Genomic DNA, 70156 nt, shown 5'->3' on the forward strand with positions numbered 1-70156 from the left:
GCTTCACTGGGAAGTTCGGGATCCCTCTGCCTCCTTCCAGGATAGGTCTGCACATGTCTATCCGGCGGATCCGTTCGTATGAGTGGCCCCACACGAAAGTAAAAACTGTCCTCACCAGCTCCTTCCTCCTCCTTGCGGGTAGGGGGTACACTACTGCCAGGTGGAGAAGCAAGGGCAGGATCTCCACCTTCAGCACCAGGGCCTTCCCTATCCACGTCAGGGATCGTTGCTGCCAAAGGCCCAGCTTCTGCTTGATCTTCCGGAACCTGGCCTCCCAGTTCAGTCCTGAGGGGTCCAAGGTGTGAAATAGGACCCCCAGGATTTTCACTGGGTCCGTTGTTTGTTTCAGTCCTCCGGCGATCTCCGGTACGTACGGCCAGGTTCCAAACAGCTTCACCAGGCTCTTGGCGCGATTCAATTGGGCGCCGGTGCCTCTGGAGTAGGCCTCCACGATTTCCAACACTCTCCCCAGACTCCTGTCAGAGCTGAGGAAGAGCGTCACGTCGTCCGCGTAGGCCGCGATTTTAGCTTCCTGCCCACCTCCACCTGGCACTTTAATTCCCTCCACTCCAGGGTCCTTCCGTAAGAGGTCTAATAGCAGCTCAAGGAAGATGACGTATAGCAGGGGCGAGAGTGGACATCCCTGTCGCACACCACACCTTACCGGAATCCTCCTCCCTACTGCTCCATTGACTCTTACCCGGGACGCAGCGCCGTTGTAGAGCGCTTCAATCCACCTGACAAAGACGTCAGGCAGACCCTTCTTCCTCAGGAGTGCCCACAGGATCCCGTGATGGACCCGGTCGAACGCCTTCGCTTGGTCTAGGCTCACCAGCATGAGCGGCAGGCCTCTGTCCTCCACCCAGGCGATAATGTCCCGGATCAGCTGCAGGGTCCAGCTGATCTTCCGGCCTGCCATGCCACATGTCTGGTCCGCCCCGACCAGCGCCGGCATCACCGTTCTCAGACGGCCACCCAGCACCCTGGCCAAGATCTTATAATCGGTGCACAGGATCTGGATCGGCCTCCAATTCCCCAGGTCCGCCTTGTCTCCTCCTTTGTAGATCAGAGTCACGACGCCGGTCTTCATAGAGAGGCCCAGTTCATTGCTGTCCAGGGCCTCATTGAAGACCTGCACCAGAAAAGGCTCTAGTTGATCCCAGAAGGTCCGGTAGAATTCCGCTGGTAGGCCGTCGACTCCGGGGATGGTCCCCTTCTTCAATCCGAACAATGCTTTTTTTATTTCCGCCCCCGTCACAGGCCCAACCAGCGAGGCGGGATCGTCTACTGCCTTCTCCACACCCTCCAGGAGCCTCTCCTTGATGCTGGCGTCGATCTCCTTCTCCTGGAACAAGGCTGTATAGAACCCTGTGGCACACTCCAGCATCCCGGGTAAGTCCGTGGCTGCAGTCCCATCCTCGCGCCGTATACTTTCGAAGCAGCAGCGCTCCTGCTGCTTTCTCACAGCGCTGAAGAATTGGGGTGAGCACTGTTCTTCTCCCTCCTTCCAAACTCCCCGCAGCCTGAAAAGAAAGTTCTTTGCTTTCTGCAGCCACGTTTCCCTAAGCAGGCTCCTGACGTTGGCAATCTTCTAGCCGTTGAAGGCGCCCCCCCTGGTTCAGCTGCTCATACAGTGCTTCCAGCTCTTCTTGGAGCTGGGCGCACTGACGTTCCTCCAGACTCCGCCGGATCCAGCAGTATCGCCTGGTGACCGTTGCGAGAGTCTGTTTGCACGATTCCCACCAATGCAGAGCTATAAAGCTCCTTTCTCTTTTCCAGGTCTTTCAGCACTGTCTCGATCTTCCTTCGGTATCTTTCCTCATGAAGAAGTTGTTTGTTCAGCTTCCAGTACCCAGCCTGGAAGCGCGGGTCCTCAACACCGAAGGAGACCGTGAGCAGCCGGTGATCCGAGAACCAGGTAGGGGTCACTTGCCTGCTTAGCGTTGTCCACTTCACAGTAGAGAGGATGTAGTCGAGGCGTCGAAAACTCCCTCTTCCATTGTCCCAGGTGTGGTGTGCAACGTTCTTAAACCCGTCTCGAAGGCCGAAATCCGCGATCAAGGACCTCAACAGATGAATTCCCTGGCCGTGCGGGTCTCCCAGGTCGATGTTGAAATCGCCGCCTACAGTCAGCTCTCTGTTGGTGTACAGCACGGGCTCCAGGTCTTTCAAAAAGGAGCCCTGCTGCCTTCTGTCTGCTGGGGCGTACACGTTGACTAGTCTTATCTTCACTCCCCTCCAGGTTCCGTCCACCACCAGCAGACGTCCGGGAATTACTGAGCTGACTGTTTGGGCGGCGAACCCTGGCAAGCCGCACAGGATACCCACACCAGAGGAGTTCACCCCTCCGACGCTCCACCACAAAGGACCCCTCCTCCACTCCCTCTGAAGGGTCCTCACGTCGTCGAGGTCCTTGAGATGGACTTCCTGCAGAAAGGTCACGTCCAGATACCTTCGAGACAGGTAGGAAAACACTGCCACTCTTTTCTCCTGCTTCCTCAGACCCCTCACGTTAGCTGTTGCAACTGTGAGGGTCATGGTGGGTCTTGAGGGAGGCTGTCACTCTCCATTCCTTCCGATCGGCTGGAATCAGGTGAGCTCGCCGTCCCTGCTGTACTCTCCGAGCTGCCATCCTCTGTGTCCATGTACTGGACCAAGGGGCTGTCCGGGGGCTCTCGTTCCGGAGTTGGCGTTTCAGGCTGGCAAAAGGCTACGGGGCTGCCATCGTCCGTTACGTTGGGCGCCACTGAATAGACGGCCGGCGTTGCCGCCCCTGACCCCTGCCCTGGGGGGAGAGATTCCGAGGTGCTTTCGGCCTCTGAGTCACTCGAGGCCGACAAAACTCCCTCCTCCTCTTCCATCCCCTCAGAGTCTGCGAAGTCTCCCGGGTCTTCCTCCTGGCCTTCTTCCTCGGCCGTCCTCTTCTTCTCCTGCGTCTCCTGTTGACACCTTTCCGCCCTCTGTCTCTTCGACCTCCTCTTCTTTCCTGCGCCCTGCAGGATTACCATCCCCTCCTCCTCTGTTGGCGTCGGTGCCGGTGTCGCAGTTCTTCCCCCGCCCTTCAGGGGGCGCCCCTTCTTCACCACCTCCGCCCAGGTTCCGGTCCCTCCGTCTGCTCCTCGTGATGTTCCCGGTCGTCCCCCGTCTTCTCCCTGCGCTGTCTCCAGTTGCTCCACGTCCGAGCCCCACGACGTTCCTGGCCGCTCTCCGTCCTCTTCTCCCTGGCGCTCCTCCCTCTCCTGTCTTCCTCCCTTCTTTTCCCCCTTACCAGGGGGCCTGCTACCCTTCGGCCGGCCTTCCCCCTCACTGTCCTCGTCTGCCTGCCTGATCCATTCTCTGACCGCCTCCTCCATGCTCACCACCTCCGTGGCCGCCTGCTCCGTGGCCGCCTGCTCCGTGGCCGCCTGCTCCGTGGCAGTGCCCCTTTTGTTGCACTGCCGGAATAGGTGGCCTCTATCCCTGCACAGGGAGCACTCTTTCACCTGGCAGTCTCGAGTGGGGTGTCCCTGTTTGCCACACTTCCCACATTTCTCCGCCATACATGCCCCCTCTCGGTGCCCGAAGGACCGGCACTTCCTGCAAAAGTCAGGCTGGTCCCAATAGTACATGTACCCCCTACCTCCTCCTATTGCGAATGTTCCTGGTGGGTGGCTGTTACCGTCCTTTGAGGTCTTGTCCTGCCGCAACTCCACCAGATACCGACGTTTTCCCGTCCACACAGTACGTGTGTCCTTGAGCCCCAAGGGTCCCACCTTCACCCCCACGTATCTGCTTAGGAAGGTAGTCACGTCGGCATCTTTCACAAACGGATCGAACATGTGCAAAACCACCCACCTCTTGCTGTCGCTCTGCAGTCCCCCACACTCATACTCCGGAAATCCGCCGCTCTTAATGATTTCGTTGCATTTCCCTACCATTCTCTTGTGGATATCAGCGCTGATGAAGGTGGTGTCGATGAATTTCTGTGGCTGGTTCCCCTGCACACACAAGATCTCTGCTGCCTTCAGCCCCAAAGCTCCAAACAGGACGTCATCCTCAAACTTCTCCCTTCCCGGTGGTTCCGTCTCCGGTTTCCAACGGAAGCGGAGAGTCCACTTAATGCTGGGGTCCTTCCCAGCCCTCCTCGCCTCTCCAGGCTCTGCAGCCATGGTTGGGGCAGCCTCTCGGCCACCAAACAGCCAAGAAATGCAAAGCCGGGTGGAAAATCAAAGGTCCGACGTCCAAAAGGCAAAAAAATCGTTGTCTAAAAACAATCCGGGTCCAAAATCCAGGCAATCCAAAGTGTCTCCGCAAACGCTGTCCTATTGATCCTCTCTCCCTCGACCTCTGACCTTAGCCAAAAGGCCAAGAAGCGATGCCCACAAAGGCGCGGACCGATGCGCGGGCGTTCCGCTGGCGCACGGTGGCGCAGGCCGACTCCTCTGGAGCCCGGGACCCGCGCAGCTGCCGGCCTCCCTGCAGCCAGAGGCCTGCCGCCGGACTCCGCTCCCCCTCTCTCTTGCCTGCCTGCCTGCCTGCCAGTCCCGGGCGGGGGCCCTACTCTTTGATCTTCTGTCAACGGCCCGACAACGACCGCAGCCGCAGGGTGCGCCAGCCGCCCGGCCTCCTTAGCTTAGGCCCCTCCCACCGGCAGCAGCTGTGCCCAACCGGCTGCAAGCGAAAGCCGAGCGCCAGCACCTGCGGACAGAGGCAAGGGGCAGCTCTCTCTCGGGAGGGAGGGACGGGGACGCGCGCGCGCCGAAAAAAAAGAAAGAAAAGGTGGATATACTACGTTTTTTGGAGGGAAAATGCCCAGCTGTCGAAAGGGGCCCGCCTGCAGGGACGGGGACACACGCAAGCAAGCAAGCCACGCCTGCCTCCCTGGGAAAAGGCTGAAAAAAATAAGTTTTTTGGAGGGAAAACGCACGGGAGCCGAAAAGGGGACCGGCCTGCTTGCCCAGAGTCGGGGAGCGAGAGAGAGACGGACACAGAGACACACAGATGGACGAGAGACGAGACCCGAGAAGAAGGAGCTCCAGTCTACCTCGCTTGCTTGCTTGCTACGTCTGTCTTTTCACCGCTGAGAGAAGGTGGTGCACTGCTCCCGGAGGCGCTGCAATACCGGGCCGATGCATGGAGAGGACGGAGCAAGCTCCTGATCCAGCTCCCTGTTCCAAAAATCCGTTTAATATGTGGTCCCCCGATGGGGGACGTATCAGATATTAAACTGATAAGAACAGATTTTTTTTTAGGTTTTTTATTACAAACATAACAAACTTCAACACACCACAATAAGACAACCACACCCTTCCCCAACACTCAAACATACACTAAACAAATCAACCGCCCACCGTAACACTAGCAACAACCCTTATACTATTACACTCTACAATCAGAAACACAAATCAAACGGTCATGAAATTATTAATACAACAGTATTCATATTGATTCATTCCGAAAATAAAAACACAAGAAACCAGTCATCAAAAACCATAAACACAAACCCTTTGCATTCCCATAATCCCGCCCTGTATGCAAAAAAGATCCCTCCTCCATCCCCAACGTTCCTTATATTATTAAGACAAAACCCATACACAAAAACCAATTTAACACCCCAAAGGAATTAACCCCTTCCATCTTTCTTTGGCCGCAGCAAAACCCCACCGTAAAATGTCCCACCGAACACGTCTAGTAACTTCATTTTTGGCTTTACTAAATACAGATAAGGCTGAAGCACTACTGCCATGCTCCACCACCTCCATCCTCGCTGCCCATATATAAAACTTAACCAAACTAATTATGAACCATAACACAAATTCTTTATTCCATTTTCTCGTCCCCGTTACTCCCCGAATCACCACCCGACTCGTTAAAACAAAATCACCAGATTTTCCGTAATAATTCAACACAGTGACCCCCACACCCTTTGGGGGAAAACGCAGCTCCAGAAAACGTGAAGCAGGGTTTCAACCTCAGAACAGTCAGGCTGCGGGCACTTATCCTGTCTGGACAACCCATGTCTGTGGAGCGTGTCCCTCACCGGCAACCTGTTCCAGAGAGCCCGCCAGTTTAGGTCCTTGAGTCTGTTTTCTAGACCCACCGGCTGGATCTGCCACCACTCCTCCTCCGACACCCCCACCACTGCAGGTACCCCCTTCTCCATGATAGTCCTATACATCTGTTTGTGGTCCGTAGCACCCAAGCCCTTTCTGAACTCTGGGTGCTTCTGTAACCACACCACCGCATGTCTATAATGCCAGGGCAGTTTTTGCGCCTTTGGCGTCGTATTAGTCCAGACAACCAGGTGCTTCATCGTATTCGCAAACCACAAACGGATAAAACATAAGCAGAGGTGATCCGGATCTTCGTATAGCGTTTTACACAAATTTGCGACGAATAGGGTGTCTAGTTTCAGCGGGAAGTCTGGAACAGCCCTACCACCCTCCTCCACTGGCCTGCACATATCCGCTCTCCTGATGTACTCATGCCCCCCACTCCAAACAAAGTGGAAGACCGCCCTCACCAAGTTTCGACGCAGCCGAGCAGGCAGGGGAAACACACATGCCAAATGAAGCAGCAATGGCAGTATGTCCACCTTTAAGACTAGTACTTTCCCCGTGTACGTCAGCGAACTATTCAACCACAGACCGATCTTTTGATTTACCTTCCCCAGCCTCAGGTCCCAGTTGATCCTGGCGGAGTCCTGTGTATGGAAAAGAACTCCCAGAATTTTAACCGGTCCCGTCACCAAGGTAAGACCGCCCGCCACATCTTGTCTTTCTTTCCATTTACCGAAGTATTTAACCGTACACTTTGATTTGTTCAAAAAAGCACCTGTCCCTTTGGTCATACTATCTACTATCTGTAATACTTGGCAAAGGCCTCTGTCAGTGCTAAGAAACAGCGAAATATCGTCTGCATAGGCTGCTATTTTCGCCTGTGCTCCCCCACTCCCCGGAACCACCGCCCCTTCCACTCGAGGATCCCCACGAATCAGATGCAGAAAGGGTTCTATGTACAGCACATATAATAAGGGAGACAGAGGGCATCCCTGCCTCACCCCACACCTGACCGGGATACCCATGCCGAACATACCGTTGATACATACCCTTGAGATGACATTATTATATAAAACCTTAATCCATCTGATGAGGCCCACGTCCAGCCCCACTCTTCATCACCTCTCAAAGGAAAGAGTGATGCACCTGGTCAAAGGCCTTATTTTGGTCTAGGCTCACAAGCATCATCTCAAGGTTCCTGTCCTCCACCCATTCTGTCACGTCCCTGATCAACTGCAGGTTCCATTTTACGTTTCTACCCTCCACACTGCAGGTTTGGTCTTTACTTATCAGGTCCGGCATCACCTTCCTCAGCCGTCTCCCCAATACTCTGGCCAAGATCTTATAATCGGAACAGAGTAATTGGATCGGCCTCCAGTTCTCCAGATTTTCCTTGTCCCCTTTCTTATACACCAGAGACATAATACCTGTCCTCATCGTTCTTCCGAGCTCACCCTCCCTCAGGACTTCGTTATAAACCTCCAACAACACCGGTAGTAAGCTTTCACGAAAGGTTACATAAAATTCTGTCGGGAGTCCGTCAATCCCCGGGGTGGTACCTCTACGCAGGCCACCAATGGCCTCTCCGATCTCAGTTATTGTTAGGTCCTCACCCACACCTTCCATACCATCAGTCTTCCTGTCAAAACCTATCCACCACTCATCCCACAAACTCATCCACTGGTTTCTCTGAAAATAAAACCCTGTAAAAATTAGTTGCACACCTCACCATGCCTTCTATGTCTCTGACACTGGACCCATCTTCTCTCCTCAGACCCTCGAAGAGAGTCCTCTTCTGTCTGGCTCGGACCGAGCCAAAGAACTGGGCTGAGCACCTCTCCTCCCCCTCAATCAGGTTACCCTTCAACCTAAACAAAAAATCCTTAGCTCTCTCTAGCCAAAGTTCTTTCAGTCTGAGTTTGAGCTCAGAAACTTTTGTCATGTCAAAAGCACCAACCTGGTTGGAAACCACATACTGCTCTTCAAGTTCCTGCTGCAATCTCACAAGCTACCTTCTTTTGGCTACAGTATGAGATAGAAGCCTTGGAGATCGCCCTTTTACAGGCTTCCCACCACAGCACCGCTGTCTGGTACCGCCCCCTCTGTAACTGGAAACGATTCAAAAGCGCAACTATCAAGCTCTGATAATCTGCTTCCAATAACACTTTCGTGTTCAGTTTCCAGTAGTTTGATTTAGGGTCCATACCATCTGGTATCAAATCAACCGACAACAACAGATGATCTGAAAACCATACCGGAGTAACCGTTGCCGCCTGTGTCAACCCACGTAGGGTGGTGAAGATATAATCAAGTCTTCTGAAGACATCCCTTCCATTACTCCATGTGTGCATTCTCTGTCCCTGACTATAGTCCTTATGACCATCTTTTAGGTGAAACCGTGATATTAATTCCTTAAGACCACTCACACTCACACCACTCGCATCACACACATCAATATTAAAATCCCCTCCCATCACCACCACTTTATTGGTGTACAGATGAGGCACAAGGTCCTTCAAAAACGCCGCCTGGAGCCGCCTTTCGGCAGGCCCGTAGACAGCTATCAAACATACCTGCAGTCCTTCCCATGCCCCGTCTACAACCATTAGCCTTCCTGGGACTATGCAGTTAACGTCGCTTACAGAGAAATTCGGGGTTCCACATAGGATCCCGATTCCGGATGAGTGCACTCCCCCTACACTCCACCAGGACTCCCCTTTAACCCAGTCTCTTAAAGGTGGCAATATCACCTTTTGTGCCTAAGTGTACCTCCTGCAAAAAACAAAAGCCGAAATGGCGCGCTTCTAACCATTTGAAGACGCCAATCCGCTTACTATGATTTTTAAGCCCTCTGGCGTTAACCGAACATACGGTACAACTCATGTTGGGTCAAAGGGAGTCTGCAGCTGTAACCCGTCTCCCAAACTAAAAGCACTTTCTATTCCAATAGGACTAAGGGCAGTTTCCACCACACCCATAACCTGCGGGGACCCCTCCCCCAGGGATGATGGACTTACCCCAGGATCATCGGAGGTCAGGAGGTGGATACCGCCGCCTTTCCCCGACTGTTCTGAGGTCTCTGAAGCAAAATCCTCCTGTTCCACAACTATATCGCCCTGGCCCGGGGGTATGGGGTCATCAAAAGTACTAACCTCAGCTGAGGCCTCCAAGGTGTCAGCCTCTTCTCCCTACCCTCCCTCTCCTTCCCCCTCCACACCCCCCTCGCCCTCTTCACAGCAATCGCCTTTTTCCGTCTCGGCTTTCTCTGTCCGCTCTCTCCGTCTTCTTCCTTCTCTGCCTCGACGTCGCTGTTTTCCGAGTCCTCCTCAAAAGCTAGGACCTGGAAACGGTTAGCCACAGTCTCAAACAAGCACTCATCCGACCTCATTCTTTTCTTCTCTGCTGCCGACTTCCTCTTTGCAGCCCTGCTAGGCTGGGTAGCCCACTCCGGCGACTCCGACTCTGCCCTGTCCATCACTTCCGCCCACGTTGAGGTCCCCGGACACGCCTCTTCAGGTACCTTGGTCGTCTTAGGCATCCCCTCTGGTCTGTCGTCTCTTTCCTCTCTTGCGCCTGCTTGTGGCTTCTGGGTGGTCGCGGTCTTCTGCTGTGGTCTGGTCTCATCTCCCCTCGGGCCCTCTGCCGAAGTCCTCACCACGTCTGCAAAACTTCGACTTTTCATTGGACAGACCCTGTAGACATGGCCTTCTGCCCCACACAGGTCGCAAGTTAAGACCTTAGTACAGTCCTTAGTTTCGTGAGTTGTAGCCTTACACTTTCGGCACACACCGCCAGGACAGTTCGCCGCTACATGACCCCTCTGAAAACACTTCTTGCACGTCACCGGTTGGCCTGGATAGAAGAGGTAGCCTCTATTAGGCCCAATCGTGAAATAAGCCGGGGGATGTACCACACCCTCACTCTCAGATGGCTTAGGTTTTAGCCGCACCGTGTATCTTCTTTTACCGGTCCACACTCTGAGGGCATCTAAATCTTTTTGACCTTCTCCCTGCACATCCACAAATCTGGATAAAAAAGGTGATTATGTCTCTTTCTGGGACCCGGTGATTAAACAGATGAATTGTCAAAGTCCTGAGCTCCCTGGCAAACAATGGCTCTATTAGGAAATCATTAAGCGGTACCACATCTCTTCCTTCACACACTTTTTCCCAAGCCTTCTCACAAAGTTCATCCGACGCAAGCGACAGGTCGTAAATCCCTCTAACTGGGAAATCTTGTAAACAATCAAAGTCCTTCAACTTAATCCCAAGAGCCTTCATCAGAACTACTCTTTCAAACCGCTCACGGTTCATCCATTCCTTCTTCTTCTCCGCCTCCTTCACAACAAAGCGCACTGTGCACCGCATCTGCCCCTCACGGGCCGAACCGCGGGCCCACTCACCACCTTCAACCGCTGTCATCTTGGAGGCCCCACTTCGCCCCCTGGGTTCAACCCAGGGCGACTACCCGTGGTGGCCTTGGTGGTCTTCTGCTTCGGTCTTCTGATGATAAGGTTCCGCCCGTCTGGTCTGGTTCCGTTGTCCGCTGTCTTCGCCTTCGTCGTCTTCGCCTTTTGTCAAGTCCTCAGACCGCGGTCATGCCACGTATCTTTAGATCTTGGCCAAAAGGCCGAGAAGCGATGCCCACAAAGGCGCGGACCGACGCGCAGGCGTTCCGCTGGCGCATGGTGGCGCAGGCCGACTCCTCTGGAGCCCGGGACCCGCGCAGCTGCCGGCCTCCCTGCAGCCAGAGGCCTGCCACCGGACTCCGCTCCCCCTCTCTCTTGCCTGCCTGCCTGCCTGCCTGCCAGTCCCGAGCGGGGGCCCTACTCTTTGATCTTCTGTCAATGGCCCGACAACGACTGCAGCCGCAGGGGGCGCCAGCCGCCCGGCCTCCTTAGCTTAGGCCCCTCCCACCGGCAGCAGCTGTGCCCAACCGGCTGCAAGCGAAAGCCGAGCGCCAGCACCTGCGGGGAGAGGCAAGGGGCAGCTCTCTCTCGGGAGGGAGGGACGGGGACGCGCGCACGCACACACGCCTGCCTGCCGAAAAAAAAAGAAAAGGTGGATATACTAAGTTTTTTGGAGGGAAAACGCACGGGAGCCGAAAAGGGGGCCGGCCTGCTTGCCCAGAGAGTCAAGGCGCGAGAAAGCGCACAGAGGGAGCGAGAGAGAGACGGACACAGAGACATACAGATGGACGAGAGACGAGACCCGAGAAGAAGGAGCTCCAGTCCACCTCGCTTGCTTGCTTGCTTGCTACGTCTGTCTTTTCACCGCTGAGAGAAGGTGGTGCACCGCTCCCGGAGGCGCTGCAATACCGGGCCGATGCGTGGAGAGGACGGAGCAAGCTCCTGATCCAGCTCCCTGTTCCAAAAATCCGTTTAATATGTGGTCCCCCGATGGGGGACGTATCAGATATTAAACTGATAAGAACAGATTTTTTTTTTATTACAAAATGACAAAAAAACCATCCTACTTACAGAAGAAAAACATATCTAATATCAAGGAAAACAACACACTCAGAAATCTACAAAAAACCGAAACCAACAGCAAACCCCAAACTAAGACATACTATATGGCAATAACCCCTTCCACCTTTCTTTGGCAGCGTGGTATCCTCTTTTCCTTATATCTATGACAATTTCACACTTAATTCTGTACTCCAATCTGTGAAACACACCCACCACGCTTACCTGGACCCCGTTTTTTGTCACACCGTTCCTCGCCCTCCACAGCTCGGATTTTGCATAACTTATTATTAACCAAAGAACCCACGATGTCTCTTTAGAGTACAAACCTTTTTTCAAACCATACATAACTATATTTACAGTGATAACAAAGTTCAACATAAACATGTCAAAAAGTTCATTACACTTTTTCCACAAACACTTGGCAAAATTACAATCCCAAAAAACATGACGTATCGATTCTTGTCCATTGCATTGAATCCTCGGGCAAAATTTTTGTCGAGATAGTTTGTATCTATACAAAATCTCCCTCACTGGGAGCCTTTGCCAGGCGATTAACCAATTGAGGTCTATCAGGTCATGCTGCAATCCTTTTGGTTGAATCCGGCTCCAGATGTCTTTGGGTAGTCCACCCACCAGGCTTGCTTCATCCTTGCCCATTACTTCCACATACAGCGTCCTGTGGTTGGAGAGCACCTCACCTTCCAGTCCCTGTGCATTTTTGCTAATCCACCGGCTGGCGTATAATGCCAGGGCATGTCGACACCATGAGGAACCGAATTGTCCCAACAAAACAGTCCTTTTAATGATCTTGCAAACCAAAACCAAACAAAATAATGAGCCAGATGTCCAATGGGCCTTTTTGAAGCCTCACATAAGGAAGACACAAAAATACAATTCAATTTAATGGGTAAAGACGGGACCCCTCTTCCCCCCTCCTCAACAGGTCTGTACATATCTGCCCGTCTAACGTATTCATACTTTTTACCCCAAATAAAAACAAAAACCTCTTTAGTCAGGTACCTGTTTAAACTCAAAGGCGTGGGATACACTGAAGCCAAATATTCCAACAAAGACAATATCTTTATCTTTATTATAAGGACTTTACCTATATGTGTCAGCCCCTTACTTTTCCACAAACCCAAACGTAATCTGGCTTTTTCTAACTTTTCAAGCCAATTATACTTAGCTGCTTCTTCTTCCTGGAAATAAACGCAGAGAATCTTCAGAGGGTCTTTACACACCTGCAAACCACACACACAGTCCTGCCGATCCCTCCACCTCCCCAAAAAATTAATTTTACTTTTCCCCGTGTTGAGTTTTGCCCCAGATGCCTTGGTAAAGATTGCGAAATGATCCAGCGCCCCCTGCAGGTCCACGTCAGAATTCATGAACAAAGAAATATCGTCTGCATATAAAGCAATCTTGGCTCCCTGCCCTCCACTACCAGGCACCAAAACACCTTCCACCTTAGGGTCGGCACAAACAAGACGAGCATATGCTTCAATATACAACACAAAGAGTAATGGAGAAAGCGGACATCCCTGTCTCACCCCTGAGTCCTGCCATACCATTCGCCCTACATGTCCATTTATTAAAACTTTGCTCCCCACTTCTCTATAGAGGGTCTGAATCCAACCTATAAAAAGAGAGCCAAAGCCCATACGCTCCATAACCTTCCATAGGAAGTCATGAGACACTCGGTCGAAGGCTTTTTCCAGATCTAAATTAGCCAGCAAGAAGGGCACATCCCTTTGTCTTGACCAAGCAACTAAGTCCCTTATTAACTGCAGAGTCCAACAAATCTTTCGTCCTTGAACTCCACGTTTGCTCTTTACCCACGACTTTAGGAAGCACTCGTTTTAGCCTATTCGTAAGAACTTTTGCCAAAATCTTGTAATCGGTGCCCAGAAACGTCAAAGGCCTCCAATTACTCAAATCTGTAGGTCTTCCTTTTTTATACAACAAAATCAAAATCCCTGTACTCATAGATGTACTCAAGCGCCCTTTCACAAATACCTCCTTCACCACAGATAACAATATATCTTTCAATATGTCCCAAAAGGTGTAATAGAATTCTACAGGGAGGCCATCTGCGCCCGGCACTCTACCTTTTTTCAACTCTCTCATGGCAGTAGTTAACTCTTCCACCATAAAAGGCCCTTCCATACTCGATTGTTCCTCCTCTGTGATTAATGTTGCCAGTGGCTTTAAAACACATCTAACAGCTGCTTCTTCTATCTCTCGCTTCGCAAAAAGCTCCTGATAAAAATCCGTTGCAACCGATAACAACCCTTCCCTATCTGATACCAATTTACCTGCACTATCAATCAGGCCTTCCACTACTCTCCTGCGTAACTTGTCCCTCATGCCACGGAACTGGAAAGTAGAGCAGGACTCTGAGAACTGCAGTTTATCAATGTGTGTCTTAAAGAGGTACCTACGAGCCTTCTTCTCATAGAAACTTTTCAACTTCTCCTTCTGTTTACAAATCTCCTCTAAATCCACTGATACACCTCTGTTACTGTCCTCATATAAAAGAGTTAGATGCTCCTGCAACAATCTACCCTCTCTCTTTTCCTGCGCTTGCTTTTCCCTACAGTAACTTCTCGTTATTTGTTGGATCCTTTTCTTAACTACGTCCCACTACTTTAGGGTGGAGGACCATTTAGTTCTTTCATCTACCCACTCTATCAGTTTACTCCTTATCAATTTTCTGTAAGCTGCATCTTCTAAAACACTCGTGTTCAATCTCCAGGTCCCCTTACCAAAGTTAACACCTGCCCCAGCAATTTCAATCAACACCAGATCATGATCTGAGTGCCAAAAGGGCTGCACAGATGCACTTACTACCATAAGGTCCCTGGAGGAAAGGATCTTTATCACTGAAGTCAAGATTGAAATCTCCCCCTAAGACAATCTTTCTATTGGTTAAACAAAAAGGAGCTAAGTTTGCATAAAAGGTAAGTCTCTGAGAAACTACAGCTGGAGCGTACACTCCTATAAACCGAAAATTAAAACCACCCACAACCACATCCACACTCATTAGCCTACAAGCCACGCCCACCTCACATCCTTCCACCACTAAATCGTAGGTCCCAAATAAAACTCCAATGCCTGAAGAATGAACCCCGCCCACGCTCCATCTGGAAGGGCCTCTATCCCATTCATTAGTAAAGGCAGCCGCATCCCTTCGATCTCTGAGATGCACTTCCTGTAAAAAACACACAGTAAAATCCAATGTCCTCAAATAACTAAACACTGCCGTTCTTTTAGTTATATCTCTCAATCCTCTGACATTGATTAAGACTTTCAACATAGTAAATTAAAAGGATTTAACAAAAGCCCTTCTGAGTCCATTCCCTCATTAAACAAGAAAAACATACATAGACTTCTTTAACTTCTTTCTCAAATGTACCACACACTAATAAACCACCCACTCTCTCTCTAGATTTTTCTACCTCTACTCTCACTCTCTTAAAACCTTTCAACATATTACAAATACCCTCCGTACCAGGAGGATAAACAACATTTCCCTCCACTAATTTGCATGCTTGCAAAAATTCCCTAGGAGCCGCTAGTTTTGCTCTTAGCGTTTCCTTTTTCTTAACCTTCTGCTCAAAATTGACCTCGTCTTTTTCTACACCTTCTACCCACTTTCTTACTAGGTCTGCAATTCGATATCTCTGCTGTGCAACATCCCTAATGTCCTCCGCGTACAAATGGAAAGTGGATACTTCCCCGTCGGTAACCACTGGCCTCAATCTGATCCCTCTTTTCTCAAAAATGGATCCTTCAAAGGATTCAGGCCACTTAACTGAAGTCGTCTTCTCGTCCCATCTGCACAGTCTCAAAAATTTGCTGGGCAGTCCTGCATCAAACCATACCTCTGTTCTTTCTTCAGGCATTCCACCGGGCAAACTGCTCCCTTCTTCTAGAGGCGTTTCCTCGATGGTCAGATTTGGTCCTGTAGAACAAGAAGACTCCAACAACACATCTTGAAAATTAGGCATGGAGATTGAGAAGCTCCTTTGTGTTTCCATCCCAACAGACGCCGGGTAATCCTTTGCCACTTCTATCTCCATGCTATCTGCGCTTCTACCCGCCTTTCTAATTGGGTCATCACCAGTCTCTATGTTCTTCCTCTTGCTTTGATGTTTAGTTGGGACCTGTTCTGACTCCGTCTCCTCTGCCATGTCTCCCCAACTTATTTTCCCAACAACCTCTTTCATTACTTCCAGTCCCGAAGAAACTTCTTTTGACTCACCTCCGGCAAGTTTACACCCCCGTGCTGTTTCTCCAGTATCAGCCGTTGAGGCTTCTCCTGTTTCCTCCATGTCCACACTGCCCGTCTCCTCCTCACCTCCGCGCTCTTCTGTACTGGCGCCTGGGGCAGGTCTCGAACCCTGCACAATCTCAGCAAAGCTCTTTTTCCGTTGTTCACAATCCTTAAATATGTGCCCCTCGCCCCCACACAGATTGCATCTAGTTTCTTCAGTGCAGTTAGCGGTGGAATGCCCCACACCTTCACATTTCCGGCAGATCACCTCACGACAATCAGCAGCATTGTGCTCCGGCTTCCCACATCTCCTACAAACTGCGGGCTGCCCATAATAACAATAACCGTTATTTGCGGCAATGAAGAAAGATGCTGGGGGATGCAAAAGGCCGTCAGGCGCTTGTCCCTTAGGCCGAAGACGCACCCTATAGCGCCTCTTCCCTGTCCAATACCCCTTCCTGTCCATAAGCTTTTCACCCACTCCTTGTATGTCCACAAAACGCTTTAAAAAGCAGACAATATCTCCTTCTGGTACATATGGATTGAACATCACCACAGTTAATGTTCTCAGTTCACGGGCAAACAAAGGTTCCATGATATAGTCCGAGAAAGGTTCTTCAGCCTTTTTCTCATTAGCAGTAGACCAGACTCTTCTGACTAGAGCCTCCGAAATAAGCGATAAATCAAAAATCTTCTTACCCGGAAAATCTTGGAGACAAAAGACGTCTTCTGGTCTTAACTGCAAGACTTTCTGCATCACTTCTTCCTCAAAGGTGTCCCGAGAATCCAACTCCGTCTTCGATCCTCCCATCCGTAGCACAAACTGCACTGCATTCCGCACACGTCCCTCACGGGTCCTTGAAGCTCCATCCATCTCGAAGAAAAATTTTTGGCCGGAAAGCTCCGCCACAAAAAAACCCAGAAAAAAAACTCCTGGCGTCGATCCCTCCTCTTTCTCTTGACTAAGAAGCAAGCTGCGGTCAGGCCACACACTTGATCTTAGCCAAAAGGTCGAGAAGCGATGCCCACAAAGGCGCGGACCGACGCGCGGGTGTTCTGCTGGCGCATGGTGGCGCAGGCCGACTCCTCTGGAGCCCAGGACCCGCGCAGCTGCCGGCCTCCCTGCAGCCAGTGGCCTGCCGCCGGACTCCGCTCCCCCTCTCTCTTGCCTTCCTGCCAGTCCCGGGCGGGGGCCCTACTCTTTGAGCTTCTGTCAACGGCCCGACAACGACCACAGCCGCAGGGGGCGGCAGCCGCCCGGCCTCCTTAGCTTAGGCCCCTCCCACCGGCAGCAGCTGTGCCCAACCGGCTGCAAGCGAAAGCTGAGCGCCAGCACCTGCGGGCAGAGGCAAGGGGCAGCTCTCTCTCGGGAGGGAGGGACGGGGACGCGCACACACGCCTGCCTGCCGAAAAAAAAAGAAAAGGTGGATATACTAAGTTTTTTGGAGGGAAAACGCACGGGAGCCGAAAAGGGGGCCGGCCTGCTTGCCCAGAGAGTCGAGGCGCGAGAGCGCACAGAGGGAGCGTGAGAGAGACGGACACAGAGACACACAGATGGACGAGAGCCGAGACCCGAGAAGGAGCTCCAGTCCACCTCGCTTGCTTGCTTGCTACGTCTGTCTTTTCACCGCTGAGAGAAGGTGGTGCATCGCTCCCGGAGGCGCTGCAATACCGGGCCGATGCGTGGAGAGGACGGAGCAAGCTCCTGATCCAGCTCCCTGTTCCAAAAATCCGTTTCATATGTGGTCCCCCGATGGGGGACGTATCAGATATTAAACTGATAAGAACAGATTTTTTTTTTATTAGAAACATAAAAAACATCAACAGCAAGAATTACCCATCACACAAAACCATCCCACAAATATTACTCAACAAAACCCAGAGACGACATTCAACAACCAACCCAAAACAATTTCCCTAAACCCACCTCAAATGTAAATCAAAAGCCCGCCCCTACCTCCGAAAACACCCAAACAAAATATACCAACTTTTACTTATACAAACTCTAACACCCTGATAATATCACACCAATGAAAATAACCCCTTCCACCTCTCTTTGGCCGCAGCGAAACCCCACCTCAAAATGTCCCATTTTACCCGACATGCTATATCATATTTCACTTTATGAACAACCGCTGCTGGTGCTCCGCTGACCCCACGCTCAGTGAGGTCTTTGCGAGAAGTCCAAAGATGGAATTTTACAAAACTAATTACAAACCATAACAAAAAATTGCACCCCCATCTGCGTGTCTTTGGGATTCCCCGCAATATAACTTGTCTGGACACCACAAAATCCGATTTCACCTGCGTTAGGAAACCCCCACACTGGTCCCATACCCTCCGTGCAAAACTGCAATCCCATAAGACATGTGTGATTGACTCTGTTTCTTGACAGTCAGTGCGTGGGCACTTGTCCTGTCTGGAGAGACCGTGTCTGTATAAAGTCTCTCTAACTGGGAGTCTGTCCCATACCACCAACCAATTGAGGTCCTTTAACTTATTCTCCAACCCCACCGATTGCGTTTTCCTCCACACATCCCCTGAAACTCCCACGATCGCCGACTCCTCCTTTGCTGTAACCAGATGGTATAGTGCCTTATGGTTCAACAATACTGTACCATCCTTGACACCAGGGTGCTTTTTTAGCCATTGTACAGCGTGCTTGTAATGCCATGGTAATTTTTCGGCTTTGGGCGTTGTGTTTGTCCAAACCACTAGATGCTTCACTGCAGAGGCAAACCACAAGTGTGCAAAGGGGACAAACAGGTGGTCCGGACTCTCATGCAGAAGTCTGCACAGTCCTGAGATGAAGAGTGAGTCCAGTTTCACCGGCAGATCCGGCACTGCCCTACCTCCTTCCTCCACTGGCCTGTGCATATCCGCCCTCCTGATGTACTCGTATCCTCCGCCCCGAATGAAGCGGAAGATGGCCCTCACCAGGTCTCTACGAAACCTGGGAGGCAACGGAAAAACACAATCCAGATGGATGAGCAACGGCAATATATCCACCTTTACTACCAGAACTTTCCCTACGAGTGTCAAATGTCTACTCTGCCACAAACCTAACTTCTGATTAACCTTTGCGATCTTACTCTTCCAGTTAATTGTGGCAGAGTCACCGGCCTGAAAACAGACCCCCAAGATCTTAACGGGCCCTGTTTCTAATTTGAGGCCTCTCACCACATCCTGCCTGTTTTTCCATCTGCCAAAATATTTAACGGTGCACTTGCTATGATTTAGCAGAGCACCCGTTCCTGCCGCCATGGTGTCCGCTATCTGCAAAACCGACAGAGAGACCTGTCAGTGGTAAGAAACAAAGTTACGTCGTCCGCGTAAGCCATCAACTTTGCCTGTGCTCCTCCGCTACCCGGGACTAGTACACCCTCTACCCAGGGGTCGCTCCGTATTTGTTGTAAAAAGGGCTCCAGGTAAAGAACGTAGAGTAAAGGGGACAAGGGACACCCCTGCCTCACCCCACGACTCACCGCGAACCCCATCCCCAAAACTTCCGTTCACACAAACCCTGGAGATGACCCCGTTGTATAAAATCCTAAGCCAGCGGATAAAATTTCCACCAATCCCTAATCTCTTTAAAACCTCCCAGAGGAAGGGATGACATACTCTGTCAAAGGCTTTACTTTGATCCAGATTTACCAGTATTAGCTCCAGGCCCCTTTCCTCTACCCATTCTATAATGTCTCTTGCTAGCTGGAGATTCCAGACTAGTTTCCTGCCTTCTACGCTGCACGTCTGGTCCTTACACACTATGCCCGGCATCACCTTCCTCAGCCGTCTACTCAACACCCTGGCCAAGATCTTATAGTCTGTGCAGAGTAGTTGAATAGGCCTCCAGTTTTCCAGGTCCTCTTTATTTCCTTTCTTATAGATCAATGACAGAACTCCAGTTTTCATAGTTCCCGGTAATTCCCCAGACTCTAAAATCTCGTGAAAGACTTCTAGCAGCATAGGCTGTAGTTTATCCCAAAACACCACATAAAAATCAATGGGCAAGCCATCAATTCCTGGAGCCGTACCCCTCCGCATCCCCGCCATCGCTTCCTTTAGTTCCTCACCTGATAACTCTCCCTCCAGCTCAGGCATACCGTCTGTTTCCTTTGCTATTCCCACTAGCCACTCCTCCCACAAGGCAGTCTCCACTGGATTCCCCGTGAACAGTTCCCTATAAAATTCCGAAGCACGCCTTACCATACCTGCTGTGTCAGAGGTGACAGAACCGTCTTTCTGTTTTAGCCCTTCCACCAAGGTTCTGGCTTGTCTGTTACGCACCAAGCTAAAAAACAAGGCAGAACATTTTTCGTCCTTCTCTCTCCAATTTCCTTTTACTCTAAATAGGAAATCGTTGACTTGCGCCAACCACCACTCTTTCACCTGGAGCCTGATCTCTGCTGCCCTCGGTGCATCAAAGGAGCCTCCCCGATTAAATTCCTCATAAAGGGTCTGTAATTCCTGTTGGAGCTGATCCACTTCCTCTCTCTCTTTCCTTCTCCTGTCTCTGCAATATTAAATTGATTCCTTACACATTGCTCTTTTACACGTCTCCCACCAATTCACCGCGGACAGATATTTCCATCTCAGACTACAAAAGTTCTCAACTAGGCCAATTATCCTACTTCTATACTCGACCTCGGACAACACCTTTATATTAAGCCTCCAGTAACCTGATCTGGGGCCAGAGTCATCCAAGGTCCAGCAGGCGGACAGCAACATGTGGTCGGAGAACCATACCGGCGCGACTTGTCCTACCGAAGGTAATCCATTCAGGGTGGTGAAGATGTAATCCAGTCGCCTGAAAATATCCTTGCCGTTACTCCACGTAAACTGTTTGGAGGCTGGACCCGAGTTGTTCAAGCCGTCCTGCAATTTGAAACGACTCACCAACTCTCTCAGGGCCCGTGCCCCTGCCCCATTTGTGTCACCAATATCCACATTGAAATCTCCTCCCATCACCACCACCCTGTTAGTAAATAAGAGTGGCTCAATCTTTTTTATAAAATCTACCTGAAGGCGCCTCTCCGCTGGTCCGTACACCGCAATCAGGCGCACTTTCAGGCTGTCCCACACCCCATCCACCACTAATAGGCGCCCCGGAACCACCACACAAACCTCTCCTCCCACAAAACTTGTCACCCCACATAAAATCCCAATTCCTGACGAGTGTACCCCTCCTATACTCCACCAAGACTCCCCTTTTTTCCATTCTTTCTTATATTCAACCACATCTTTCTGTGACCCTAGAGGTACCTCCTGAACAAAACAAAAGCCGAACTGGCGACTTGCTAGGTCTTTGAAGACGCCAGCCCGCTTAACTGGGTTTCTCAAACCCCTCACATTTATTGTGCAAATCTTACGACTCATGGCGGGTCGTTAAGAGTCTGTACCCTCATCTCATCTTCCTGGCTAGTATCTGAATTGTCTGATTCTGCTGTTACCGAATCACTCTCCTCCTCACCGGAGTGCTGCAGGCTCCCCTCCCCCGAGGAAGATAGATCACTCTCGGGATCCTTGGAGACTTGCGGGTGAGCAGGCTGTTCTATCTCCTTTAGACCCCCTGGCTCAATCTCACTCCCCTCACTAGCCACTACCGGCTCACCTTGTCCTGGAAGAATAGGTTCCTCGCTCACCTCCACCTCCTCCGGTTCCTCGGGGGTGACTGAAATAGCAGAAATATTACTGCCCTCTACCTCCAATCCCTCCCCCGCCCTTCTCCCTCTTGCTTTCGCCCTCCCAGCCACCTCTTAACCTTTCTTTCCCGTCATTCCCCCAGCACTCTCCTTTCCTTCGAGAGCAGCCTCGACCGATTTTCCGGATGCTACCACTTCCCTGCCACTCTCTTCCTCCACTCCATCCGAATCGCTGCCTAACATCTCGATAGGCAGTCCCTGGAAACGATTTTGCACACTCAACCTGGCGCGACGCAAATCAGGACCCTTCGACCCTCTCCCTCCCTTTCTCTTTGTAGACCTACTTAACACCGGGGACCAGCTCGGGGACTCTGGTCGCCCCTCTGGGACCATATCGGCCCAGGACCTGGATTTAGGGTGTCCGTCACCCGTTCCGCCCGCCCCCTCTGCTACTTGCCCTGGACCACCCTTGTCTCCCTCCTTAGATTTCCCCACTGTCCCGTAAAAAATCACCGGACCGCCGGAGGGTCCCGGTAAGTCCTGTTTCGGATCCTTAGTAGGAGCCTTCACAATCTCCGCAAAACTCTTCTGCCTTCGGGGACACGAGCTATATACATGATCCATTGACCCACATAGGTGGCATGTCAGTACCTGTCCGCAGTCTTTCGCCTCGTGTCCCTCCGCGCCGCACCTCCTGCAGAAGCCTCCCGGGCAGTTCGCTGCGATGTGTCCCTGTTGTAAACACTTTTTACAAGTCAGAGGTTGCCCTGGGTAGAAAAGGTAACCCCTGTTTGGCCCGATCTTAAAATAGGCGGGGGGGTGCAAAACCCCCTCTTCTCCAGACGGTTTAGGTCGTAGCCTGACCAGATACCTCCTTCTCCCAGTCCAGACACCCGCCTCATCCACCACCTTGCTCCCAGCCCCTTGTATATCCACGAATCTGGCTAAGAACATCACCACATCTCGCTCCAGTAGGAGCGTATTAAATACATGGACAGTAAGTGTCCGCAATTCCCTCGCAAAAAGCGGTTCCATCAGAAACACGTTCATCGGAAAAAAGTTTTTCCCAAACTGGGTCTTCCGCCAAACAGTCTCACATAATTTGTCCGACTCCATAGTTAGGTCAAAAATACTTTTAATCGGGAAATCCTGCAAACTAGTAATGTCCTTTACCTTGATTCCAAGTGCTTGAATCAAAATGTCCCTTTCGAATTTGTCCCTCTTCATCCAGATGCCCTTATCCTCCGCCTTCTTGACCACAAAGCACACTGTGCGCCGCATCTGTCCCTCACAGGACAGAGGGTGCCCAGCCGCCCAGTCGCGGGTCCACTCACCCGCTGCCGCCGTCGCCGCCGCCGCCATCCGGAAGCCCCACTTCGCCCCCTGGGCTCAACCCAGAGCGACTACTCGTGGTGGCTTAGGATCCTCGGCCTCCTTCCTCCTCCGGTTGGTTGCTCCTCCTTCCACTGGTTGGTTCTCGATCTCCCTCCTCGCCGCTGCCGCCGCCGTCGTCACCGCCGCCGCCGACTTCTCCGTCGTCGTCTTCAAGCCAAGTCATCAAGCCGCGGGCATGCCACGTACTTTCCGATCTTGGCCAAAAGGCCGAGAAGCGATGCCCACAAAGGCGCGGACCGACGCGCGGGCGTTCCGCTGGCGCACGATGGCGCAGGCCGACTCCTCTGGAGCCCGGGACCCGCGCAGCTGCCGGCCTGCCTGCAGCCAGAGGCCTGCCGCCGGACTCCGCTCCCCCTCTCTCTTGCTTGCTTGCTTGCCTGCCTGCCTGCCTGCCTGCCTTCCTGCCAGTCCCGGGTGGGGGCCCTGCTCTTTGATCTTCTGTCAACGGCCCGACAACGACCGCAGCCGCAGGGGGCGCCAGCCGCCCGGCCTCCTTAGCTTGGGCCCCTCCCACTGGCAGCAGCTGTGCCCAACCGTCTGCAAGCGAAAGCCGAGCGCCAGCACCTGCGGGCAGAGGCAAGGGGCAGCTCTCTCTCGGGAGGGAGGGAAAGGGACGCACGCCTGCCTGCCGAAAAAAAAGAAAGAAATGGTGGATATACTACGTTTTTTGGAGGGAAAACGCACGGGAGCCGAAAAGGGGGCCGGCCTGCTTGCCCAGAGAGTCGAGGCGCGAGAAAGCGCACAGAGGGAGCGAGAGAGAGACGGACACACAGATGGACGAGAGACGAGACCCGAGAAGAAGGAGCTCCAGTCCACCTCGCTTGCTTGCTACGTCTGTCTTTTCACCGCTGAGAGAAGGTGGTGCACCGCTCCCGGAGGCGCTGCAATACCGGGCTGATGCGTGGAGAGGACGGAGCAAGCTCCTGATCCAGCTCCCTGTTCCAAAAATCCGTTTAATATGTGGTCCCCCGATGGGGGACGTATCAGATATTAAACTGATAAGAAAAGATTTTTTTTTCTTATAAAATATACTTTATTCCAAAAAAAAAAAACACATCTCAAAAGGAAAACATCTCACACAGTAACACTCCACAAATTCAAACAACGGCGGAACGGCAGTGATTGTCCGTTATCAATCCATGCAAGGGTGGGCGGATTTGTGTTAATTTGAGTGTCCCTCCAAACCCTACCACTTGCTGTAACCCATTAATCCCTGTACAGGGTCCATAGGCCTTTCCAGCGCTCCTTTGCCGTGGGGAAACCCCATTTAGCAACGTCGCGCTTCATCCTCCTCCTGAGGTCCGCCAGGATCCTCTCCTCCAGCTCCCTCGCTCCCCACTCGATGTTGTGCCGGATGAGATTGTTCCTCGCGTCCCACAGGCCTTTCTTTGTGAGGGACAGCAGCAGCCACAACAGGAACTGTGTCCCCCTGTCCAGTCCGGTAGGCGCCAGCCCCAGCAGAATGTACTGGTAGCTGAGCACCGCATTCGTTTCCAGGAATTGCATTATGTTGTCCATTCTGCCCCCCACCGCCTTGGCGAAGGGGCAGCTCCAGAAAACGTGCTTCTGAGTCTCCTCGACGAAACACGTGTCCCGGGGGCAATGCGGATTCCTGGAAATCGAGTGTCTGTAGAGGACCTCTCTGGTGGCTAGTCTCTTGTGAACAGCCATCCAGTTGAGGTCCTTCAGTTCGTTGTCCAGTTCTTTCGGCTGCGTTCTTTCCCAGACTTGTCTGGGAACTCGCAGCCTTTCGTTGGCGACCAGGTGCCCCCTCACCTCTTTGTACAGAGCTCTGTGGTTGGTGCAGAGCTCTGGCTGTCTCGTGGCCTCGTACCTCCTGCTCCTCTTGACTGCGTGGGTGTAGAACTCCGGTCGCCTCTCTGCCTTGGGCCCAGTGTTTGACCACTGGACCAAGTGCCTCATCGGGATGGAGAGCCACAGCCTGACAAAGTACTGGTACTTGTGGCCGATGGGCTCCCGCAGCGCCCGGCAGAGGTTGCAGAAGAAGATGCAGTCGAGTTTCAGGGGGAAATGTGGGACATCTCGACCCCCTTCCTCGACCGGCTGACACATCCGGTTTCTCATGATGGACTCGTACCTGCAGCCCCAGACGAAGCCGAAGATCATCCCTTGCAGCGCCCGTCTGAGTCTGGCCGGCAGCGGGTACACCACCGCCAGGTAAACCAAAGCCGGCAGGACGTCTGCTTTCAACACCATCACTTTCCCTGTGTAGGACAGCGACCGTGTTTTCCACAGACCCAGCTTCGCGTTCACCTTGGCGATCCTCTCAGTCCAGTTGTTGGTCTCGTTGTCCTGGCTCTGGAAGGAAACCCCCAGTATCCTGAGGGGCTCCGTGCAGAGCTCGAGACCCTCCGGCGCCGTCTTCCTGTGCTTCCAGGGCCCGAAGAACTTCAATTTGCTCTATCGGCGGTTGGGCTTCGACCCCGAGGCTCTGGAGTATTGCTCCATGACCTGCAGGGCCCTCCTCAACCCCCTGTCCGACCTCAGGAACAGCGTCGTGTCGTCGGCGTACTGGGAGATCTTCAGGGTTTCCCCCGCGCCTCCCGGTATCTCCAGGCCGTCGATGACGGGGTCCCGTCTCACCGCCTCTGCTAAGGGCTCTGTGAAGAGAACATAGAGAAAGGGTGAAAGGGGGCAGCCATGTCGTACTCCGGATTCCTGGGGAATGAAATCCCCCAGGTTTCCGTTCACGTTCACTCTGCTGCCCACGTCAGAGTACAGAATCTGAATCCAGCGGCTGAAACTCTCTCAGAAACCGAAGCTTTCCAGCACCCTGAACAGATAGCTGTGGTTCACTCTGTCAAAGGCTTTCTCCTGGTCCAGGCTGACCACCATCATGGGCACGTTCCGGTCCTCAGCCCAGGCGATGGCGTCTCTGGTCAGCTGGAGGTTCCAGCTGACGGATCGCCCTCCACCCCACACGTCTGGTCGCTGTGGATGATGTGGGGGAGGGTGGTTCTCAGTCTGCCGGTCAGGAGCTTGGACAGGATCTTTACGTCCACGCAGAGCATCGTGATCGGCCTCCAGTTTTTGAGGTCGGCGGCGTCTCCTCCCTTGAAGAGCAGGGAGATGACGCCCTCCCTCATGGTGTCTCCAAGTTTCCCCCGGCGGAAGATCTCCTGCGCCACTTCCACCAGATCTGCCGCCAGGGTGTCCCAGAAGCAGGTGTAGAATTCCTTGGGGAGTCCGTCCGGCCCCGGCACCTTGCCATTCTCCATGGACAAGAGCGCCGCCTTCAGCTCCTCGGCCGTGATCGGACCCTCCAAGTCCTCCCTAACCTCCTCCGGTACTCGTGCCTTCAGCCCCTCCAGAAAAGCATCGCCTGCCTCCACCTCCGTCTGCTTTTCTGAAAAGAGCTCCGTGTAGAAAGCGGTGGCCGCCTCTACTTTGTCGCTCTCGTCCAGCACTTCCTCTCCATCTCCCCGTCTCAGGCTGTGGATCACCCTCTTTTTCTGGGCTCCCCGGACCTGGTTGAAGAAATAGGAGGAACAAGTTTCATTATTTTCATAATGCTCCCTCTGTGCCTTGACGAGGAAAGCCTTAGCTTTCTCCGTGTGCAGTCTGCGGAGCCTCTCCTTCAGGTCCCGTGCCCGGGCTGAATTGAAGGCTCCTCCCCGGTTAGCCGAGCTGTACTCCTCCTCAAGTTGCCTCTGGAGTCGTGCAGCTTCCTTCCTCTCCCTGGCCGCCTTCCGTCTGCAGTACGTCTGCGCCAGGGTTCGGGTCCTGTCCTTCACCGACTCCCACCATTCCACCACGGAGCTGTAGCCGTCTCTTAGGTCTCCCCAGCTCGCGTAGTCTTTCCGGAACAGTGCCCTGAAGTAGTCTTCCTCCAGTATCTCCCGGTTCAGCTTCCAGTACCCACGACCGAATGCCGGCAGGCTGGTGTTAGTCACCACCGTCAAGCGCTCGTGGTCGGAATACCACGCCGGGGACACCGTCGCCGACTCCAGGGAGCAGGTCGTGTGCAGGAAGATGTAGTCCCGGCGGCTGCACACTCCCCGGGAGTTTTTCCAGGTCGTTCCGGAGTCGTTAGGGCGGCACCGTCTGAAGCCGTCTACTAGGGAGAACTGCTTGAGTAGCGACTCCAGCTCTGCCGAGCTAGCGCCGCTACTCTTCTCCCGGTCGACGTTGAAGTCCCCGCCGAGCACCACCTGTCTGTTAGTGGTGCAGCAGCTGGCCAGGTCAGCAAACACTTCCTTCCGGATAGAGGGTTCCGTCGGAACATAGACGTTAATCGCTCTCAACTTCTGCCCCCTCCAGTCGATGTCTGCGACCAGGATCCGGCCCTGCACCACCGAGAAGGAGGAAACCAGCGTCATCTCTGGGTTTCCGAGGAGGATTCCCACTCCGGAATAGTGGACCCCTCCTACGCTCCATCATGATTCTCCCTTCGTCCATTCCCTGGTGAATGTCAGCTTGTCGCTTTCATCCTTCAGGTGGACCTCCTGTAAGAAACAAACTGAGAAAGACTTTGAGGCCAGATCATGAAAGACTCCCCGTCTTTTCACTGGGTCTCTCGGCCCTCTCACGTAAGTTGTTAAGAAGGTTAGTTTCACAGTCATGGTTAAACTAGTGAAAATTAAACCTCCTCTCTGTACTTACAGCAGAAACTTGGGAATCTACATCTGGGCACTCTTTAGCCTAGATGTAACTCCTCTCATTCGGGTCCTGGCTCCCTCCAGGTTTCGCTGGGGACTGAAAAGTAAACATGCTGGACAGGTCCAGCCCTACCATCAGTCCGGGCTCCAGGACGGCTTCAAAATAATCCTCGTCGTCCTCGAGGATACTCTCCGCCACCGCTTCGGGGAGGCTCCTTTCTTCCCTCTCTCGGGGGGTTTCGGGGGCCTCCAGTTTCTCCTGGGCCTCGGGGAAAAGGTTCCGACTTCCTGTGATGCCACTTCCTGTTGTCCCTGGGCCTCGGGAGAGGGGGTTACCTCTTCCTGGGCTGCCTCCTCCTTTTGTCAGTGGGACTCCGTTTCCTGGACCTCGGGGGGGAGGGTTTCCATTTCCTGGAGCGCCTCCTCCGGTTGTTCCTGGGCCTGGAGGGAAGAAAGTTCCGTTTCCTCTAGGACGAGGAAACGGTTTTCCCTTACCACTCTCTTTTTCTGTCCTTCCGAAGGTGGGTCCGCCCTGGGTCTCTTCTCCCGCTTGCGCTTTCCCTTTTTGCTGGGAGTTATCCAGGGCTCTTCCTCCGGTCGGCCATCTTGTCCCTCTTCCTGGCGGCCATCTTGTGGCACCGATGCGGCTGGGGGTGTGGCCTCGGCAGTTTCGGGTCTCAGCGGGGGAGGTGCGGGTTCTTTGTTCTCAGCCCTCTCCCCTTGTCTGGAGACCGGTTTCTGCCTGCCGGCTTCCACCACCTGCGCAAACGAAGGTTTGCTTACCTTGCATTGGCGAAGGAGGTGTCCCTCGGCGCCGCATCCGTCACACTTTTTGGCTGCCCGGCAGGTTTTTGCCAGGTGCCCATCCTCATTGCAGTTGTGACATCTGACGATGTCACATGTGTTTGTCTTGTGGCCGGACCGTCTGCACTTGCTGCAGAAATCCGGCATCCTGGGGTAGTAGAGGTACCCCCTGTCGGCTCCGATGTTGAAGCGAGCCGGGGGGTGCTGGAAACCGTCGACGCCCTCTGGGTCCTCCTTCAGGAGGACTCGGTACTGGCGTTTGCCGTACCAGACGCCTTCGTCCCTGACCTCCGTCGGTTTTCCCACTACGGTTACATACCTCCCTAGGTACGCTGTTACCCGTTCCGCTGGTACGTAGGGATTGTATGTGCAAACCGTAATGGTCCTCTGGTTCGTCTTCCTCATAGGCTCCGGCCTGAAATCGGAGAAACCAGGGGTCTTACCTTTCTCCCTGATCAGTCTCGTTGCCTTTTCGTACGCCGCGTCCGTGGCCATGTAGGCCTCCATGTATCTCTCTGCCTTGTTGTCCTGGAGGCAGTAGAGATCGCCGGCCACCAACTGCAAGATCCCTCGCAGGAAGGTCATGAAAAAGGCCTTTGCAGTCGGCATCGGCTCCGTCTTCTTTGTCCAGTGGAACCGGATCAAAGTCCTCTTGTCTGCCATCTCTGAGGGAGAAAAAGGGAACAAAAAGGGAAAAAAAGGAGGGAAAGAGAGAGAGCAAAAGGAGCAGCGAGGGAGCCCTGGCCTTTGTCCTTGTGGGCAAAGCCCAGCTAGGTGCAGGCGCAGGAGGAGAGAGAGAGAGGAGAGCGGAAAGTTCTTCCGAGTCTCAGGGAAGAAAGCAAGCACCGCGGGCAGGCCACGTGTACCTGCTCCCAGCCAAGAGGCCAAGGAGGCAGAGAGAGAGCGAGAGAGAGAGGGAGCGGATAGCGCTTCCGAGTCTCAGGGAAGAAAGCAAGCACCGCGGGCAGGCCACGTGTACCTGCTCCCAGCCAAGAGGCCAAGGAGGCAGAGAGAGAGAGCGAGAGAGAGAGGGAGCGGATAGTGCTTCCGAGTCTCGAGGTGGAAAGCAAGCACCGCGGGCAGGCCACGTGTACCTACTCCCAGCCAAGAGGCCAAGGAGGCAGAGAGAGCGAGAGAGAGAGGGAGCGGATAGTGCTTCCGAGTCTCGAGGAAGAAAGCAAGCACCGCGGGCAGGCCACGTGTACCCACTTCCAGCCAAGAGGCCAAGGAGGCGGAGCAAGAGAAAGGGGGAGGGGAGAGGAGAGAGCAGAGAGAGAGAATGTTGCTGCCGGATCCCACCCAGCTCAGCTGCTGCTTGGCCTTAACCCCCTAGGCTCAACCTAGAGCGATACCAGCTCAAGCACTCTTTAGGATCTTCGATCGCCTTCTAGACCTTTGGAAAGACAAGAACTGCGGGCGTGCCACTTGAACTTGATCTTAGCCAAAAGGCTGAGAAGCGATGCCCACAAAGGCGCGGACCGACGCGCGGGCGTTCCGCTGGTGCACGGTGGCGCAGGCTGACTTCTCTGGAGCCCGGGACCCGCGCAGCTGCTGGCCTCCCTGCAGCCAGAGGCCTGCCGCCGGACTCTGCTCCCCCTCTCTCTTGCCTGCCTGCCTGCCTTCGTGCCAGTCCCGGGCGGGGGCCCTACTCTTTGATCTTCTGTCAACGGCCCGACAACGACCGCAGCCGCAGGGGGCGCCAGCCGCCCGGCCTCCTTAGCTTAGGCCCCTCCCACCGGCAGCAGCTGTGCCCAACCGGCTGCAAGCGAAAGCCAAGCGCCAGCACCTGTGGGCAGAGGCAAGGGACAGCTCTCTCTCGGGAGGGAGGGACGGGGACGTGCGCGCACACGCGCACACGCCTGCCTGCCGAAAAAAAAGAAAGAAAAGGTGGATATACTACGTTTTTTGGAAGGAAAACGCCCAGCTGTCGAAAGGGGCCCGCCTGCAGGGACGGGGACACACGCAAGCAAGCCAGCCAGCCAGTCAGCCAGCCAGCCAGCCACGCCTGCCTCCCTGGGAAAGGGCTGAAAAAAGGTTTTTGGAGGGAAAACGCACGGGAGCCGAAGAGGGGGCCGGCCTGCTTGCCCAGAGAGTCGAGGCGCGAGAAAGCGCACAGAGGGAGCACGGGAACGGAGAGGGCGAGAGAGAGACAGACACAGAGACACACAGATGGACGAGAGACGAGACCCGAGAAGAAGGAGCTCCAGTCCACCTCGCTTGCTTGCTTGCTACGTTTGTCTTTTCACCGCTGAGAGAAGGTGGTGCACCGCTCCCGGAGGCGCTGCAATACCGGGCCGATGCGTGGAGAGGACGGTGCAAGCTCCTGATCCAGCTCCCTGTTCCAAAAATCCATTTAATATGTGGTCCCCCGATGGGGGACGTATCAGATATTAAACTGATAAGAACAGATTTTTTTTTTATTAGGAAAAAGTTCAAAGCATATTGTCATAAAAAAAACAGTCCTACACCAACACCCCCCTAATGTCCCGTGCACAAGTCCTTCCACCGCTCCCTTGCGGCATCAAACCCCCACTTCTGAATGTCCCATTGGACCCTCCTGGCCACCTCCTCCTTCACCCTCTTCAAAATCCCAGACGCAGGCTTCTCCACTCCATGCTTCACAAGATCCGTCCGGGCATCCCTCAGGAAAGCCTTGACCAGGCTGATCAGTAGCCACAAATGGAACCTCCGGTTCCTGGCTCGGATGCCAGATATCCCTTTCAGGATGACCGCTTGCGAAATCGGGGAATCGGGGCTTACCTGCGCAAAAAGGGTCCCGCACGATCTCCACACCCTCTGGGCGAAGGCACGCTCCCAGAAAACGTGGCTCACCGTCTCTTCACCTGCACAGCCGTGTCGCGGGCACAAGCTCTGTTTGGAGAGCCCGTGTGCATGCATAATGGCCCTGACTGTCATACGACCCCACACGCAGAGCCAGTTCAAGTCTTTGAGCTTATTGTCCAGCCCCTTTGGCTGGACCCGCTGCCAGATGTTTCTGGACACACCCGGGATTGCCAGCTTTCCCTCTGTCTTCACCGTCGCATACATCGTCCGATGGTTAAAGGACCTTGTTCCCTCTCTTATCTCCGGGTGTGCCCGCAGCCACCGCACCGCGTGGCGGTAGTGCAGCGGGAGCCGCTCTGCTTTAGGGGTCGTGTTGGTCCACACCGTCAGGTGCCGCATGCTGGCCGCCAGCCACAGACTCACAAACCGGCTGCACAGGTGGACCGGGTTGTCGTGCAGGACCGTGCACAGGCTCGCTACAAAGGCGCAGTCCAACTTCGCTGGGAAGTCCAGAATCTCCCTACCCCCTTCGGCAAGGGGCCTGTACATGTCACACCTTTTGACCCGCTCATAGGTGTGACCCCAGACGAAGTTGAAAATGCACCTTACCAGATCTCTCCTCTTCCGGACCGGTAGGGGGTACGCTACCGCCAGGTGGAGAAGCAGAGGCAGGATTTCTATCTTCAGGACCAGCGCCTTCCCAATCCAGGTCAGCGATCTTTGCTGCCAAAGGCCCAGCTTCCGGTTGACTTTCCGGAAGCTGCAGGGTCCAGCTGATCTTACGGCCTGCCACGCCACATGTCTGGTCAGCCTTCACCAAGGTCGGCATCACTGCTCTCAGGCGGCCGCCCAGCACCCTGGCCAAGATCTTATAATCAGTGCACAGGAGCTGAATTGGCCGCCAATTGCCCAGGTCTGCCTTGTCACCTCCCTTATGGATAAGGGAGATGACACCGATCTTCATGGTGGAACCAAGCCCATCACGATCCAGCACCTCGTTAAACACCTGCACCAGAAACGGCTCTAGCTGGTCAAAAAAGGTAAGGTAGAACTCGGTCGGTAGACCATCTATGCCAGGGACAGTGCACTTCTTCATACCCAACAGGGCAGATCTGATTTCTGCCCCTGACACTGCCCCGCCCAATGCAGCGGGGTCGTCTACCGTCGTCTCCACTCCATCCAGGAGCCTGCTCCTGATACCGGCGTCGGTCTCCTTTTCCTCAAACAGGGTGCTGTAATATTCTGTGGCACACTCCAACATCCCGGGTATGGAAGTGGCTACAGACCCATCCGCCCTCCGAACACCTTCAAAGGATCCTCGTTCTTGTTGCCTCCTCACGGCGCCGAAGAAATGGGACGAGCAGCTTTCATCATTCTCCCTCCAAACTCCCCGTAGCCTGAAGAGAAAATCCTTAGCTCCCTGCAGCCACTTACCCCTAAGCAGGGTCTTGATCTGGGCGATCTTCATGCCATTGTAAGCGCCCCATTGGTTCAGCTGAGCATACAGTGCCTCGAGTTCCTCCTGGAGCTTGGCGCACTGGCGTTCCTCCAAGCTTCGGCGGACCCTGCAATACTTCTTTGTCACCACCGAGATGATGCGCTTGCAGGACTCCCACCAGTGCACCGCCGAACTGAAGGCTTCCCTCCTCTCCACACATTCTCTCAGCACTGTAACGACCTTCCTTCGGTATCTCGCCTCTTGCAAGACTTGCCTGTTCAATTTCCAGTAACCAGTCTGGAAACGAGGGTCCTCAACACCAAAGGAAACCGTCAGCATGTGGTGATCTGAGAACCAAGTAGGGGTCACTTGCCTGCTTAGGGTTGTCCAGCTCGCCGAAATAAGGACGTAGTCCAGCTTCCTGAAGGTTCCCCTTCCGTTGTCCCAGGTGTGGTGTGCGACATTCTGGAATCCGTCCCGCAAGCCGAAATCTGCAATCATGGACCGGAAGACGTGGGCACCCTCACCTTGTGAGTCCCCCAGGTCGATGTTGAAATCCCCGCCAATAATCAGCTCCCTGTTCGTATACAGCAGGGGCTCCAGATCTTTAAGGAAGGAGCCCTGCTGCCGCCTGTCCGCCGGGACGTACACGCCAATCAGTCTAGTCCGCACTCCATGCCAGGTCCCATCGACCACTAGCAGGCGCCCGGGGACCACAGAGCTGACCACCTGTGCCGCAAATCCTGGGGAACCACACAAGATGCCCACGCCAGAGGAGTTCACCCCTCCAACGCTCCACCATGAGGGTCCCTTTGTCCACTCCTTCTTGTACGCAATCACATCTTCGCGGTCCTTCAAATGGGTCTCCTGCAAAAAACAAATGTCTACAGATCTTTGGGATAAATGCCGAAAAACTCCTGTTCGTTTTTCCCGGTTTCGCAGACCCCTCACATTAGCCGTAGCCACTGCGAGAGTCATAGCTGCTCCGGGGAACTGTCGCTCTCCATGCCCTCGCTGGAGCTAGAGCCGGACAGATGCTCTGCCCCTGCTGTACTGACCGAACTTTCGGTGTCTGTCTCCTCCACGCAGGCGGCTGACGAGATTGGACTCAGAGCCACCTCCATTTCCGAGACTAGATCGGGCCCGGGATCGGGAATGAATCCTGGGCTGGAAATAAGGCCGGGCCCAGAACCAGGCCCGCGGTCAGGGTTGGGGTCGGGGTCGGGAGGAGGGGGGACGGGATTAGGGTTGGGGTTAAAGCCCTAGTCAGGGTCAGATCGGAGCGAGTAATCGCGGTCCGGGGTGATGACCTGGCACGTTGCCACGGGGCTCCCTTCACCTGAAAGGTTCTGCACAACAGAGAAGGGACCCCGTACCCCAACTCTGTCTCCCTGCCCAGGGGGAAGGGAACCTGCGGTGCCTCCCAGCTCCTGGTCGTCCTGCGTCACCTCTAGAACTGCTCCCTCCTCCATCACCTCCTGCTCTGGCGCCGTCGCCTGGCCTACCTCCGTCTCTGGGACCAGCTCTGCCTCCTCAGAATACTCCCTGGACGTCTTCTTATCGCCTGTCTCCGCCTGTCCCTTGCCCGCCTGCGACCTCTTCCTGTTTTTCTTCATCGTCACCGGCATGTGGAGGATCCCCCCCTCCTCCTCACCTGGCCCTGGATCTGCGGGTGGTCCTGCATCCGCTGCGGCGGGTGTAACTTTTACTGCATCCGCCCAGCTCCGTACATCCCCTTCTCCTACCCGTGATGGCCCTTCCTGTGGGTCGGCGTCGCCCTCCTCTTGTTGCCTCCCCTTCCCCTTCCCCTTCCCTTTCCGTTTCTGCCTTACCACCACCGTCCATTCGGTGTCCTTCTTGGCTTCTCCAGGGGCTCCTCCACCGCCTTCCTGATGTCCTTCCTCGCTGTCCCCCGCCTCACTGCCTTCTGACTCCGTCTCTTCCCCTGCCAGCCCCGCTGGGTCATAGATGGCTCTGGCAAACTCAGCGTTCCTGAGAAGGCAGCTGCGGTACAAGTGGCCAGTGTTGCCACACAAGGAACACTCCTTAACCGGGCAGTTACGTGCCTGATGACCCCGCTTATGGCACTTCCTGCATTCTGTTGCATTGCACTCAGCCTCCCGATGCCCGGACTCCCGACACTTGCGACAAAACGGCGGCTGATTCCCATAAAAGAGGTACCCCCTACCTGGACCAATCGCAAAAGTGGCAGGCGGGTGGGCAAAACCATCTCTGCTTCTATCGTCCGGCCACAACTCGACGTGGTACTGCCTCTTCCCCGTCCAAACCTTATACGGGTCCATGATCACCCGCGGAGGCTCCAACAGGTTGACGTACCAGCGAAGGAAGGTCGTGACATCGCTGTCAGGGACAAAAGGGTCAAACATGTGCAGGATCACTGACCTTTCGTTGTTGCTTTGCAAACCCACGCACTTATAGTTTGCAAGTCTGCCACTTTCCATTGCCTTCGCACTGCGATGTCCTTTTTCCTCCACAAAGGAGAGATCCATATAGCGTTGCGCCCGATTCCCCTGCAAGCACTTAATCTCTGTCACTTCGAGATCCAAGATCCCGAAGAGGATCTCTCCTTCAAAAACGTCCCTCCCCGGCATCTCCCCATCCGCCTTCCAAATGAAGCGGATGGTCTTCCGGATATTGGGACCCTCCTCCGCCTTCCTTGCTGCCCCGGGGTCTGCAGCCATGGTTGCGCAGCTTTTTCGGCTGCCGAAGCAGCCTACTCACCGAACCCGGGGTCCGCAAGATTCCAAACGTCCACTCCAAACAAACGAAATCCAGAAACCGTCGTCCAGGCACAATCCGAGGTCCAAATCCGGCAAATCCAACAGCGCAGTCTCCTCCAAGCGGTGTCCTCTTCGGTCCTCCCTTCACGGTCTCTTGGTGTCCCCCCAGCCGCGGTCAAGCCACGTACTAGGGATCGCAGCCAAAAGGCCGAGAAGCGATGCCCACAAAGGTGCGGACCGACGCGCTGGCGTTCGGCTGGCGCACGGTGGTGCAGGCCGACTCCTCTGGAGCCCGGGACCCACGCAGCTGCCGGCCTCCCTGCAGCCAGAGGCCTGCCGCCGGACTCCGCTCCCCCTCTCTCTTGCCTGCCTGCCTGCCTTCCTGCCAGTCCCGGGCGGGGGCCCTACTCTTTGATCTTCTGTCAACGGCCCGACAACGACCGCAGCCGCAGGGGGCACCAGCCACCCGGCCTCCTTAGCTTAGGCCCCTCCCACCGGCAGCAGCTGTGCCCAACCGGCTGCAAGCGAAAGCCGAGCGCCAGCACCTGCGGGCAGAGGCAAGGGGCAGCTCTCTCTCGGGAGGGAGGGATGGGGACGCACGCGCGCACACGCCTGCCTGCCGAAAAAAAAAGAAAGAAAAGGTGGATATACTACGTTTTTTGGAGGGAAAACGCCCAGCTGTCGAAAGGGGCCCGCAGGGACGGGGACACACGCAAGCAAGCAAGCCACGCCTGCCTCCCTGGGAAAGGGCTGAAAAAACTAAGTTTTTTGGAGGGAAAACGCATGGGAGCCGAAAAGGGGGCCGGCCCGCTTGCCCAGAGAGTCGAGGCGCGAGAAAGCACACAGAGGGAGCACGGGAACGGAGAGGGCGAGAGAGAGACAGACACAGAGACACACAGATGGACGAGAGACGAGACCCGAGAAGAAGGAGCTCCAGTCCACCTTGCTTGCTTGCTTGCTACGTCTGTCTTTTCACCGCTGAGAGAAGGTGGTGCACCGCTCCCGGAGGCGCTGCAATACCGGGCCGATGCGTGGAGAGGACGGAGCAAGCTCCTGATCCAGCTCCCTGTTCCAAAAATCCGTTTAATATGTGGTCCCCCAATGGGGGACGTATCAGATATTAAACTGATAAGAACAGATTTTTTTTTTATTATAAATTTACAAAAACACAAACAGCAATCCGCAACAACACCAATACCATATCACACCAAAGAATATAACCCCTTCCACCTCTCTTTCGCTGCCGCAAAACCCCACCTCAAAATGTCCCATTTCACTCGACAAATTATCTCATGTTTTACTTTATAAACCACAGCAGATGGCGCTCCACTCACTCCGTGCTCCGTAAGGTCTTTTCATGAAGCCCAAAGATGGTATTTAACCAAGCTGATTAAAAGACACAACAAAAAACTTTGACCCCATCTGCGTGGTTTTGCAATCCCTCGCAGTATCACCTGGCTGGTTATGTTAAAATCCGATTTCACCTTTTTCAGGATTCCCCCACACTGATCCCAGGCCCTCCGCGCAAACCCACAGTCCCATAACACATGTTGAATAGTTTCTATTTCATTGCAATCCGAACGTGGACATTTATTCTGTCTAGAGAGGCTGTGGCGGTGTAGCGTCTCTCTGACCGGAAGCCTCTTCCACAAGATGAACCAATTAAGATCTTTCAGTTTATTATCAAGTCCTGCAGGTTGGTTCTGCCTCCATACCTCCTCAGTAATTCCCACCACCGCTGGTTCCTCTCTGGTCATTACAAGTTGGTACAAAGCTTTGTGGTTTACAGACACAAGCCCCTCTTTAGCACCTGGATGCTTCTTCAACCATTGTACTGCATGTCTATAATGCCCCGGTAATTTCTCTGCTTTAGGTGTCGTATTTGTCCAGACCACCAAGTGCTTTGCCACAGATGAGAACCACAAACGAGTAAAATAAACACACAGGTGATCCGGACTCTCATATAAAAGCTTACACAAACCAGAGACAAACAAGGAGTCTAATTTCACAGGCAGGTCAGGCACCGCTCTGCCTCCCTCTTCCACCGGCCTGCACATGTCCACCCGCTTAACATATTCGTACCCTCCGCCCCAGATGAAACGGAAGATAGCCCTCACCAGGTCTTTACGAAACCTGGGAGGCAGCGGGAACACCCCGGCCAGGTGAAGGAACAACGGCAGTACATCCACTTTCACCACCAGCACTTTCCCTACATACGTCAAAGGTCTGCTCTGCCACAATCCCAGTTTTTGCTTTACTTTAGAAAGCTTGTTTTCCCAGTTAAATATGGCAGAGCCACTGGACAGGAAACTAACCCCCAAGATCTTAATGGGACCTGATTCTAGAGTGAGGCCTCCGACCACATCTTGTCTGTCTTTCCATTTGCCAAAATATTTTACGGTGCACTTACTTTTGTTGAGTAGTGCTCCTGAACCTTCCTTCATCTTTCCCGCGATCTGCAGTACTTGGAGAAGGCTCCTGTCTGAGGTGAGGAGCAGCGTTACATCATCTGCATAGGCAGCTATCTTTGCCTGTGTCCCACCACTGCCTGGAACTACTACACCTTCCACCCGAGGGTCGCTCCGAATCCTTTGCAGAAAGGGCTCCAAATATAACACGTAGAGTAGAGGGGACAGGGGGCACCCCTGCCTCACACCACAATTCACCACAAACCCTGTCCCCAACCTCCCATTTACATTGACCCTGGAGACAACCCTGTTGTATAGGATCTTAATCCAGCGGATAAATGCTTCGCTGATTCCTAATCTCTTAAGGACCTCCCACAGGAAGGGGTGATGGACCCTGTCGAAGGCTTTGCTCTGGTCCAGGTTTACGAGCATAAGCTCGAGACCCCTCTCCTCTACCCATTCAATGGTATCTCTTACCAGCTGGAGATTCCAAACCAGCTTCCTACCTTCGACACTACACGTCTGATCCCTGCAGACTAAGTCGGGCATTACCTTCCTCAGCCGCCTGCTCTGCACCCTGGCCAAGATCTTATAATCAGTGCAGAGCAGTTGGATCGGCCTCCAGTTTTCCAGATCTTCCTTGGGTCTTTTTTTATAAACCAAAGTTAGGACTCCCATTTTCATAGATCCTGCAAGTTCCCCCGACACCAAGATCTCCTTAAAAACCTCCAGGAGCATAGGCTGCAGGCTAGCCCAAAATACTGAATAAAAATCTATGGGCAGACCGTCTATACCCGGAGCAGTGCCCTTCCGCAACCCAGACATTGCTTCTTTTAACTCCTCGCCTGACAAGCTACTATCCAGATCCACAGCGGTCTCTATCTTTCTTCCAACCCCTGACAGTAACTCATCCCACAAGACAGCGTTCACCGTTTTTTCAGAAAACAACTCTCGGTAGAAGTCTGAAGCACAACTCACCATACCAGTTGGGTCCGAAGTAACAGAGCCATCTTTCTGCTTTAACCCTTCAATCAGCGTCCGTGCTTGTCTGGAACGTACTGAACTGAAGAAAAGGCCAGAGCATTTTTCATTCTTTTCTATTAGGCTCCCTTTAACCCTGAAAAGAAAATCCTTAGCTCTTATTGACCACCACTCTTTTATTTTAAACCTGAGTTCTGCTGCTTTCGTTGCATCAAATGCCTTGCCTTGATTAAAGGCTTCATACAGACTCTGCAGATCACATCGCAGTTGGTCTACCTCCTTCATTTCCTGCTCTTTTCTAACCCGACAATATTAAACGGATTCTCTGAACACCGCTCTCTTGCACGCCTCCCACCAGTTTACTGCAGATGCAAATTTCCACCTTTTATTGTGGAAGTTTTCTAATAACGCAGTTATCAAACTTTGATATTCTACCTCAGACAGTACTTTAGTATTTAATCTCCAGAAACCGGATCTGGGCCCGGAATTGTCAGAGGTCATGTAGACGGACACAAGCATGTGATCAGAAAACCACACAGGAGTTACCTGTCCAGCTCGTGACGACCCCCGCATGGTGGTGAAGATGTAATCCAGTCTTCTAAAACTGTCCCTGCCGTTGCTCCACGTGTAGTTTTTCGAGGATAAACCAGGGTTGCCAAACCCATCTTGCAACTTAAAATGAGTTGCCAACTCCCTCAAAACTCGTGCCCCTGCCCTGTTCGTGTCGCCGACGTCGATATTAAAATCCCCGCCCATAATTACAATTCTGTTCGTGTAAAGAAGCGGCTCTATTGATTTTACAAAATCCGCCTGTAGGCGTCTGTCAGCCGGCCCATATACTGCAATCAGGCGTACTTTCAATCCCTCCCACACTCCATCAACAACCAATAAGCGCCCCAGAACAACCGAAAGAACATCATTACAAACAAAATTTGACAACCCACACAAAATCCCCACACCCGAAGAGTGCACACCCCCTATACTCCACCAAGACTGTCCTATTAACCACTCTTTCTTAAAAACCACAATATCCTCCTGAGATCCTAAATGAACCTCCTGGAGAAAACAAAAGCCGAACCGACGTCTCCCGAGGTCGTCGAAGACGCCCGCCCGCTTCACAGGGCTTCTCAAACCCCTGACGTTAACTGTGCAAATTAAACAATTCATGGCGGGTCGTGAAGAGCTTGTACCTCCACCTCACCTGCCCGACTAGCTACTGAATTCACCGACTCCCCCGATTCCGTATCACTCTCCTCCTCCCCGGAGTGCTGCGAGCTCTCTTCTCCAGAGGAAGACATATCGCACTCAGGATCATCGGATTCCTGCAAGTGACCGGATTTCTCTGTCTCCACCTTGCCTTCTGGTTCGACTTCGCTCCCCTCGCTACTCACAATCGGGTCACCTTGCCCAGGGGGAATGGGTTCCTCGCTGACAACCGCCTCATCCAGATCAGCTGGGGCGGCCATAATAGCCATTGGTTCACCATTTCCCGCCTCTACCCCTTCCTCTGGCCCCTTCTTTGGCATTCTTGCTCTTCCTGTGGCCTTTTTACAAGGTCTCCTAGCCACCCCCCCAACTCCCCCCTCTCTTTCTACTGCTGATTCAAGGGTTTTATCGGTTGTAACCGGCTCACCACTGCCCTTCTCCTCTACTCCATCTGAGTCGCTGCCTGGAGACTCTATAGACAGCCCCTGAAACCGATTTTGGGTGCTAATCCTAGCCCGGCGCAAGTCAGGACCCTTTGACCTCCTCTCTCCCTTCCTTTTAGCCGACCTGCTCAAAACCGGATACCAGCTAGGGGATTCTGGTCTCTCCTCCGGGACCATGTCGGCCCAGGACCGGGATTTCAAAGGCTCCGGAGCCACTCCACCCGCCCTCTCTGCTTTTTGCCCCGGACCTCCCTTGTCTCCCTCCTCAGGTTTCCCCTGAGACCCACGGAAAATTACAGGTCCGCTCGATGGGCCCGGTAAGTCCAGCCTCAGATCTTCAGCGGGGGCCTTCACAATGTCAGCAAAACTTTTCCGCTTCCTAGGACATGAACGATACATATGTCCTGCTGACCCACACAAATCGCAGGTCAATACTTGTTTACAGTCTTTGACCTCGTGACCTGCCATACCACACCTCCTGCAGAGTCCCCCTGGACAGTTCGCTGCAATATGTCCCAACTGCAAACACTTTTTACAGGTCAGGGGCTGACCCGGGTAAAAAAGGTAACCCCTGTTTGAGCCAATTCTAAAGAACGCAGGAGGGTGTAAGACCCCCTCGTCCCCCGATGGCTTCGGTCTGAACCTGACCATATACCTCCTCCTCCCGGTCCAGACTCCCACCCGGTCTATCTCTTTAATTCCTGCCCCTTGTATGTCTACAAATCTCGACAGAAACATCACAACGTCTCTCTCCGGCAACAGTGTATTAAACACATGTATGGTAAGAGTTCGCAGTTCTCTCGCAAAGAGCGGTTCTATCAAAAAAATCTTCAGCGGAACATAGTCTTTGCCGAATTGGGCTTTACGCCACACGGCCTCACACAGTTTATCTGACTCCATGGTTAAATCGAAGATTCCCTTATTCAAAAAGTCCTGCAGACTGGTAATGTCCTTCACCTGAATTCCCAAAGCGCGAAACAACACCTCCTGTTCGAACTTGTCCCTGTTCTTCCAATTCTCCTTCTCTTCAGCGGTCTTCACCACGAAGCGCACTGTGCGCCGCATCTGCCCCTCTCGGGACAGAGGGTGCCCAGCCGCAGAGTCGCGGGTCCACTCACCCGCCGCCACCGTCGCCGCCGCCATCCGGAAGCCCCACTTCGCCCTCTGGGCTCAACCCAGAGCGACTACCCGTGGTAGCTTGTGGATCCTCGGCCTCCTTCCTCCTCCGGTAAGGTCCTCCTCCGTCTCCCGGCTGGCTTTCCTTCTACCTCCCCGCCGTCGTCTTCTCTTCCCCTGACTTAGTCCTCTAACCGCAGGCATGCCACGTACTATCAGATCTAAGCCAAAAGGCCGAGAAGCGATGCCCACAAAGGCGTGGACTGACGCGCGGGCGTTCCGCAGGTGCACGGTGGCGCAGGCCGACTCCTCTGGAGCCCGGGACCCGCGCAGCTGCCGGCCTCCCTGCAGCCAGAGGCCTGCCGCCGGACTCCGCTCCCCCTCTCTCTTGCCTGCCTGCCTGCCTTCCTGCCAATCCCGGGCGGGGGCCCTGCTCCTTGATCTTCTGTCAACGGCCCGACAACGACCGCAGCCGCAGGGGGCACCAGCCGCCCGGCCTCCTTAGCTTAGGCCCCTCCCACCGGCAGCAGCTGTGCCCAACCGGCTGCAAGCGAAAGCCGAGCGCCAGCACCTGCGGGCAGAGGCAAGGGGCAGCTCTCTCTCGGGAGGGAAGGACGGGGACGCGCGCGCGCACACGCCTGCCTGCCGAAAAAAAAAAGAAAGAAAAGGTGGATATACTACATTTTTTGGAGGGAAAACGCCCAGCTGTCGAAAGGGGCCCGCACTGACGGGGACACACGCAAGCAAGCAAGCCACGCCTGCCTCCCTGGGAAAGGGCTGAAAAAACTAAGGTTTTTGGAGGGAAAACGCACGGGAGCCGAAGAGGGGGCCGGCCTGCTTGCCCAGAGAGTCGAGGCGCGAGAAAGCGCACAGAGGGAGCACGGGAACGGAGAGGGCGAGAGAGAGACAGACACAGAGACGCACAGATGGACGAGAGACGAGAGACGAGACCCAAGAAGAAGGAGCTCCAGTCCACCTCGCTTACTCGCTCGCTCGCTCGCTAGCTACCTACGTCTGTCTTTTCACCGCTGAGAGAAGGTGGTGCACCGCTCCCGGAGGCGCTGCAATACCGGGCCGATTCGTGGAGAGGACGGAGCAAGCTCCTGATCCAGCTCCCTGTTCCAAAAATCCGTTTAATATGTGGTCCCCCGATGGGGGACGTATCAGATATTAAACTGATAAGAACAGATTTTTTTTTCTTTCTTATAAAATATACTTTATTCCGAAAAAAAACACATCTCAAAAAGAAAACATCTCACACAGTAACACTCCACAAATTCAAACAACGGCGGAACGGCGGTGATTGTCCGTTATCGATTCATGCAAGGGTGGGCGGATTTGCGCTATTATGAGTGTCCCTCCAAACCCTACCACTTGCTGTAACCCATTAATCCCTGTACAGGGTCCATAGGCCTTTCCAGCGCTCCTTTGCCGAGGGGAAACCCCATTTAGCAATGTCGCGCTTCATTCTCCTCCTGAGGTCCGCCAGGACCCTCTCCTCCAGCTTCCTCGCTCCCCACTCGATGTTGTGCCGGATGAGATTGTTCCTCGCGTCCCACAGGCCTTTCTTTGTGAGGGACAGCAGCAGCCACATCAGGAACTGCGTCCCCCTGTCCAGTCCGGTAGGTGCCAGCCCCAGCAGAATGTACTGGTAGCTGAGCACCGCATTCGTTTCCAGGAGTTGCATGGTGTTGTCCATTCTGCCCCCACACCGCCTTGGCGAAGGGGCAGCTCCAGAAAACGTGCTCCTGAGTCTCCTCGACGAAACACGTGTCCCGGGGGCAATGCGGATTCCTGGAAATCGAGTGTCTGTAGAGGACCTCTCTGGTGGCCAGTCTCTTGTGAATGGCCATCCAGTTGAGGTCCTTCAGTTCGTTGTCCAGTTCTTTCGGCTGCGTTCTTTCCCAGACTTGTCTGGGAACTCGCAGCCTTTCGTTGGCGACCAGGTGCCCCCTCACCTCTTTGTACAGAGCTCTGTGGTTGGTGCAGAGCTCTGGCTGTCTCGTGGCCTCGTACCTCCTGCTCCACTTGACAGCGTGGGTGTAGAACTCCGGTCGCCCCTCTGCCTTGGGCCCAGTGTTTGACCACTGGACCAAGTGCCTCATCGGGATGGAGAGCCACAGCCTGACAAAGTACTGGTACTTGTGGCTGATGGGCTCCCGCAGCGCCCGACAGAGGTTGCAGTAAAAAATGCAGTCGAGTTTCAGGGGGAAATGTGGGACATCTCGACCCCCTTCCTCGACTGGCTGACACATCCGGTTTCTCGTGATGTACTCGTACCTGCCGCCCCAGACGAAGCCGAAGATCATCCCTTGCAGCGCCCGTCTGAGTCTGGCCGGCAGCGGGTACACCACCGCCAGGTAAACCAAAGCCGGCAGGACGTCTGCTTTCAACACCATCACTTTCCCTGTGTAGGACAGCGACCGTGTTTTCCACAGACCCAGCTTCGCGTTCACCTTGGCGATCCTCTCAGTCCAGTTGTTGGTCTCGTTGTCCTGGCTCTGGAAGGAAACTCCCAGAGCTCGAGACCCTCCGGCCCAGTCGTCCTGTGCTTCCAGGGCCGGAAGAACTTCAGTTTGCTCTTTCGGCGGTTGAGCTTCGACCCCGAGGCTCTGGAGTATTGCTCCATGACCTGCAGGGCCCTCCTCAACCCCCTGTCCGACCTCAGGAACAGCGTCGTGTCCTCGGCGTACTGGGAGATCTTCAGGGTTTCCCCCGCGCCTCCCGGTATCTCCAGGCCGTCGATGACGGGGTCCCGTCTCACCGCCTCTGCTAAGGGCTCTGTGAAGAGAACATAGAGAAGGGGTGAAAGGGGGCCGCCCTGTCGTACTCCGGATTCTTGGGGAATGAAATCCCCCAGGTTTCCGTTCACGTTCACTCTGCTGCCCACGTCAGAGTACAGAATCTGAATCTAGCGGCTGAAACTCTCTCCGAAACCGAAGCGTTCCAGCACCCTGAACAGATAGCTGCGGTTCACTCTGTCGAAGGCTTTCTCCTGGTCCAGGCTGACCACCATCATGGGCACGTTCCGGTCCTCGGCCCAGGCGATGGCGTCTCTGGTCAGCTGGAGGTTCCAGCTGACGGATCGCCCCTCCACCCCACACGTCTGGTCGCTGTGGATGATGTGGGGGAGGGCGGTTCTCAGTCTGCCGGTCAGGAGCTTGGACAGGATCTTTACGTCCACGCAGAGCATCGTGATCAGCCTCCAGTTTTTGAGGTCGGCGGCGTCTCCTCCCTTGAAGAGCAGGGAGATGACGCCCTCCCTCATGGTGTCTCCGAATTCCCTGGCGGAAGATCTCCTGTGCCACTTCCACCAGATCTGCCGCCAGGGTGTCCCAGAAGCAGGTGTAGAATTCCTTGGGGAGTCCGTCCGGCCCCGGCACCTTGCCATTCTCCATGGACAAGAGTGCCGCCTTCAGCTCCTCGGCCGTGATCGGACCCTCCAAGTCCTCCCTCACCTCCTCCGGTACTCGTGCCGTCAGCCCCTCCAGAAAAGCATCGCCTGCCTCCACCTCCGTCTGCTTTTCTGAAAAGAGCTCCGTGTAGAAAGCGGTGGCCGCCTCTACTTTGTCGCTCTCGTCCAGCACTTCCTGTCTATCTCCCCGTCTCAGGCTGTGGATCACCCTCTTTTTCTGGGCTCCCCGGACCTGGTTGAAGAAATAGGAGGAACAGGTTTCATTATTTTCGTAATGCTCCCTCTGTGCCTTGACGAGGAAAGCCTTGGCTTTCTCCGTGTGCAGTCTGCGGAGCCTCTCCTTCAGGTCCCGTGCCCGGGCTGAATTGAAGGCTCCTCCCCGGTTAGCCGAGCTGTACTCCTCCTCAAGTTGCCTCTGGAGTCGTGCAGCCTCCTTCCTCTCCCTGGCCGCCTTCCGTCTACAGTACGTCTGCGCCAGGGTTCGGGTCCTGTCCTTCACCGACTCCCACCATTCCACCACGGAGCTGTAGCCGTCTCTCAGGTCTCCCCAGCTCGCGTAGTCTTTCCGGAACAGTGCCCTGAAGTCGTCTTCCTCCAGTATCTCCCGGTTCAGCTTCCAGTACCCACGACCGAATGCCGGCAGGCTGGTGTTAGCCACCACCGTCAAGCGCTCGTGGTCGGAATACCACGCCGGGGACACCGTCGCCGACTCCAGGGAGCAGGTCGTGTGCAGGAAGATGTAGTCCAGGCGGCTGAACACTCCCCGGGAGTTTTTCCAGGTCGGTCTGGCGTCATTCGGGCGGCACCGTCTGAAGCCGTCTACTAGGGAGAACTGCTTGAGTAGCGACTCCAGCTCTGCCGAGCTAGCGTCGCTCCCCTTCTCCCGGTTGACGTTGAAGTCCCCGCCGAGCACCACCTGTCTGTTATTGGGGAAGCAGCTGGCCAGGTCAGCAAACACTTCCTTCCGGATAGAGGGTTCCGTCGGAGCATAAACGTTAATCGCTCTCAACTTCTGCCCCCTCCAGTCGATGTCTGCGACCAGGATCCGGCCCTGCACCACCGAGAAGGAGGAAACCAGCGTCATCTCTGGGTTCCCGAGGAGGATTCCCACTCCGGAAGAGTGGACCCCTCCTACGCTCCAGCATGATTCTCCCTTCGTCCATTTCCTGGTGAATGTCAGCTTGTCGCTTTCATCCTTCAGGTGGACCTCCTGTAAGAAACAAACTGAGAAAGACTTTGAGGCCAGATCATGAAAGACTCCCCGTCTTTTCACTGGGTCTCTCAGCCCTCTCACGTTAGTTGTTAAGAAGGTTAGTTTCACAGTCATGGTTAAACTAGTGAAAATTAAACCTCCTCTCTGTACTTACAGCAGAAACTTGGGAATCTACATCTGGGCACTGTTTAGCCTAGATGTAACTCCTCTCGTTCGGGTCCTGGGGGGAATATGCTGGGCTCCCTCCAGGTTTCGCTGGGGACTGAAAAGTAAACATGCTGGACAGGTCCAGCCCTACCATCAGTCCGGGCTCCAGGGCGGCTTCAAAATAATCCTCGTCGTCCTCGAGGATACTCTCCGCCACCGCTTCGGGGAGGCTCCTTTCTTCCCTCTCTCGGGGGGTTTCGGGGGCCTCCAGTCTCTCCTGGGCTGCCTCTTCCTGTTGTTCCTGGTCCTCGGGGGAGAGGGTTCTGACTATCTGTGATGCCACTTCCTGTTGTCCCTGGGCCTCGGGGGAGGGGGTTACCTCTTCCTGGGCTGCCTCCTCCTTTTGTCCGTGGGACTCCGTTTCCTGGACCTCGGGGGGGAGGGTTTCCATTTCCTGGAGCGCCTCCTCCGGTTGTTCCTGGGCCTGGAGGGAAGAAAGTTCCGTTTCCTCTAGGACGAGGAAACGGTTTTCCCTTACCACTCTCTTTTTCTGTCCTTCCGAAGGTGGATCTGCCCTGGGTCTCTTCTCCCGCTTGCGCTTTCCCTTTTTGCTGGGAGTTATCCAGGGCCCTTCCTCCGGTCGGCCATTTTGTCCCTCTTCCTGGCGGCCATCTCGTGGCACCGATGCGGCTGGGGGTGTGGCCTCGGCAGTTTCGGGTCTCAGCGGGGGAGGTGCCGGTTCTTTGTTCTCAGCCCTCTCCCTTTGTCTGGAGACCGGTTTCTGCCTGCCGGCTTCCACCACCTGCGCAAACGAAGGTTTGCTTACCTTGCATTGGCGAAGGAGGTGTCCCTCGGCGCCGCATCTGTCACACTTTTTGGCTGCCCGGCAGGTTTTTGCCAGGTGCTCGTCCTCGTTGCAGGACGTTGCAGGACGTTGCAGGACGTTGCAGGACGTTGCAGGACGATGTCACATGTGTTTGTTTTGTGGCCAGGCCGTCTGCACTTGCTGCAGAAATCCGGCATCCTGGGGTAGTAGAGGTACCCCCTGTCGGCTCCGATGTTGAAGCGAGCCGGGGGGTGCTGGAAACCGTCAACGCCCTCTGGGTCCTCCTTCAGGAGGACTCGGTACTGGCGTTTGCCGTACCAGACGCCTTCGTCCCTGACCTCCGCCGGTTTTCCCACTACGGTTACATACCTCCCTAGGTACGCTGTTACCCGCTCCGCTGGTACGTAGGGATTGTACGTGCAAACCGTAATGGTCCTCTGGTTCGTCTTCCTCATAGGCTCCGGCCTGAAATCAGAGAAACCAGGGTGCTTACCTTTCTCCCTGACCAGTCTCGTTGCCTTTTCGTACTCCGTGTCCGTGGCCATGTAGGCCTCCATATATCTCTCTGCCTTGTTGTCCTGGAGGCAGTAGAGATCGCCGGCCACCAACTGCAAGATCCCTCGCAGGAAGGTCATGAAAAAGGCCTTTGCAGTCGGCATCGGCTCTGTCTTCTTTGTCCAGTGGAACCGGATCAAAGTCCTCTTGTCTGCCATCTCTGAGGGAGAAAAAGGGAACAAAAAGGAAAAAAAGGAGGGAAAGAGAGAACAAAAGGAGCAGCGAGGGAGCCCTGGCCTTTGTTCTTGTGGGCAAAGCCCAGCTAGGTGCAGGCGCAGGAGGAGAGAGAGGAGAGCGGAAAGTGCTTCCGGGTCTCAAGGAAGAAAGCAAGCACCGCGGGCAGGCCACGTGTACCTGCTCCCAGCCAAGAGGCCAAGGAGGCAGAGAGAGAGAGAGAGAGAGAGCGAGAGAGAGGGAGCGGATAGCGCTTCCGAGTCTCCAGGAAGAAAGCAAGCACTGCGGGCAGGCCACGTGTACCTGCTCCCAGCCAAGAGGCCAAGGAGGCGGAGCAAGAGAAAGGGGGAGAGGAGAGAGCAGAGAGAGAGAACGTTGATGCCGGATTCCACTCAGCTCAGCTGCTGCTTGGCCTTAACCCCCTAGGCTCAACCTAGAGCGATACCAGCTCAAGCACTCTTCAGAATCTTCGATCGCCTTCTAGACCTCTGGCAAGACAAGAACTGCGGGCATGCCACTTGAACTTGATCTTAGCCAAAAGGCCGAGAAGCGATGCCCACAATGGCGCGGACCGACGCGCGGGCGTTCTGCTGGCGCACAGTGGCGCAGGCCGACTCCTCCTGAGCCCGGGGCCCGCGCAGCTGCCGGCCTCCCTGCAGCCAGAGGCCTGCCGCGGGACTCTGCTCCCCCTCTCTCTTGCCTGCCTGCCTGCCTTCCTGCCAGTCCCGGGCGGGGGCCCTGCTCTTTGATCTTCTGTCAACGGCCCGACAACGACTGCAGCCGCAGGGGGCGCCAGCCGCCCGACCTCCTTAGCTTAGGCCCCTCCCACCGGCAGCAGCTGTGCCCAACCGGCTGCAAGCAAAAGCCGAGCGCCAGCACCTGCGGGCAGAGGCAAGGGGCAGCTCTCTCTCCGGAGGGAGGGACGGGGACGCACGCACGCACGCACGCACGCACGCACGCCTGCCTGCCTGCCGAAAAAAAAGAAAGAAAAGGTGGATATACTAAGTTTTTTGGAGGGAAAACGCCCAGCTGTCGAAAGGGGCCCGCCTGCAGGGACGGGGGCGGACACACACACGCAAGCAAGCAAGCAAGCAAGCCACGCCGGCCTCCCTGGGAAAAGGCTGAAAAACCTAAGTTTTTTGGAGGGAAAACGCACGGGAGCCGAAAAGGGGGCCGGCCTGCTTGCCCAGAGAGTCAAGACGCGGGAAAGCGCACAGAGGGAGCACGGGAACGGAGAGGGCGAGAGAGAGACGGACACAGAGACACACAGTTGGACGAGGGACGAGAGACGGGACCCGAGAAGAAGGAACTCCAGTCCGCTTCGCTCGCTCGCTCGCTACCTACGTCTGTCTTTTCACCGCTGAGAGAAGGTGGTGCACCGCTCCCGGAGGCGCTGCAATACCGGGCCGATGCGTGGAGAGGACGGAGCAAGCTCCTGATCCAACTCCCTGTTCCAAAAATCCGTTTAATATGTGGTCCCCCGATGGGGGACGTATCAGATATTAAACTGATAAGAACAGATTTTTTTTTATTTTTTATTAATAAATATACAAAACCCAAACAGCAATCATCACCGGCACCCGAGTTATATCACGACAATTAAAATAACCCCTTCCATCTTTCTTTCGCAGCGGCAAAACCCCACCTCAGAACGTCCCATTTGACTCTGCAAGATATGTCTTGTTTCACTTTAAAAACAACAGTAGATGGCGCTCCGCATACTCCATGGTCTGTAAGGTCCTTACGGGAAGCCCAGAGATGATACTTCACCATACTAATAAAAAGCCACAAAAGAAAACTCTGTCCCCATCTTCGAGGCCTTGGAATCCCACGCAGAATCACTTGGCTGGTTGTAATAAAGTCCGGTTTCACTCGTGTTGGTATCCCCCCACACAAGTCCCAGACCCTCTTTGCAAAACCACAATTCCAAAACACATGAGGAATAGATTCAACCTCGCCACACTCGGAGCGAGGACATTTATCTTGCCTCGACAAACTGTGACGGTGTAAAGTCTTCCTAACTGGGAGCCTCTTCTACAAAATTAGCCAATTCAAGTCCTTAAATTTGTTCTCCAACCCCACCGGTTGGATCTGACTCCATACTTCTGCAGACGTACCCACTACAGCTGGTTCATCCTAGCAGCTATCCTAGCAGTTGCTAGCTGGTATAAGGCTTTATGGTTCAAAGACACCAACCCTTCTTTGGCCCCAGGATGCTTCTTTAGCCACAGTACTGCATGCCTGTACCACCACGGCAAAACCTCTGCTTTAGGAGTCACGTTTGTCCAGACCACCAAGTGCTTCACTACGGGTGAAAACCACAGGTGTGCAAAGTGAACGCACATATCGACTCTCCGAATATATTCGTAACCTCCGCCCCAAATGAAGCGGAAGATTGTCCTCACTAGCTCTTTGCGGAATCTAGGAGGAAGCGGAAACACCCAGGCCAGATGAAGGAGCAACGGCAAGACATCCACTTTTATCACTAATACTTTCCCTATATACGTCAAATGCCTGTTCTGCCATAAACCCAGTTTTTGTTTGACTTTTACTATCTTCTTTTCCCAGTTTATTATGGCCGAACCACTGGACAAAAAATCAACTCCAAGAATCTTAATGGGCCCGGATTCCAAAGTGAGACCTCCGACCACGTCCCGTCTGTCTTTCCATCTGCCAAAGAATTTAACGTTGCACTTACTTTTGTTTAAAAGTGCCCCTGTTCCCGCCGCCATTTTGTCCGCTATCTCCAGAACCTGGAGAAGACTCCTGTCCGAAGAGAGGAGCAACGTTACGTCGTCCGCGTAGATTGTGACTTTTGCTTGTGCCCCCCCGCTACCTGGAACAACCACGCCTTCCACCGCGGGGTCGCTCCGGATCCGGTGCAAAAAAGGCTCCAAATATAAGACATATAGTAAAGGGGACAGAGGGCACCCCTGCCTCACACCACAACTCCCCCCAAACCCCGTCCCCATCCTCCCATTTATGCAGACCCGGGAAACAACCCCGTTATACAGGATTTTAATCCATTGGATAAAGGTCCTGCTAAGACCTAGCCTCTTTAGGACCTCCCACAAAAAGGAGTGATGAACCCTGTCAAAAGCTTTACTTTGATCAAGGTTGACCAGCATCAACTCCAGACCTCTCTCCTCAACCCATTGGATGGTGTCCCTAACTAACTGGAGGTTCCAGGATAACTTTCTCCCCACAACACTGCATGTCTGTTCCCTACCGACCAAGCCTGGCATCACCTTCCTCAGCCGCCTGCTCAGCACTCTGGCCAGGATCTTATATTCAGTGCAGAGCAGCTGAATCGGCCTCCAGTTCTCCAGGTCTTCTTTGTTCCCTTTCTTGTACACCAAGGTCAGGACCCCCGTTTTCATGGTCCCGGCCAGCTCCCCTGATTCCAAGATCTCGTTGAAGACTGCTAGGAGCATAGGCTGCAAATGAACCCAGAAAACCAAGTAAAAATCAATAGGCAGACCGTCAATGCCCGGAGCTGTACCCTTTCGTAATCCCTCCATTGCTGCTTTTAACTCCTCCCCCGACAAAGCGCCATCCAGCTCATCCAAATTCCCTGCTTTCCCTTTGACCCCTGACAGCAACTCATCCCACAGGGCCGTTTCTACCGTTTTTTCAGTAAACAGCTCCCTGTAGAAATCTGAGGCACACGTCACCATTTCAGACGGGTCAGTAATAACCGCGCCGTCATTTCGTCTTAAGCCTTCAATAAGCATCCGGGCTTGTCTAGAGCGCACCGAACCGAAAAAAAGAGCGGAGCACTTCTCATTCCTTTCCTGCAGCTCCCCCTTGGCTCTGAAAAGGAAGTCTCTTGCTTTTGCCTGCCAGACTTCCTTCATTCTAAGTCTGAGTTCTGCCGCTTTTACACCATCAAAGGACCTGCCCCGGTTAAAGTCTTCGTAGAGGCCCTGCAGCTCACATTGCAGCTGCTCCACCTCTCTCCTTTCTCGATCTTTCCTAAGATGACAATATTTTATTGACTCTTTTGCCACCGCTCTTTTGCAAGCCTCGCACCAACGTACAGCAGATGAAAACCTCCACCTACTGTTAAGATAATTCTCTAATAAATCCGTTATCCGACTCCTATAGTCAGCCTCCGACAACACTTTAGTGTTTAGTCTCCAGAAGCAGGATCTGGTTCCGGAGTTATCCGAAGACATGCTGACAGTCAACATCATATGGTCGGAGAACCACACCGGAATTATCTGTCCAGCCTGTGACACTCCCCTCAGGGTGGTGAAGATATAGTCTAGCCTCCTAAAGCGATCCTTGCCGTTGCTCCAGGTATAAATTTTGGAGGTTGGGCCGGAGTTGCTAAACCCGTCCTGCAACTTAAAATGAGCCACCAAATCCCTTAAGACTCGCGCCCCAGCACCATTAGTATCACTAACATCGACATTGAAATCCCCGCCCATAATCACAACTCTATTAGTGAAGAGTAATGGCTCTATTAGTCTAACAAAGTCTGCTTGTAGGCGTCTTTCCAAAGGCCCGTACACTGCAATTAGACGCACTTTTAAACAACCCCACACCCCGTCGACCACCAACAATCGCCCCGGAACCACCGACAAAACCTCACCACACACAAAATTGGATATTGCACACAAAATCCCCACACCTGATGAGTGCACTCCCCCTACGCTCCACCAAGACTGACCTTTCCTCCATTCCTTCCTAAACCCAGAAATATACTCCTGAGATCCTAAATGGACCTCCTGGAGGAAACAAAAGCCGAACTGATGTCTCGCGAGGTCTTCGAAGACACCAGTCCGCTTCACGGGGCTCCTCAAACCATTTACCGAACAAACGATACGGTTCATGTCGGGTCGTGAGGAGTTTGAACCCTTACCTTGCCTTCCTGACTCACCTCAGAGTTTTCCATTTCCCCTGATGACAAATCACTCTCTTCCTCACCAGACTGCTGCAGGCTCCCCTCCCCCGAGGAAGATAACTCACTCACGGGATCCTTGGAGACTTGCAGGTGAGCAGATTTAACCATCTCCGCTGTACTCCCTAGCTCAACTTCACTTTCCTCGCTAGTGGCCGGCGGCTCACCTTGTCCTGGGGGGATGGGTTCCTCGCTGACCACCATGTCTTCCGGTCCCTCTGGAGGGGCTGCTGTTACCGGTGGTTCACCGCTCCCCACCTCAAGTACCCCCTCAGGGCCCCTCCCTCCAGCAGTTAACCTACCAACTGCCTTTTTGCTTTTCCGCCCTGCCGGCCTCCTGGCACCTTCCTTCCGTTCTCCTACTAACACCAGGGGGTCGTCAGTTGCAACCACCTCCTTGCTACCCTCTTCCTCCTCCCCCTCTGAATCGCTGCCTAGTGTTTCTACCGGCAGCCCCTGAAAACGGTTCAGCATGCTTAGCCTAGCACGGCACAAGGTAGGACTCTTCGACCCCCCCCCCTCCCTTCCTCTTAGCGGACCTGCTTAGTACAGGGGACCAGCTTGGGGACTCCAGACCCCCCTCTGGAACCATATCGGCCCAGGACCGGGCTTCAGGTTGAGCAGTAACCGCCCCACCCGGCCCCTCCCCTTCTTGCTCTGGTTCACCCTTATCTCCCTTTTTTGAAGACGCCTTAGTCCCGAAGAACATTACTGGACCTACGGATGGGCCCGGTACATCCCGTTTTGGGACCTCTGAAGTGCCCTTCACAATAGCAGCAAAACTCTTCTGCTTCCTTGGGCACGAACGGTACACGTGGTCCATCGACCCGCAAAGGTCACAGGTCAAAATCTGACCGCAGGTCTTGGCCTCGTGTCCCGCTGCACCACACCTCCTGCACACTCCCCCTGGACAGTTTGCCGCTATATGCCCCACCTGTAGGCACCTTTTACAGGTCAGGGGTTGTCCTGGGTAGAACAAATAACCCCTGTTAGATCCAATAGAAAAACAGGCTGGAGGTAGCAAAACGCCCTCTTCACCCGACGGCTTAGGACGAAGCCTAACCATATACCTCCTCCTCCCAGTCCAAACATTCACAGAGTCTATCTCCTTGCTTCCGGCGCCTTGAATGTCCACAAACCTAGATAAGAAAGTCACCACATCACGTTCCGGCAACAGAGTATTAAACACGTGAATGGTGAGGGATTGTAGCTCTCTCACAAACAAGGGCTCAGTGTAGAAACTGTTCAGAGGGGACGGACACACACACGCAAGCAAGCAAGCAAGCAAGCAAGCAAGCCACGCCGGCCTCCCTGGGAAAGGGCTGAAAAAACTAAGTTTTTTGGAGGGAAAACGCACGGGAGCCGAAAAGGGGGCCGGCCTGCTTGCCCAGAGAGTCGAGACGCGGAAAAGCGCACAGAGGGAGCACGGGAACGGAGAGGGCGAGAGAGAGACGGACACAGAGACACACAGATGGACGAGGGACGAGAGACGGGACCCGAGAAGAAGGAGCTCCAGTCCACTTCGCTCGCTTGCTTGCTCGCTAGCTAGCTACCTACGTCTGTCTTTTCACCGCTGAGAGAAGGTGGTGCACCGCTCCCGGAGGCGCTGCAATACCGGGCCGATGCGTGGAGAGGACGGAGCAAGCTCCTGATCCAGCTCCCTGTTCCAAAAATCCGTTTAATATGTGGTCCCCCGATGGGGGACGTATCAGATATTAAACTGATAAGAACAGATTTTTTTTTTATGTTTTTTATAAATATACAAAACCAGTCAAACACACCATTTACAGAACATCATAACCAAAATCAAACCCCCAAAGAAAACAACCCCTTCCAACGCTCTTTTGCAGCAGCAAAACCCCACCGCCTAATATCCCACTTCACTCTTCTTGCAATGTCAAGCTTTACTTTCACCATTACTGAAATTGCTGAGCCCCCACTATTGTGTTTCACCTGCTCTTCCCGAGACGCCCATAAGTATGACTTTACTAAACTAATAAGGAACCATAGTAAGAAGGTTCTACTCCACTTGCGGGGACTCGCTAGTCCACGCAATATCACCCGGTTAGACATAACAAAATCGGGTGCTATCTGACCGAAAAGCCCCCCGCACAGACCCCACACGCGTTGCACAAAGTCACAACCCCAGAATACGTGAGACACAGTTTCAGATTCAGAGCAATCGGGTCGCGGACATTTGTCCTGTCTTGCCAGACCATGTCTATGTAGGACTTCCCTGACTGACAACCTGTCCCACATAGCCAGCCAATTTAGATCCTTCAATCGGTTTTCAAGCCCCGCCGGCTGTATCTGTCTCCACTCTGCCTCCGATACCCCGACCACTGCAGACCCACCTTTCTCTATTATGGACCTGTACACTGCCCTGTGGTCCAATGCGAAACCTGGCGAGCAGCGGGTACACGCAGGCCAGATGGAGAAGCAATGGCAATACATCCACTTTGAGCACAAGTACCTTCCCGACGTATGATAGCGACCTGCTCCGCCAGAGACCTAACTTTTGGCTCACCTTCCTAATTTTAATCTCCCAATTCAGGCCTGCCGAGTCGTAAATGTGGAACAATACTCCCAAGATTTTGACCGGGCCTACCGCTAGTGTAAGGCCCCCGGTTACATCCTGCCTATCCCTCCATCTGCCAAAAAATTTAACTGTGCATTTGCTTTTATTCAGGAATGCACCGGTGCTGACTGTTAGGTCATCCGCAAGTCTCAGAACTCGATCAAGACTTCTGTCAGTGGTGAGGAACAGGGTTACATCATCAGCATAAGCTGCGACTTTCGCCTGCATTCCACCACTGCCTGGGACCACCACCCCTTCCACTAGGGGGTCACCGCGGATCCGATGCAGAAAGGGCTCTACATACAAGGCATATAATAGAGGAGACAAGGGACACCCCTGTCTCACCCCACACGCAATTGGTATTCCAATACCCAACCAACCATTGATGCAGACCCTTGTGATCACTCCATTATATAAAACCTGGATCCACCTTATGAAGTTCTTCCCTAGGCCCATTCTCCCCAACACCGCCCAGAGGAAAGAATGGTTAACCCTGTCAAACGCCTTATTCTGATCTAAGCTTACGAGCATCAGCTCTAAACCCCTATCTTCCACCCACTCGACAACGTTCCTAATAAGCTGGAGGTTCCACGAGATCTTTCTGCCCTCTACACTACATGTCTGGTCACGGCCTACCAAATCAGGCATCACCTTCCTCAGCCGTCTACCCAACGCTCTAGCCAAGATCTTATAATCCGTGCAGAGCAGTTGGATCGGCCTCCAGTTATCCAGATCCTCCTTCTCACCCTTCTTATAGATCAGGGACAGAACCCCCGTCCTCATTGTCCTACCCAGGTCCCCAACCCTCAGGATTTCCTCATAGACCTCTATCAGCATAGGCTGCAGAAGGTCCCAGAAGGTTATATAAAACTCTATTGGTAGCCCATCAAATCCTGGAGCTGTACCTTTTCTTAGTCTCGCCATCGCTTCTCTGATCTCTACCACTGTCAGACGTGCCTCCAAGCTAACTATATCGACGGTCTTCCTCTCTAAACCGGCTAACCATTCTTCCCACCGTCCCTTGTCCACCGGTTTTTCTGAGAACAGAGCTCTGTAGAACTCTGAGGCACACCTCAACATACCTTCGTTGTCTCTGGTTATCTCCCCATCTTTTTGCCTTAGGCCCTCGAAATGGGTTCTTGTCTGCCTCGCGCGAACAGATCCGAAAAACTGAGCTGTGGATTTCTCTTCACCTTCCAACAAAGTGCCTTTCAGCCGGAAGAGAAAATCCTTCGCCTGCTCAGACCAGAAATTTTTCAGTCTGAGCTTTATTGCGGCAGCCCGTTCGGCGTCAAAGGATCCCCCCCGGTTGAAAATCACATATAGCTCCTCTAACTCTCTTTGCCATTCGCTCAGTTCCCGTCTTTCAGCCACCCTCTTATGCCGACAATACTTAATCGAGTCCCTAGCCACAGCCTTCTTGCAGGCTTCCCACCAGCTCACTGCAGTCGGGAACCTCCACCTTCTTGTTTGGAAACTCTCAAGCAGCGCGACTATCAAACTTCGATAGTCCGCCTCCAACAACACTTTCGTGTTAAGTTTCCAATAGTTTGCTCTGGAACCCAAAGCATCCGATATCAACTCAACGGATATCAACAAGTGGTCCGAGAACCACACCGGAGTTATCTTCTCGGCACATACCGATCCCTGTAGGGTGGTAAAAATGTAATCTAGCCGTCTAAAAACGCCTCTTCCATTGCTCCAAGTATGGAACCTGGGGGCTTGGCTAGAGCTCTTATGACAGTCCTTCAACTGAAAACGGTTGACCATTTCCTTCAATCCACGCACTCCAGCCCCACTCGCATCACTCAGATCCATATTCAAATCACCCCCTAACACCACAGCCCTATTGGTGAATAAGTGTGGCTCTAAATCTTTTAAAAAGGCTGCCTGCGGGCGCATAGACAGCTATCAGCCGCACCTTAAGGCCTTCCCACACACCATCCACTATTAACAGTCGCCCGGGAACTACGGAGTTGACTTCACTCACCGAGAAATTCGGGGACCCACATAGGATCCCCACACCCGACGAGTGCACACCACCCACACTCCACCAAGACTCCCCCTTCACCCATTCATTCTTAAACACACTCACATCTTCCTTCGAACCCAGGTGAACCTCCTGCAAAAAACAAAAGCCGAATTGACGCTCGGAGAGGTCTTTAAAGACGCCAATTCGCTTCGATTTTTCTTTTAGCCCTCTGGCATTTACTGTACATACCACACAACTCATGTTGGATTAAAAGGGGTCTGCAGCGGTGATTCCTCACCCACACTAAACTCCGACCTTTCCGTGCCTACCGAATCCGGAGCGCTCTCCGCCTCCCCGGAGAACTGCGAGGACCCCTCCCCCGAGGATGACGAACTTACCTCGGGATCCTCGGAGTCAGAGAGGTGAGCCTCCTTTTCCTCCCCAGTCTGTTCTAGACCTCCGGTGCTTCCCTCCTCAGGATCGCCACCAGCCATACCTTGACCCCGAGGGATGGGGTCCTCGGACACCGTAACCCCAGTAGATTCCTCCATCAAATCAGACTCCCCCTGTTGGCCCTCTCCCTCCCCTCCCTCTGCCTCCCCCACCCCACTCTCCTCCACTACCCCTCCCTCGCCCTCCCCCTCCCCCCGGTAGATCCTCGGGTCTCTGGACGGTCCAGGGGGGGCGTCTCCGGGACCAGCTGCAGGTGCTCTAACCGCTTCCGCAAAGCCTGCGACATTTCTTAGGGCAAGATCTGTACATGTGACCAAACGCTCCACAAAGATTACAGGTTGACAATTTTCCACAATTGGCCGTCTCATGGTCCGCTGCTTTACATTTTCTGCAGAAGGCCCTAGTGCAGTCCACCGCCTTATGCCCTCTCTGGAAACATTTCTTACATGTCAAGGGCTGCCCCGGGTAAAACAAATATCCCCTGCTCGGACCGATGGAGAAGTACGCTGGGGGGTGTGATACTCCATCTTCCTCTAGTGAGTTAGACCGCAGCCTGACTAAATACCGCCTTTTACAAGTCCATATGTTCAGACCATCAGTAACTTTTTGCCCTACACTTTGCACATCCACAAACCTTGTAAGGAACGTGAGGATGTCCTGTTCCGGGACACGCGGGTTAAACACATGTACAGTCAACGGCCTCACTTCTCTCGCAAACAAAGGCTCTAGCAAAAAAGCGTTTAGGGGTGCCTGATCTTTCTTGGACATAGCCTTCTGCCAAACAGCTTCACACAAACCGTCCGATTCCATAGTCAGATCAAAAATTCCCATGGATATGAAATCCTGCACGCAGGTGATGTCCTCCTTCCTTATCTCAAGCGCTTTGAGCAAAACTTCCATTTCAAACCTCTCTCTGTTCGCCCATTCCGCCTTCTGTGCAGCTTCTTTAACTACAAAGCGCACTGAGCACCGCGTCTGTCCCTCACGGGACAGAGGGTGCCCAGCCGCTGCGTCGCGGGTCCACTCACCAGCCGGAGTTGCTGCCATCTGGAAGACCCACTTCGCCCTCTGGGCTCAACCCAGAGCGACTACCCGTGGTGGCTTGTGATGATTTCCGGCTCCCGCCCTCCGTCGTTGAGTCGTCCTCCTCGTCTGTACTGGTTCTTCCTCCTCCTCCAGCGCAGAAGAAATCTTCGTCGTCGTCGTCTTCACACCCCCCAGCCAAGACGTCAAACCGCGGGCATGCCACGTACTTTCAGATCTTGGCCAAAAGGCCGAGAAGCGATGACCGACGCGCGGGCGTTCCGCTGGCGCACAGTGGCGCAGGCCGACTCCTCTGGAGCCCGGGGCCCGCGCAGCTGCCGGCCTCCCTGCAGCCAGAGGCCTGCCGCGGGACTCTGCTCCCCCTCTCTCTTGCCTGCCTGCCTTCCTGCCAGTCCCGGGCGGGGGCCCTGCTCTTTGATCTTCTGTCAACGGCCCGACAACGACCGCAGCCTCTCTCCGGAAGGAGGGACGCCTGCCTGCCTGCCTGCCCACCTGCCGAAAAAAAAGAAAGAAAAGGTGGATATACTAAGTTTTATGGAGGGAAAACGCCCAGCTGTCGAAAGGGGCCCGCCTGCAGGGATGGGGGCGGACACACGCACGCAAGCAAGCAAGCCACGCCGGCCTCCCTGGGAAAAGGCTGAAAAACCTAAGTTTTTTGGAGGGAAAACGCACGGGAGCCGAAAAGGGGGCCGGCCTGCTTGCCCAGAGAGTCGAGACGCGGGAAAGCGCACAGAGGGAGCACGGGAACGGAGAGGGCGAGAGAGAGACGGACACAGAGACACACAGATGGACGAGAGACGGGACCCGAGAAGAAGGAGCTCCAGTCCGCTTCGCTCGCTTACTCGCTCGCTCGCTCGCTAGCTACCTACGTCTGTCTTTTCACCGCTGAGAGAAGGTGGTGCACCGCTCCCGGAGGCGCTGCAATACCGGGCCGATGCGTGGAGAGGACGGAGCAAGCTCCTGATCCAGCTCCCTGTTCCAAAAATCCGTTTAATATGTGGTCCCCGATGGGGGACGTATCAGATATTAAACTGATAAGAACAGATTTTTTTTTCTTATAAAATATACTTTATTCGGAAAAAAAAACACATCTCAAAAGGAAAACATCTCATACAATAACACTCCACAAGTTAAAACGACGGCGGAACGGCGGTGATTGTCCGTTATCAATCCATGCAAGGGTGGGCGGATTTGCGCTATTATGAGTGTTCCTCCAAACCCTACCACTTGCTGTAACCCATTAATCCCTGTACAGGGTCCATAGGCCTTTCCAGTGCTCCTTTGCCGTGGGGAAACCCCATTTAGCAACGTCGCGCTTCATCCTCCTCCTGAGGTCCGCCAGGATCCTCTCCTCCAGCTCCCTCGCTCCCCACTCGATGTTGTGCCGGATGAGATTGTTCCTCGCGTCCCACAGGCCTTTCTTTGTGAGGGACAGCAGCAGCCACATCAGGAACTGCGTCCCCCTGTCCAGTCCGGTAGGTGCCAGCCCCAGCAGAACGTACTGGTAACTGAGCACCGCACCCGTCCCCAGGAGTTGCCTGGTGTTGTCCATTCTGCCCCACACCGCCTTGGCGAAGGGGCAGCTCCAGAACACGTGCTCCTGAGTCTCCTCAATGAAACACGTGTCCCAGGGGCAATGCGGATTCCTGGTAAGCGAGTGTCTGTAGAGGACCTCTCTGGTAGCCAGTCTCTTGTGTACGGCCATCCAGTTGAGGTCCTTCAGTTCGTTGTCCAGTTCTTTAGGCTGCGTCCTTTCCCAGACTTGTCTGGGAACTCGCAGCCTTTCGTCGGCGACCAGATGCCCCCTCACCTCTTTGTACAGAGCTCTGTGGTTGGTGCAGACCTCTGGCTGTCTCGTGGCCTCGTACCTCCTGCTCCACTTGACAGCGTGGGTGTAGAACTTTGGTCGCCTCTCTGCCTTGGGCCCAGTGTTTGACCACTGGACCAAGTGCCTCATCGGGATGGAGAGCCACAGCCTGACAAAGTACTGGTACTTGTGGCCGATGGGCTCCCGCAGCGCCCGACAGAGGTTGCAGTAAAAGATGCAGTCGAGTTTCAGGGGGAAATGTGGGACATCTCGACCCCCTTCCTCGACCGGCTGACACATCCGGTTTCTGGTGATGTACTCGTACCTGCCGCCCCAGACGAAGCCGAAGATCATCCCTTGCAGCGCTCGTCTGAGTCTGGCCGGCAGCGGGTACACCACCGCCAGGTAAACCAAAGCCGGCAGGACGTCTGCTTTCAACACCATCACTTTCCCTGTGTAGGACAGCGACCGCGTTTTCCACAGACCCAGCTTCGCGTTCACCTTAGCGATCCTCTCAGTCCAGTTGTTGGTCTCGTTGTCCTGGCTCTGGAAGGAAACCCCCAGTATTCTGAGGGGCTCCGTGCAGAGCTCGAGACCCTCCGGCGCCGTCGTCCTGTGCTTCCAGGGTCCGAAGAACTTCAGTTTGCTCTTTCGGCGGTTGAGCTTCGACCCCGAGGCTCTGGAGTATTGCTCCATGACCTGCAGGGCCCTCCTCAACCCCCTGTCCGACCTCAGGAACAGCGTTGTGTCGTCGGCGTACTGGGAGATCTTCAGGGTTTCCCCCGCGCCTCCCGGTATCTCCAGGCCGTCAATGACGGGGTCCCGTCTCACCGCCTCTGCTAAGGGCTCTGTGAAGAGAACATAGAGAAGGGTTGAAAGGGGGCAGCCCTGTCGTACTCTGGATTCCTGGGGAATGAAATCCCCCAGGTTTCCGTTCACGTTCACTCTGCTGCCCACGTCAGAGTACAGAATCTGAATCCAGCGGCTGAAACTCTCTCCGAAACCGAAGCGTTCCAGCACCCTGAACAGATAGCTGTGGTTCACTCTGTCGAAGGCTTTCTCCTGGTCCAGGCTGACCACCATCATGGGCACGTTCCGGTCCTCAGCCCAGGCACTGGAGTCTCTGGTCAGCTGGAGGTTCCAGCTGACGGATCGCCCCTCCACCCCACACGTCTGGTCGCTGTGGATGATGTGGGGGAGGGCGGTTCTCAGTCTGCCGGTCAGGAGCTTGGACAGGATCTTTACGTCCACGCAGAGCATCGTGATCGGCCTCCAGTTTTTGAGGTCGGCGGCGTCTCCTCCCTTGAAGAGCAGGGAGATGACGCCCTCCCTCATGGTGTCTCCGAGTTTCCCCCGGCGGAAGATCTCCTGCGCCACTTCCACCAGATCTGCCGCCAGGGTGTCCCAGAAGCAGGTGTAGAATTCCTTGGGGAGTCCGTCCGGCCCCGGCACCTTGCCATTCTCCATGGACAAGAGTGCCGCCTTCAGCTCCTCGGCTGTGATCGGACCCTCCAAGTCCTCCCTCACCTCCTCCGGTACTCGTGCCGTCAGCCCCTCCAGAAAAGCATCGCCTGCCTCCACCTCCGTCTGCCTTTCTGAAAAGAGCTCCGTGTAGAAAGCGGTGGCCGCCTCTACTTTGTCGCTCTCGTTCAGCACTTCCTCTCCATCTCCCCGTCTCAGGCTGTGGATCACCCTCTTTTTCTGGGCTCCCCGGACCTGGTTGAAGAAATAGGAGGAACAGGTTTCATTATTTTCGTAATGCTCCCTCTGTGCCTTGACGAGGAAAGCCTTGGCTTTCTCCGTGTGCAGTCTGCGGAGCCTCTCCTTCAGGTCCCGTCCCCGGGCTGAATTGAAGTCTCCTCCCCGGTTAGCCGAGCTGTACTCCTCCTCGAGTTGCCTCTGGAGTCGTGCAGCCTCCTTCCTCTCCCTGGCCGCCTTCCGTCTGCAGTACGTCTGCGCCAGGGTTCGGGTCCTGTCCTTCACCGACTCCCACCATTCCACCACGGAGCTGTAGCCGTCTCTCAGGTCTCCCCAGCTCACGTAGTCTTTCCGGAACAGTGCCCTGAAGTCGTCTTCCTCCAGTATCTCCCGGTTCAGCTTCCAGTACCCACGACCGAATGCCGGCAGGCTGGTGTTAGCCACCACCGTCAAGCGCTCGTGGTCGGAATACCACGCCGGCGACACGGTCGCCGACTCCAGGGAGCAGGTCGTGTGCAGGAAGATGTAGTCCAGGCGGCTGCACACTCCCCGGGAGTTTTTCCAGGTCGGTCCGGCGTCGTTCGGGCGGCACAGTCTGAAGCCGTCTACTAGGGAGAACTGCTTGAGTAGCGACTCCAGCTCTGCCGAGCTAGCGTCGCTCCCCTTCTCCCGGTCGACGTTGAAGTCCCCGCCGAGCACCACCTGTCTGTTAGTGGTGCAGCAGCTGGCCAGGTCAGCAAACACTTCCTTCCGGATAGAGGGTTCCGTCGGAGCATAGACGTTAATCGCTCTCAACTTCTGCCCCCTCCAGTCGATGTCTGCGACCAGGATCCGGCCCTGCCGCACCGAGAAGGAGGAAACCAGCGTCATCTCTGGGTTCCCGAGGAGGATTCCCACTCCGGAAGAGTGGACCCCTCCTACGCTCCAGCATGATTCTCCCTTCGTCCATTCCCTGGTGAATGTCAGCTTGTCGCTTTCATCCTTCAGGTGGACCTCCTGTAAGAAACAAACTGAGAAAGACTTTGAGGCCAGATCATGAAAGACTCCCCATCTTTTCACTGGGTCTCTCAGCCCTCTCACGTTAGTTGTTAAGAAGGTTAGTTTCACAGTCATGGTTAATCTAGTGAAAATTAAACCTCCTCTCTGTACTTACAGCAGAAACTTGGGAATCTACATCTGGGCACTGTTTAGCCTAGATGTAACTCCTCTCGTTCGGGTCCTGGGGGGAATATGCTGGGCTCCCTCCAGGTTTCGCTGGGGACTGAAAAGTAAACATGCTGGACAGGTCCAGCCCTACCATCAGTCCGGGCTCCAGGGCGGATTCAAAATAATCCTCGTCGTCCTCGGGGATACTCTCAGCCACCGCTTCGGGGAGGCTCCTTTCTTCCCTCTCTTGGGGGGTTTCGGGGGCCTCCAGTCTCTCCTGGGCCTCGGGAGAAGGGGGCTCCAATTCCTGGGCTGCCTCTTCCTGTTGTTCCTGGGCCTCGGGGGAGAGGGTTCTGACTATCTGTGGTGCCACTTCCTGTTGTCCCTGGGCCTCGGGGGAGGGGGTTACCTCTTCCTGGGCTGCCTCCTCCTTTTGTCCGTGGGACTCCGTTTCCCGGACCTCGGAGGGGAGGGTTTCCATTTCCTGGAGCGCCTCCTCCGGTTGTTCCTGGGCCTGGAGGGAAGAAAGTTCCGTTTCCTCTGGGACGAGGAAACGGTTTTCCCTTACCACTCTCTTTTTCTGTCCTTCCGAAGGTGGGTCCGCCCTGGGTCTCTTCTCCCGCTTGCGCTTTCCCTTTTTGCTGGGAGTTATCCAGGGCCCTTCCTCCGGTCAGCCATCTTGTCCCTCTTCCTGGCGGCCATCTTGTGGCACCGATGCGGCTGGGGGTGTGGCCTCGGCAGTTTCGGGTCTCAGCGGGGGAGGTGCGGGTTCTTTGTTCTCAGCCCTCTCCCTTTGTCTGGAGACCGGTTTCTGCCTGCCGGCTTCCACCACCTGCGCAAACGAAGGTTTGCTTACCTTGCATTGGCGAAGGAGGTGTCCCTCGGCGCCGCATCCGTCACACTTTTTGGCTGCCCGGCAGGTTTTTGCCAGGTGCCCGTCCTCATTGCAGTTGTGACATCTGACGATGTCACATGTATTTGTCTTGTGGCCGGACCGCCTGCACTTGCTGCAGAAATCCGGCATCCTGGGGTAGTAGAGGTACCCCCTGTCGGCTCCGATGTTGAAGCGAGCCGGGAGGTGCTAGAAACCTTCAACGCCCTCTGGGTCCTCCTTCAGGAGTACTCGGTACTGGCGTTTGCCGTACCAGACGCCTTCGTCCCTGACCTCCGTCGGTTTTCCCACTACGGTTACATACCTCCCTAGGTACGCTGTTGCCCGCTCCGCTGGTACGTAGGGATTGTACGTGCTAACCGTAATGGTCCTCTGGTTCGTCTTCCTCATAGGCTCCGGCCTGAAATCGGAGAAACCAGGGTGCTTACCTTTCTCCCTGACCAGTCTCGTTGCCTTTTCGTACGCCGCGTCCGTGGCCATGTAGGCCTCCATATATCTCTCTGCCTTGTTGTCCTGGAGGCAGTAGAGATCGCCGGCCACCAACTGCAAGATCCCTCGCAGGAAGGTCATGAAAAAGGCCTTTGCAGTCGGCATCGGCTCCGTCTTCTTTGTCCAGTGGAACCGGATCAAAGTCCTCTTGTCCGCCATCTCTGAGGGAGAAAAAGGGAACAAAAAGGAAAAAAAAGGAGGGAAAGAGAGAGAGCAAAAGGAGCAGCGAGGGAGCCCTGGCCTTTGTCCTTGTGGGCAAAGCCCAGCTAGGTGCAGGCGCAGGAGGAGAGAGAGAGAGGAGAGCAGAAAGTGCTTCCGGGTCTCAAGGAAGAAAGCAAGCACCGCGGACAGGCCACGTGTACCTGCTCCCAGCCAAGAGGCCAAGGAGGCAGAGAGAGAGAGAGAGAACGAGAGAGAGAGGGAGCGGATAGCGCTTCCGAGTCTCGAGGTGGAAAGCAAGCACCGCGGGCAGGCCACGTGTACCTACTCCCAGCCAAGAGGCCAAGGAGGCAGAGAGAGAGGGAGAGAGAGAGAGAGAGGGAGCGGATAGCGCTTCCGAGTCTCGAGGAAGAAAGCAAGCTACGCGGGCAGGCCACGGAGGCAAGGAGGCGGAGCAAGAGAAAGGGGGAGAGGAGAGCAGAGAGCAGTGAGAACGTTGATGCCGGATTCCACCCAGCTCAGCTGCTGCTTGGCCTTAACCCCCTAGGCTCAACCTAGAGCGATACCACCTCAAGCACTCTTCAGAATCTTCGATCGCCTTCTAGACCTCTGGCAAGACAAGAACTGCGGGCATGCCACTTGAACTTGATCTTGACCAAAAGGCCGAGAAGCGATGCCCACAAAGGCGCGGACTGACGCGCGGGCGTTCCGCTGGCGCACAGTGGCGCAGGCCGACTCCTCTGGAGCCCGGGGCCCGCGCAGCTGCCGGCCTCCCTGCAGCCAGAGGCCTGCCGCGGGACTCTGCTCCCCCTCTCTCTTGCCTGCCTGCCTGCCTTCCTGCCAGTCCCGGGCGGGGGCCCTGCTCTTTGATCTTCTGTCAACGGCCCGACAACGACCGCAGCCGCAGGGGGCGCCAGCCGCCCGGCCTCCTTAGCTTAGGCCCCTCCCACCGGCAGCAGCTGTGCCCAACCGGCTGCAAGCGAAAGCCGAGCGCCAGCACCTGCGGGCAGAGGCAAGGGGCAGCTCTCTCTCCGGAGGGAGGGACGGGGACGTGCGCGCGCCCGCCCGCCCGCCTGCCAAAAAAAAGAAAGAAAAGGTGGACATACTAAGTTTTTTGGAGGGAAAACGCCCAGCTGTCGAAAGGGGCCCGGCTGCAGGGACGGGGACGGACACACACACGCAAGCAAGCAAGCAAGCAAGCAAGCCACGCCTGCCTCCCTGGGAAAAGGCTGAAAAAACTAAGTTTTTTGGAGGGAAAACGCACGGGAGCCGAAAAGGGGGCCGGCCTGCTTGCCCAGAGAGTCGAGACGCGGGAAAGCGCACAGAGGGAGCACGGGAACGGAGAGGGCGAGAGAGAGACGGACACAGAGACACACAGATGGACGAGGGACGAGAGACGGGACCCGAGAAGAAGGAGCTCCAGTCCGCTTCGCTCGCTTGCTCGCTCGCTAGCTACCTACGTCTGTCTTTTCACCGCTGAGATAAGGTGGTGCACCGCTCCCGGAGGCGCTGCAATACCGGGCCGATGCGTGGAGAGGACGGAGCAAGCTCCTGATCCAGCTCCCTGTTCCAAAAATTCGTTTAATATGTGGTCCCCCGATGGGGGACGTATCAGATATTAAACTGATAAGAACAGATTTTTTTTTAATTACAAAATGACAAAAAAACCATCCTACTTTCAGAAGAAAAACATATCTAATATCAAGGAAAACAACACACTCAGAAATCAACAAAAAACCGAAACCAACAGCAAACCCCAAACTAAGACACACTATATGGCAATAACCCCTTCCACCTTTCTTTGGCAGCATGGTATCCTCTTTTCCTTATATCTATGACAAATTCACACTTAATTCTGTACTCCAATCTGCGAAACACACCCACCACGCTTACCTGGACCCCAGTTTTTGCCACACCGTTCCGTGCCCTCCACAGCTCGGATTTTGCATAACTTATTATTAACCAAAGAACCCACGCTGTCTCTTTAGAGTACAAACCTTTTTTCAAACCATACATAACTATATTTACAGTGATAACAAAGTTCAACATAAACATGTCAAAAAGTACATTACACTTTTTCCACAAACACTTGGCAAAATTACAATCCCAAAAAACATGACGTATCGATTCTTGTTCATTGCATTGAATCCTCGGGCAAAATTTTTGTCTCCCTCACTGGGAGCCTTTGCCAGGCGATTAACCAATTGAGGTCCATCAGGTCATGCTGCAATCCTTTTTGTTGAATCCGGCTCCAGATGTCTTTGGGTAATCCACCCACCAGGCTTGCTTCGACCTTGCCCATTACTTCCACATACAGCGTCCTGTGGTTAGAGAGCACCTCACCTTCCAGTCCCTGTGCATTTTTGCTAATCCACCGGCTGGCGTGCCTATAATGCCAGGGTATGTCGACACCATGAGGAACTGAATTGTCCCAACCAAACAGTCCTTTTAACGATCTTACAAACCAAAACCAAACAAAATAATGAGCCAGATGTCCAATGGGCCTTTTTGAAGCCTCACATAAGGAAGACACAAAAATACAATTCAATTTAATGGGTAAAGACGGGACCCCTCTTCCCCCCTCCTCAACAGGTCTGTACATATCTGCCCGTCTAACGTATTCATACTTTTTACCCCAAATAAAAACAAAAACCTCTTTAGTCAGGTACCTGTTTAAACTCAAAGGCATGGGATACACTGAAGCCAAATATCCCAACAAAGACAATATCTCTATCTTTATTATAAGGACTTTACCTATATGTGTCAGCCCCTTACTTTTCCACAAACCCAAACGTAATCTGGCTTTTTCTAACTTTTCAAGCCAATTATACTTAGCTGCTTCTTCTTCCTGGAAATACACGCCGAGAATCTTCAGAGGGTCTTTACACACCTGCAAACCACACACACAGTCCTGCCGATCCCTCCACCTCCCAAAAAATTTAATTTTACTTTTCCCCGTGTTGAGTTTTGCCCCAGATGCCTTAGTAAAGATTGCGAAATGATCCAGCGCCCCCTGCAGGTCCACGTCAGAATTCATGAACAAAGAAATATCGTCTGCATATAAAGCAATCTTGGCTCTCTGCCCTCCACTACCAGGCACCAAAACACCTTCCACCTTAGGGTCGGCACAAACAAGACGAGCATATGCTTCAATATACAACACAAAGAGTAATGGAGAAAGCGGACATCCCTGTCTCACCCCTGAGTCCTGCCATACCATTCGCCCTACATGTCCATTTATTAAAACTTTGCTCCCCACTTCTCTATAGAGGGTCTGAATCCAACCTATAAAAAGAGAGCCAAAGCCCATACGCTCCATAACCTTCCATAGGAAGTCATGAGACACTCGGTCGAAGGCTTTTTCCAGATCTAAATTAGCCAGCAAGAAGGGCACATCCCTTTGTCTTGACCAAGCAACTAAGTCCCTTATTAACTGCAGAGTCCAACAAATCTTTCGTCCTTGAACTCCACATGTTTGCTCTTTACCCACGACTTTAGGAAGCACTCGTTTTAGCCTATTCGTAAGAACTTTTGCCAAAATCTTGTAATCGGTGCCCAATAACATCAAAGGCCTCCAATTACTTAAATCTGTAGGTCTTCCCTTCTTATACAACAAAATCAAAATCCCTGTACTCATAGATGTACTCAGGCGCCCTTTCACAAATACCTCCTTCACCACAGATAATATATCTTTCAATATGTCCCAAAAGGTGTAATAGAATTCTACAGGGAGGCCATCTGCGCCCGGCACTCTACCTTTTTTCAACTCTCTCATGGCGGTAGTTAACTCTTCCACCGTAAAAGGGCCTTCCATACTCGATTGTTCCTCCTTTGTTATTAATGTTGCCACTGGCTTTAAAACAATCTAACAGCTGCTTCTTCTATCTCTCGCTTCGCAAAAAGCTCGTGATAAAAATCCGTTGCAACCGATAACAACCCTTCCCTATCTGATACCAATTTACCTGCACTATCAATCAGGCCTTCCACTACTCTCCTGCGTAACCTGTCCCTCATGCCACGGAACTGGAAAGTGGAGCAGGTCTCTGAGAACTGCAGTTTATCAATGTGTGTCTTAAAGAGGTACCTACGAGCCTTCTTCTCATAAAAACTTTTCAACTTCTCCTTCTGTTTACAAATCTCCTCTAAATCCACTGATACACCTCTGTTACTGTCCTCATATAAAAGAGTTAGATGCTCCTGCAACAATCTACCCTCTCTCTTTTCCTGTGCTTGCTTTTCCCTACAGTAACTTCTCGTTATTTGTTGGATCCTTTTCTTAACTACATCCCACCACTTTAGGGTGGAGGACCATTTAGTTCTTTCATCTACCCACTCTATCAGTTTACTCCTTATCAATTTTCTGTAAGCTGCATCTTCTAAAACACTCGTGTTCAATCTCCAGGTCCCCTTACCAAAGTTAACACCTGCCCCAGCAATTTCAATCAACACCAGATCATGATCTGAGTGCCAAAAGGGCTGCACAGATGCACTTACTACCATAAGGTCCCTGGAGGAAAGGATGTAATCCAGCCTTTTGGACACTCCTTGCGAGTTTCTCCACGTAGGCTTAGCCTTCCCTTTCGTAAACCTGGCAACACAATCAAACAAACCGTATTGCACTAGCATTCTACTCACAAACTTTATGTCGGGGTTATCTTTATCATTGAAGTCAAGATTGAAATCTCCCCCTAAGACAATCTTTCTATTGGTTAAACAAAAAGGAGCTATGTTTGCATAAAATGTAAGTCTCTGAGAAACTACAGCTGGAGCGTACACCCCTATAAACCGAAAATTAAAACCACCCACAACCACATCCACACTCATTAGCCTACCAGCCACGCCCACCTCACATCCTTCCACCACTAAATCGTAGGTCCCAAATAAAACTCCAATGCCTGAAGAATGAACCCCGCCCACGCTCCATCTGGAAGGGCCTCTATCCCATTCATTAGTAAAGGCAGCCGCATCCCTTCGATCTCTGAGATGCACGTCCTGTAAAAAACACACGGTAAAATCCAAAGTCCTCAAATAACTAAACACTGCCGTTCTTTTAGTTTTATCTCTCAATCCTCTGACATTGATTGTTAAAACTTTCAACATAGTAAATTAAAAGGATTTAACAAAAGCCCTTCTGAGTCCATTCCCTCATTAAACAAGAAAAACGTACATAGACTTCTTTAACTTCTTTCTCAAATGTACCACACACTAATAAACCACCCACTCTCTCTCTAGATTTTTCTACCTCTACTCTCACTCTCTTAAACCCTTTCAACATATTACAAATACCCTCCGTACCAGGAGGATAAACAACATTTCCCTCC

The 70156-nt window shown here is 53.8% G+C and overlaps 7 non-coding genes and 4 pseudogenes across 7 annotated transcripts; all 11 read right to left on the reverse strand.

The window, feature by feature from the left end:
* Positions 1-5067: 5067 nt before the first annotated feature.
* On the reverse strand, positions 5068-5249 carry LOC138223486 (U2 spliceosomal RNA). The gene has a single exon (XR_011181909.1). It is a non-coding gene; the product is annotated as a U2 spliceosomal RNA (small nuclear RNA).
* A 6072-nt stretch (positions 5250-11321) lies between these two features.
* LOC138223380 (U2 spliceosomal RNA) lies at positions 11322-11508 on the reverse strand. Its single transcript, XR_011181827.1, has one exon. It is a non-coding gene; the product is annotated as a U2 spliceosomal RNA (small nuclear RNA).
* A 5914-nt stretch (positions 11509-17422) lies between these two features.
* LOC138223400 (U2 spliceosomal RNA) lies at positions 17423-17605 on the reverse strand. The gene has a single exon (XR_011181842.1). It is a non-coding gene; the product is annotated as a U2 spliceosomal RNA (small nuclear RNA).
* Positions 17606-23677: 6072 nt separating this feature from the next.
* LOC138223491 (U2 spliceosomal RNA) lies at positions 23678-23851 on the reverse strand (annotated as a pseudogene).
* A 6649-nt stretch (positions 23852-30500) lies between these two features.
* On the reverse strand, positions 30501-30686 carry LOC138223464 (U2 spliceosomal RNA). Its single transcript, XR_011181892.1, has one exon. It is a non-coding gene; the product is annotated as a U2 spliceosomal RNA (small nuclear RNA).
* A 5507-nt stretch (positions 30687-36193) lies between these two features.
* LOC138223376 (U2 spliceosomal RNA) lies at positions 36194-36387 on the reverse strand. The gene has a single exon (XR_011181824.1). It is a non-coding gene; the product is annotated as a U2 spliceosomal RNA (small nuclear RNA).
* A 6010-nt stretch (positions 36388-42397) lies between these two features.
* Positions 42398-42575, reverse strand: LOC138223479 (U2 spliceosomal RNA; annotated as a pseudogene).
* Positions 42576-49059: 6484 nt separating this feature from the next.
* On the reverse strand, positions 49060-49240 carry LOC138223393 (U2 spliceosomal RNA; annotated as a pseudogene).
* A 4938-nt stretch (positions 49241-54178) lies between these two features.
* LOC138223420 (U2 spliceosomal RNA) lies at positions 54179-54369 on the reverse strand. Its single transcript, XR_011181858.1, has one exon. It is a non-coding gene; the product is annotated as a U2 spliceosomal RNA (small nuclear RNA).
* A 5168-nt stretch (positions 54370-59537) lies between these two features.
* On the reverse strand, positions 59538-59710 carry LOC138223480 (U2 spliceosomal RNA; annotated as a pseudogene).
* A 6609-nt stretch (positions 59711-66319) lies between these two features.
* On the reverse strand, positions 66320-66506 carry LOC138223375 (U2 spliceosomal RNA). Its single transcript, XR_011181823.1, has one exon. It is a non-coding gene; the product is annotated as a U2 spliceosomal RNA (small nuclear RNA).
* Positions 66507-70156: the final 3650 nt, after the last annotated feature.

Source organism: Lepisosteus oculatus, chromosome 16 (assembly GCF_040954835.1).
Source record: "Lepisosteus oculatus isolate fLepOcu1 chromosome 16, fLepOcu1.hap2, whole genome shotgun sequence".
NCBI classification, from domain to species: Eukaryota; Metazoa; Chordata; class Actinopteri; order Semionotiformes; family Lepisosteidae; genus Lepisosteus; species Lepisosteus oculatus.